Source organism: Clavelina lepadiformis, chromosome 8, assembly GCF_947623445.1.
Source record: "Clavelina lepadiformis chromosome 8, kaClaLepa1.1, whole genome shotgun sequence".
NCBI lineage: Eukaryota > Metazoa > Chordata > Ascidiacea > Aplousobranchia > Clavelinidae > Clavelina > Clavelina lepadiformis.
In genome coordinates, this window is record NC_135247.1 from 16,969,675 (window position 1) to 17,020,763 (window position 51,089).

At 36.4% G+C, this 51,089-nt stretch overlaps 7 protein-coding genes and 2 non-coding genes across 10 annotated transcripts in view; 5 read left to right on the top strand and 4 right to left on the bottom strand.

Moving 5' to 3' along the window:
* The first annotated feature begins 1,364 nt into the window (after positions 1–1,364).
* Positions 1,365–1,446, top strand: Trnas-cga (transfer RNA serine (anticodon CGA)). Its single transcript has one exon. It is a non-coding gene; the product is annotated as a tRNA-Ser (tRNA).
* Positions 1,447–6,715: 5,269 nt separating this feature from the next.
* Positions 6,716–6,797, bottom strand: Trnal-uaa (transfer RNA leucine (anticodon UAA)). The gene has a single exon. It is a non-coding gene; the product is annotated as a tRNA-Leu (tRNA).
* A 2,185-nt stretch (positions 6,798–8,982) lies between these two features.
* On the top strand, positions 8,983–12,476 carry LOC143468978 (protein CNPPD1-like). The gene is made up of 9 exons (XM_076966480.1): positions 8,983–9,172; positions 9,931–10,033; positions 10,120–10,201; positions 10,284–10,595; positions 10,731–10,848; positions 11,100–11,262; positions 11,335–11,662; positions 11,747–11,826; positions 11,974–12,476. The coding sequence occupies exons 1-9, from the start codon at positions 9,110–9,112 to the stop codon at positions 12,084–12,086; spliced, it is 1,362 nt and encodes a 453-aa protein (XP_076822595.1). The 5' UTR covers positions 8,983–9,109; the 3' UTR covers positions 12,087–12,476.
* LOC143468979 (transmembrane protein 143-like) lies at positions 12,468–17,067 on the bottom strand. The gene is made up of 7 exons (XM_076966481.1): positions 16,577–17,067; positions 15,331–15,656; positions 14,989–15,116; positions 14,708–14,824; positions 14,233–14,388; positions 13,690–13,871; positions 12,468–13,542 (listed from the first exon to the last, which is right to left on the bottom strand). The coding sequence occupies exons 1-7, from the start codon at positions 16,782–16,784 to the stop codon at positions 13,298–13,300; spliced, it is 1,362 nt and encodes a 453-aa protein (XP_076822596.1). The 5' UTR covers positions 16,785–17,067; the 3' UTR covers positions 12,468–13,297.
* Positions 17,068–23,553: 6,486 nt separating this feature from the next.
* On the top strand, positions 23,554–27,099 carry LOC143469345 (uncharacterized). Its single transcript, XM_076967011.1, has 6 exons — positions 23,554–24,316; positions 24,989–25,173; positions 25,596–25,789; positions 25,951–26,157; positions 26,355–26,474; positions 26,726–27,099. Exons 1-6 carry the CDS (start codon positions 23,650–23,652, stop codon positions 26,832–26,834), a joined length of 1,482 nt encoding a protein of 493 aa, XP_076823126.1. The 5' UTR covers positions 23,554–23,649; the 3' UTR covers positions 26,835–27,099.
* A 489-nt stretch (positions 27,100–27,588) lies between these two features.
* On the bottom strand, positions 27,589–31,070 carry LOC143469347 (MOB-like protein phocein). The gene is made up of 5 exons (XM_076967012.1): positions 30,917–31,070; positions 29,876–30,039; positions 29,510–29,719; positions 29,120–29,231; positions 27,589–28,907 (listed from the first exon to the last, which is right to left on the bottom strand). Exons 1-5 carry the CDS (start codon positions 30,986–30,988, stop codon positions 28,296–28,298), a joined length of 1,170 nt encoding a protein of 389 aa, XP_076823127.1. The 5' UTR covers positions 30,989–31,070; the 3' UTR covers positions 27,589–28,295.
* Positions 31,071–34,559: 3,489 nt separating this feature from the next.
* On the top strand, positions 34,560–36,619 carry LOC143469785 (uncharacterized protein C7orf57 homolog). The gene is made up of 4 exons (XM_076967602.1): positions 34,560–34,698; positions 35,425–35,512; positions 35,720–35,805; positions 35,987–36,619. Exons 1-4 carry the CDS (start codon positions 34,622–34,624, stop codon positions 36,222–36,224), a joined length of 489 nt encoding a protein of 162 aa, XP_076823717.1. The 5' UTR covers positions 34,560–34,621; the 3' UTR covers positions 36,225–36,619.
* Positions 36,620–38,596: 1,977 nt separating this feature from the next.
* On the top strand, positions 38,597–42,349 carry LOC143469780 (divergent protein kinase domain 2B-like). Its single transcript, XM_076967596.1, has 8 exons — positions 38,597–39,044; positions 39,175–39,267; positions 39,376–39,624; positions 39,818–40,005; positions 40,263–40,409; positions 40,813–40,972; positions 41,269–41,465; positions 41,690–42,349. Exons 1-8 carry the CDS (start codon positions 38,828–38,830, stop codon positions 41,939–41,941), a joined length of 1,503 nt encoding a protein of 500 aa, XP_076823711.1. The 5' UTR covers positions 38,597–38,827; the 3' UTR covers positions 41,942–42,349.
* Positions 42,350–44,791: 2,442 nt separating this feature from the next.
* LOC143468237 (uncharacterized) overlaps positions 44,792–51,089 on the bottom strand; it is a 13,879-nt gene continuing 7,581 nt past the window's right edge. For both annotated transcript variants that reach the window (XM_076965313.1, XM_076965314.1), the window contains exons 18-34: positions 51,001–51,089; positions 50,745–50,910; positions 50,525–50,671; positions 50,037–50,207; positions 49,337–49,525; positions 48,575–48,708; positions 48,200–48,344; positions 47,923–48,057; positions 47,740–47,810; positions 47,453–47,618; positions 47,163–47,308; positions 46,850–46,982; positions 46,653–46,771; positions 46,337–46,535; positions 46,060–46,219; positions 45,788–45,935; positions 44,792–45,650 (exon numbers count right to left, since the gene is read on the bottom strand). The exon at positions 51,001–51,089 is cut by the window's right edge and continues 59 nt beyond it. In XM_076965313.1, the coding sequence (XP_076821428.1) occupies positions 45,468–45,650; positions 45,788–45,935; positions 46,060–46,219; positions 46,337–46,535; positions 46,653–46,771; positions 46,850–46,982; positions 47,163–47,308; positions 47,453–47,618; positions 47,740–47,810; positions 47,923–48,057; positions 48,200–48,344; positions 48,575–48,708; positions 49,337–49,525; positions 50,037–50,207; positions 50,525–50,671; positions 50,745–50,910; positions 51,001–51,089 (2,501 nt within the window). In that variant the 3' untranslated portion in view covers positions 44,792–45,467. The remainder of the gene's footprint in view (positions 45,651–45,787; positions 45,936–46,059; positions 46,220–46,336; positions 46,536–46,652; positions 46,772–46,849; positions 46,983–47,162; positions 47,309–47,452; positions 47,619–47,739; positions 47,811–47,922; positions 48,058–48,199; positions 48,345–48,574; positions 48,709–49,336; positions 49,526–50,036; positions 50,208–50,524; positions 50,672–50,744; positions 50,911–51,000) is intronic.

Below are 51,089 nucleotides of genomic sequence, written 5' to 3' on the forward strand. Positions count from 1 at the left end.
TTAAATGCAGTTTGTCTCTCGATCCTACTCTGACTCCAATTGAACTTTGTAGAGAGATAGCTTTCATAAATCGAATTTATCAGAAGTGCAGTGTTCTTCTTCTCTTGCAGAAGAAAGACGGGGTTACCATTTATGGGGAATGATGGTGGTGTGGTTTGCTTTTAGGTTGGCCTAAATCCAAGACTAATAGTCTTACTGTTAGACTCCGAGATAATTGTCTTTGACTCCGTTGCGTTTACTGTCTCTATAATGTTTCTTCAAATCAATACCAGCTTCATAAAGTCTAATTGATATATTGTCCGAATAGGTTGTATCAAATTAGAAACATTTACACCATCTTTCCACATTTAAACATCGCTATAACTCGAATTCAGTAATGATTCCAATTCCGAATAATTCAGTAATAGCTTCAATTCAGCAGAACAAAAGAAATCCTAAGAGAAGAGAAGTTTAGAAGAGAGCGATTTAAAACGAAACATTAGCTTTTATACTCCCGTATTTTAACCAATGAGCGAATGCCAAGCTAGCTTTACCATCACACGTATACACTTGTCCATGTTACATCCTAAGCTTTTATCACAAAGAATTAAAATCGATTTACATCGGGTACAGAAAACCACTTGACACACTTAACTACGTCACATGTCGATTTGTAACTAAGATTGAATAAAGATTAAACTAGTAACAATACATTTCAAATTTGTTTAGAATTTGACTGGGAACACAAAAATTGCTTAACAAATGCCAATTATAGAACTTGTTTAATTTGATTATATCTAAACGCCACACCTGCACGTATACCAGTAGATTTTTAGGTTCCATTTTAATTGCTTAGCGGTCATGTGTATGCATCTATAAGCTATTGGGGGTTTTGTTTCTTTATATATATATAATTCAAAAAACCCAACTTTATATACAAATAATATATAAAGATATTTCTTCTAGACATGTTATTTGTAATGTATATCGGCTTATATAGCAAAATACACTTGTTATAAGAAGTAACACATAATTTCTAAAACTAGGCCAATCCTCAATCCACCCACTGCTTACACTTGTTTTAGTTTTACTAACAGTACTGTGTTGATATAAACGGAGAATTAAAACTTAGTGCTATTTTGTCTTCATTCTAAAACAGTTGTAAATCCTTTATTCAATAATGCGTGTTTGCAAATGCTCAAGGGGTCACTTCCCAATAAAACGACAATTTTGTGCCGGCAACACAGTGATTGTGACCGTGTCGCAATCAATGCGTCATATTAAAAAAAGTAAAAATTTTCCGGTCCAATGCGCATGTGACGTCGATGTGGAGTAGTTCGTCGTTGCTTTGACGACAGCTGGTTCCAGGTCTAGGCTAAAGCACAGTTGTCGTGGCCGAGTGGTTAAGGCGACAGTCTCGAAATCTGTTGGGCTATGCCCGCGTAGGTTCGAATCCTGCCGACAACGCCGATATTACTTTTGCAATTTCATATGGATATTCGGAAATGTGGTATTTAAACTATTTCATCTATGCATTAAGCACAGTTGTCGTGGCCGAGTGGTTAAGGCGACAGACTAGAAATCTGCTGGGCTCTGCCCGCTTAGGTTCGAATCCTGCCGACAACGCGGAATTGGAATCACGCTTCCATAAGTGATTTGCGAAAAGTGCGATTTTATCTATTTGCATTGAACATTAAGCACAGTTGTGGTGTATTTTTTTTTAAAAACCAATAAAAACATTTGGAATTCAAGTTTATACGCCGAAACGAACTTGCAAGGTCCTGGGTTTGAACCGGGAACCTTTGGATTGTTATTCGCTAAACTTTCCTCTCCACCTAATGTGCATCAGGATGCTGCGCCATGGGCCTGACTGAAGGCAAAGCGGGTAATTTGCAACATATTCTGGTTGACGAAAGCAATGTACAGTAAGTAAAGTTTAACAGCCGTAACAACTACTGATGTTGGAATAATTTAGGTATTGCATAATAACAAGATATCATCACCGGTTAATACTGCTCTGGTTGTAAGTTGCCGAACATCCTTCCAGAGTTTGCAGGTTCAAAACCTTGTCCACCCACCTCCTGCTTTTCTTGCGAGATTGTAAGTCCGACTGCGTTAAAGTGCACAATAATTTACAATAATAACAGGTAGCTAGTTAGCTAGTGAACTGAACAGAACAGACAGTTGTAAATAATCGTATTCTAATTGCACAGCTTTAAGAGACAAAAACTAAACTAGGCTGAAACACAACAAGTAAAATTAAACAAACCATAAAAGGAAACTGGTAATCTTAAAATGATGAATCGCAATCACGCAACTGAAAAGAACTGAAGAGAACTGAGGAACTGAACTGAGAACATCATGGACGTGATTACGAGATATGCGGCGGAGCTACACGGGGCGTTGATTAGTGATTGCGCGGGGCGTTGCATTAATCATTACATTCTCCCGGCCCAACAACGAAGCATAGCGTAAATAAACATAACCGCGAATTAAATAAATCAAACCGCGTCAACAATATCAACAATTGTGCATGAGTACAACACATCAACAATAGCGTATGACAAATCTATGGTTCGGCAACATATCTGATTGGAGGCACTCCCTTATTGCTGCGGGCCGACCGACGAATCTCCACTTCTGCCGGTTCGATTACCATTTGCTCAGCTGAAGTTAAGGGCACTTCAGCGGATTGTTCAGGTTTGTTAAAAATGTTCTGAGCATCTTGGATTTGCGGTGTAGCAGTGACAGGTTGTTCACTTTCAATCTCGTGCGGCCGACAAGGGGCTAGATCCTTCAACGAGACCGTTGATTCCCTTCCATCCTGATATCGGACACGTGCGTACGTTGGATTTGTGTTGACCAAATCAACTTCATCGACTAAAGGCTCATGTTTGCTTGAGCGGACGAATCGACGAAGGAATACTTTGCCTGGACCCACCAGCCACGATGGCAGAGCCGTGCCGTTTTCCGATCGTCGGTTAAAGGCGAAAAATCTTTCGTGCGGTGTAGCATTAGTTGAGGTGCATAGGAGCGAACGGATCGAGTGTAATGCACCGGGAAGCACTTGTTCCCATTCAGAAACATTCATCCCCCTTGACTTCAGGGCGAGTGTTACGGCTTTCCATATGATGCCGTTGTACCGTTCAACTTGAGCATTTCCAGTAGGATGGTATGGAGTACAGCTGCTCGTTGCTATACCGAGGCCATGCAGATAGGATTGTAGTTCCTTTGACAAGAATGATGAACCTCGATCTGAATGAATATAGTTAGGTAAACCTACAAGTACGAATAAAAGTTTCAAACTTTCGACGACAGTTGATGAGTGTATGTTCGGACATGGTATTGCAAATGGAAAACTCGAGTACTCGTCAATAATTGTGAGTATGTACTTGTTTTTACCTTTAGATGGTAGAGGTCCTTTGAAATCGATACTAACACGTTCCATAGGCTTTGTTGCTTTGATGAGGTTCATTTGAGGCATTTTATAAAACTGGGGTTTACATTCTTGACAGACACGGCAGTTCAAACACACTTTGCGAACTTCTTCAGTGGAAAAAGGCAGGTTCTTTGTTCGAACGAAGTGCAGTAATCTTGTTACACCTGGGTGACACAGCATGTCATGAATGTCATTGATTTGACAATTTTGATTCACGGATGCACTGTACGCTCTGGTGAAGGAATCAGCGCCGACGTTTAGCTTACCTGGTCGGTAGCGAATGGTATAACTTAAGGACGCAAGTTCCATTCTCCAGGTTTGAATTTTGTTGTTTTTAATTTTTGTTCGGCGGCGATTGTCCAGCATGAACGCCACTGATCGTTGATCTGTTATGAGCTCGAAATGTCGACGAAGGAGGAGATCTCTCCATTTTCTGGTGGCTTCGATAATTGCAGTCGCCTCTTTCTCTACTGCAGGATACGATAATTCCGCCCCATGGAGCATTTGAGAGAGGAAAGCAACGGGGCGACCACCTTGGTTCAAGGTGGCAGAGACGGCGACATCAGATGCATCACATTCTACTACAAACGGCAATGTTTCATCAATTGACTGAAGGCATGCATTCATTAACTCGCCTTTAAGATTGCTGAATGCTTGACAAGCCTCGTCGTTTAAGGGAAAGGAGTCAGTTGTTGCTAGTGGTTTCACCTTGTCGGAAAATTTTGGAATCCACTTTGCGTAATATGCCAGCATTCCCAAGACTCGTTGTAACCCTTTTTTGTTTTGAGGAAGGGGAAACTCTTGAAGGGGTTTTAACCGTTCTGGGTCTGGCTGAATAAGTTTATGCTGGACTCTGTACCCTAGAACGTTGATGTGAGGAGCAGACTTGACGGTTTTGGTTTCATTAAACGATAAGTTTCGACGCTTGAAGGCCTTTAGAAACTTTTTTACGTTGAAATCGTGTTCATCTTGATTTCGGCCACAAACTGTTACGTCATCTTGATAAGCATAAACGTCTTTTAAGTTCTCCTCTTCAATGATGCGGTTGATGGCACGTTGAAAATTAATGCCACCGTTCGTGACTCCGAATGGGATACGTTTGTACTGCCACAATTTACCGTTTGCTTCAAATGCAGTGTATTTACGGTCCGAAGAGAGAATAGGAATTTGATGGTAAGCAGATTTCAAGTCATATCGAGAGTAAGTGCTATACTCTGCAAGTTGATTTACCATCGCATCTATTCTGGGAAAAGGATATGCGTCTAATTCTGTATACAAATTGATCGTCTGCGAGTAATCAATGCACATACGTGTTTTCTCTTCAGTTCGTACAACAACAATTTGGGCACGCCAAGGTGAACGGCTGGTTTCGATAATGTCATCTTCGAGAAGTTTCTTGATTTCGCCGGCAATGAAGTTTCTGTCTGCTTCGTTGTATTGCCGAGATTTCACTGCGATTGGCTTACAATTCTGAGGTAAGTTTGGAAATAGCGTTTCGGTTGGCACTAATGCAGCAGGGAGTGCACAAGAAGAAGATTTAGATATAACAAAATCTTCAAGACAGCCGTCATACTCAATTACGAGCCGTTTATGTTGCTTTTGAAAAGTTTGGCCAAGTATAATATCCGCACAGAGATGATCCATGACACCAAAGGTTACAGCAGTGTACGTTTGATTGTTAATTGCAACATCAGCAACGCAGAAGCCGCTTATGGTACAGGATAACTTCGATTGCGCCATTGATACTTTTTGCTGCGTTGGCGAAACGTCAAGGCATAGCGACTGTATAGTTTTGTTACTTATGTAGTTGTCAGAGCTCCCAGAGTCCACCAGTGCACATAATTTTCTTCCGTTTATGCAAACTGATAACGTTGCAGCGGATAAGCTGTAAGGACACAATGCACATAACCGTAGATCTGGCGTTAAAGTTGCAGAAACTTGATGGCCTGTTTTAGATTTACAAACTTTCATAAAGTGTCCGAGCTTACCACACTTGTTGCATGATGAATTCCGGGCGGGACAATGTTTTCTCTCGTGGTAGTTGTAACCGCAAAAGTAGCACTTCTTCCGATTTGACGTTGCAACAAAATTCTGAGAGTGCAACATGTTAGTGGCTGAAGTTTCTGAATTTTCTTTGGGGATCGTCACCAGGGGTTCGCACGTTTCCGCAGCAGCAATCGTTGTAGGTAGATTATAAGCCAACGAGTTCCGATGAGCCGTATCCAGGGCATTTGCTTGGTCGAATGCTGTCTTGAGGTCAAGAGTACTGTTTTCCAGTAAACGTTGTCGTATAATGGGTGATAAAATTCCATTTATGAAGGCGTCTCTACATAGTTCTTTTCGATATTGTTCGCCAGAAATGTCCTTACACTGACAGTTTTTGCTTAAGATTTGTAGAGCTTGCATGAACTCTTGTAAAGATTCGCCGTTTTGTTGTTTGCGGGTCGCCAATAAGTGGCGGGCGAAAATCTCGTTTGGTTTTTTGACAAACAAGTCTTGAAGAATTTCGACAGCTGCTTCATACGTAGTACAGTCTTCTATGAACTCAAAAATTTCTGCAGAAACGAAATTGGTCAATAAACGTAGTTTGTTAAATGCCGTGCTGTTCACTTGCGCTTCGTGTTCTATGGTATAGTTCTCAAATGTCTTTTTCCAATGTTTCCAAGATTTTGCAGCAGTGTCCGAGTTCACATCGATTTCTAGTCGAGAAGGCTTGAAAGCATTTATTGTAGACGACATTGATTTTTGTCTCTTAAATTGAACTGAACAGAACAGACAGTTGTAAATAATCGTATTCTAATTGCACAGCTTTAAGAGACAAAAACTAAACTAGGCTGAAACACAACAAGTAAAATTAAACAAACCATAAAAGGAAACTGGTAATCTTAAAATGATGAATCGCAATCACGCAACTGAAAAGAACTGAAGAGAACTGAGGAACTGAACTGAGAACATCATGGACGTGATTACGAGATATGCGGCGGAGCTACACGGGGCGTTGATTAGTGATTGCGCGGGGCGTTGCATTAATCATGTTAGCCAGTTAGCCAGTTAGCCAGTTAGCCAGTTAGCCAGTTAGCCAGTTAGCCAGTTAGCCAGTTAGCCAGTTAGCCAGTTAGCCAGTTAGCCAGTTAGCCAGTTAGCCAGTTAGGATTCGAACCTACGCGGGCAGGGCCCAACAGATTTCAAGTCTGTCGTCTTAACCACTCGGCCACGACAACTGTGCTTAATGTTCAATGCAAATAAATAAAATCGCACTTTTCTCGAATCTCTTATGAAAACATAATTTCAATCCCGCGTTGTCGGCAGGATTCGAACCTACGCGGGCAGAGCCCTACATATTTTAAGTCTGTCGCCTTAACCACTCCGCCACGATAACTGTGCTTAATTTACAATCCAAATAGTTAAAATCGTACTTTTCTCGAATCTCTTATGAAAAAATAATTTTAATTCCGCGTTGTCGGCAGCATTCCAACCTACGCGGGCAGAGCCCAACAAATTGCAAATATGTTTTAAGGTTGACAAAATACTGAGTTTATGACAGAGAAATGGGAAGTTTTGTTTAAGTACTTCTTGGTGTAAACATCCTTTTCTCTAGATAAGTTAAAATTGTTTGAAAGTTGATCAATAAGTATTGCAATTACAGTTTTAAAAGTCAACTCAGCCCTTTAAAATATACACGAAGAGGATTTATCATTTTAATGTGGTTAAGCTCCTTCAAGAATCTGCAATAAAAAATTCACACATGTTCCGGGATCACTCAGCAGAATGACGCGAAACATTTGATAAATACGGCTTTTTGTAAGAGTTGGCGGTATTAACGCGTCACATACCCAAATTGTATTTTAATTGTGACGAAGGTGTACAACATTCATATATCTTGAAACTCATTCTGTGAGTATGTTTTGTTGTTTTTCCGTTGTGTTGTTGTTTTGTTACTTTCATTTTTTAAGTAAAAATATGCATTTAAATAATTATTTTTAATTGGTTGACTGACAGCGTTGAACTTTTGTTTCCTTTTTTATGTTATGTTCCTTTATGTTGTTTTTATTAAATGGGAATCGGAAACACTTTTGTTCGTTTGGAATTTATGATTCTGCTAGGATTCTGCCAGAATGACACTGGTCATTGTTACAAAGACCATAGAAATCCTTAACAGGTTGGCACTGCATTGGTCTCACTTTCAGCATTGTCCTAAAGTTAGGTAAAAAATAGGTCTCTTTGACATGGATGAGCCAACTCTAGGCTAGTCTACTTGCCGTATTTGGGTTAGTATAACTAAGCTATATTATGTTCATATTTCACACTGTAAAGTGTGGACTACCAGAGTGTTGGTAGCCTAACATTGGCAATTTATGTTTGGCAGCAGAGTGCAGGTTTTTGCATATGTGTCAGTTAAGCCTGTGTAGAATAAAATGCACTAAGGCCTGAAGGCTATAACCTGTAAGAAGTATTCTGGAAACTGGAATGGGTTTCAGTATTTTACAATTTATTCTAGGTTTTGAGACAGGTCTACAAACCTAGAAATTAACCAGAGTACATTTTTTAGTCTTTTTCGACAAGACCTTGAGTGCACAGAGCATCTAAGAGTGCACTTTAAGTGCGAACTCACAGGTTGTCAGAGGCAGGTTTTGGCGCTTTAACAAGTCTCAGTCAGCTTGTCTGCTAGACAAACCTTGGTCTATAACTCTTGTAGAAATGCTTAGTCTTCAATCAAAAGTGAATGGAAACCTTTCCTTTAATATTCCCTGTTTCTAGCTGTTCATTTGTTTCTTGAATAAGACGCTTGGCACTAATTTAAAACCGTTTTGACCCAGTTTTTTTAACAAAGTTCTTGCCCTTTTTTCACCTTTTCAGCGTTCCCAAGAACAAAATAAAAATTTTAAATACATAAGACGTAGAAGTACAACATTTTACCCATAAAGAGAACATTTGCGAATATCTTTTAATTGCCACAACCAATTTTTACTTGACGAAACCTGTGAAAGTTGTTTTTGTCGAGGAATCCATTGCCCCAAGTTTAGGGGAGAAAAAGAGAGAGAAACAGGAAGAATGATTTGTTGCAATTTCTTGAATTGTTTTAAGTAAACTTTTTTGCAAAAAGCTTCCTTTTTGGGAAGGTACTGCCTAAAAGGAAGCTTTTGCCGTTTTGATCCAGTGTTGTAGACTGCCAATGCTGTAATGACACTGTTGACTGCTTAACACAACATGTATAACTTTATAACAGCCAGATTGGAAAGCTTGCTAAGTACGTGGAGGATGAAAAATCTGCAGATTTGCACATAGGCTGTAAACTCCAAATTTGCATGAATTTCTCAGAAATATGTTCTCAGACGTGGGCCATTTATATATTACTCTATAATTTCAAAGTGAATTTAGCAGTGCGTGTAATGCAACTTACTGTAAAAAAATCCTTTCAATCAAATTCTTTCGCGAAATAAACACAGTGCTGACATGCTTTCTTTCTGAACTCTTTGCGCATACAATCAATGGCTTTCAAATGAAGTTGTTGCACAGGGATTTTCCCCTAAAACAGCAAACTTTCAAATCTGGTATAACATAACCTAAAATGATTTTTATTGTCAGGGGTTTAGGATTTAAATTGCCCACCAGTTTTAACCTGTTTCCTAAAGGCGTTGCTTTTGTTTAAAAGCAGCTGGTTGGAAGGGTTGTTTAATATTGGTTCAGAATATGGACTGGGAACAAATGGATAAACTCTTCTCTAGTTCTGAACTTGGTGATATTGGAGATTCAGTAAGTTTCAGTACAAATCATTAAAAATGCATGTATAGGCCTAAAGTGTATTGTGTGTATTAGCCTATTTGTATAACAGTAAGTATACTATTTGAAAGCATTGCAGCAGGCCTAATCTATATCCTGTACAATTTTTTCATTTGAAAGTTTACAAACTGAGCGGGGACTTTCAAATATCTGCATAGCTTTGTTCGATGATAGGGTGATGACTACACAAGGGATTCTTTTTCAGAGACTATAAACGACTTTTTCAAAAAATCTCATTTGTTTTACTTTTAAAATGTTAACATAACCTGAAAGTTATCGCAGACCATCTTCAAACTACTTAACCGCAAGCAGTGATAAATAACTTAAACCAGTGTTCTTTTTTAAAATTAAAAAGGCTAAAACTAAAACATCTGGAATGATTAAAAATTTTTTTCTTTCTTTAAAATATATAGTTGGTATATTTCTCGATTTTTTATAGTACTCTAACCCCAAACAGTCCCAATGGTGTGAACTTGAAATAGCCCAAATTTTTGCTTAACTGCTGTCCAAGAAATGTAACTGTTTATGTATATATATGTCTTTTCTTCATACCCAGATACCCATCTCAAACAATGCAATCTGCCAATAAAATAGCTACTTAGTAGTAACATCTATTTATAAGGTTTATCTGTTATATGAATAAATGTTATAATGTATATACTCTCCACTCTTTGATAGCCTAGTATTTTTGATTCCTGAATCCTGCCTAACCAGCTAATCATTTTTATCAGAATTTAATTTCTCACCATGATTTATCAAATCGACTTCGAAAAACTTTCTATTATTCACCTCACAAGAACCCAGGAAAAGACACATTGTCATTTCCTATAACAAGTAAGTTTTATGTCGTAATGCAATGAAGTCCTGTCCTCTTGTGATATGTTTTTTATCATAATTGTTGTATTTGTGGTAAACTGTAGAAGCAGCAGTGGAAACATTTCGAAAAGCTGCCCCGACTGCATTGGGTAAGCTTGGTCATCGATATGCGTCAAGAGTTGCTAGGTATGTTCTTTATTCTGAAACTTTGTATTCCGTACATACGCTTGTTTTATATAATGCGTGATATATGCACACTTCATTACAGGGACGCATGCATATCACCTTGCTCGTTACTACTTGGCATTATCTACATAAAACGACTTTCTCAACGCAACCCCGACTATCTCCAAGACATCTCCTCCTCTCACCTCTTTCTAGTCTCGTTGATGATTGCATCGAAATATTTGTATGACGAAGGCATAAGCGACGAAGTTTATAATGACGAATGGGCGGCCTCAGGACTCATTGAAACTGAAAGAATCAATGAGCTGGAAGCAGAATTTCTTTACAAAATGGATTGGCGAATTTTTACAAAACAAGCTGATTTTTTACAAATGCTTGATGCCTTTGAAGCTAGGTAAAACTTTTTGCTGTATCATGTACTTTGCATTCGCTTCAAAACCAAACTGTAAAATTACACAACAAATAGTGATTAGTGAATTATGCTGAAAGTAAAATCAAGATGATTTTGTTAGTGATGCTATATGTACAGGTTGGCTTATCAACAAGGCATTGAAAGGGGTTGGTTTTCCTATACGGATTGTATGTGTCTTTTGAAGTCAAAGGTTTCTGTTGCCAACATGAAGAAAAACTTAGAAACATTATCTCAGGTACAGTAAGCTACATGACTGGTTTCCCACATTTAAGCTATGAGTTCCACCAGTTTATCTGTTCATATCTCAGCTCAGGCAAATATTTAGGCTTTGCAATTGGTCTTGATCTCCTACATGTCCCGGCACTGTAAATATTTTGCAAAATCAGGTTTCTGTAAAATGTTTGAAAGCTTTATAATGACTGGAAATTGTGGCTCACGAATATCTTTTTTTAACTCTCATACTAATGTTAATCCCTCTATTTTCAGGCATTATGTATGTGTGTGGTTGTGTATGGAAGTGTAATGGTGGCTAGTGCTGGGGCAGTCTTTTTTCTTAGGGCGGTTTGCAACACCAGGTTGCAGCAACCTCTTCCCTCTTTCCCTGAAGACAAAGCTTCACTCGATAATTACACTGGAATATTGATCGAAGGTATGCTGAGTGATAACAAGGCTGATAATACTTAAGTGCTTGCCATAATATAACAAGTGATCTAATCCACAGATCAGAATGTCTCCGTTTCTTTGGTTCACGACCTGCCCAGCGTGAACAAACAGGATGAAATGGGACAGTTGTCTCCTTTCACAGTTGGAAAGCAACAGAAAGAGAAACCACTTCACAATATGGACAGCGCCATTTTGAGTTGCAGGCCAAGCCGTGCATCGATTTACAACAACAATACCAGCATGAATCAGGAAAGCTTTACCGGATATATTACCCTGTTAGAAGCTGTGATCTTTGCTATGCCACGAAATAATGAGACTGATCAAACTTTTCAAACCTTGGACAAGTGTGAAAGATGTGGAACACAAGATGTCACCAAAGCTGTGCGGTGAGTTGTTTTAAGAGGTTATGTAAATATCAGTAATTTATGAATTTGGTAAATCTTTCAAAATTGTGTTCTTATGTTTCACAGTAAACCAAAATACGAAACTGTGCAAGAAGGACTTCTTGGCTTCAATACTTTAAGACCAACAAACAACATTCCTGCTAATGGTACAAAAGATTGTTACTAACCACACACAGTATTATAAGTGTGACTTGTAATATAATTATTGAAACGCTAATGCATCGTCAAAAATATTACTCTATAGCAATGATTAATGTGACAGTTAACGTATAAACACTGTTATGTTTGTTTAGGTTTGGATCAGAAGCATAAACCTCCTGCCTTTATAACCATCGAAAAGCTTTTTCCAGATTTAAATCAGAGATTGCAAGATGTCAAACATTTTCATTGCACGCTTACACGTTAATTTTTTTAACACAAAAACATTCATTACTGAAAGTTACTACAATATGCTTGGATTAACTGTCTTAACATAGTCATTGCATTTTAGCACAGAATACCAGTTAAAATTTTCTATGGTAGAAATTCTTGAATTCCACAACCTACAGATCAAACACATGGTTGGGAGAAAATAAACAGTTTTATCTGGAAAATATAAATTCAAGTTAACTGCTACGGCTGTCACTCAATAAGTATTATTTGCCCGGATTGTTTTTAATTTCTCACGATACTTACACTTTTTCCAACATATTTTTTTGTATGAGATTTGTAACACAGATCATGCGGATATGAAAAGTAGTTAAAGGTTGGCCGTGCGTTTTACACACAGAAATAAAATACCAGTGGCTTTTGCAAACATAGCTGTGGTTATTTATTGATATATATATGTAGAATATTGTGAATAAAACACGAAAAAAAATTTCAAAAACAACACTTCAAGAATAATATAAGCAACCAGGTCAAACTAACCAAAGCAAACAAATGCATTATGAACAGCACTGTGTATGACAACAAAAAGTGCCATCTGCTCTGCTTATGGATTACAAAATGTTGGAATTTAGCAGCGGAACTTAAACCCATTTGCAACAGATTAATTTAAAGATATAGGAATCAGCTCATTTTGAAAAAGATATGAAACGAAATGATGCTGGTCAGCATATATATATAGAGCTAAAACAAACCATTATTACATGCAGAGGCTAACATACACACAGTACATCTATAATAGTTCCCAATACACAAATGGGTTTGAATAAAGGACAATTTTGGGTGAGTCATATATCAAAACGTTTGATTGTCAGTCTTTTTCTCTACACTATAAGACGCCAATAATACTGCATGAGAAGCAGTTTAATGCGCTACGTCAATCAGAAAAAGCACAAGATACTGCACATTTATTTAAGCTATGTACTATCTTAGCAGATCCACTTTTAGTGTAACACTGGCATTGAAGCAGCCTACTTATCTTTCGTATTATCATAGCAATATGAAGAAAAGAGGTTCAACAATTTTATGAAAATTTAAAATAGTTGCAATGTAAAACGAAGTTGCCTTAGCAACATGCAAATTTAACATGTGCTTGTGAAAATGCATAGATAAGTAGCCAGGTTAAATGCACCAACTAATGAAGGGCAGAATAAGTACCTGAATATTTTAAAAGAGGTAAAATAAAAGAAATTATGCAGCTGCAATCGCTTTCACTTTAAATAAAAGTTGATTACAAGCTTCTTCAGGTGTTTGAACTCTGAACCTTGTCTCTTCGCCCTCGTGATCTTGCGAGTTGACGTACAAGATACCGAGACTTTCCAATAATGAAAAGGAAGATAAGATGTCGATGGTGTCTTCAGTGACGTCATACTTACTTATATCTGACAACCAATGACATGCTGCTTTCGTCAATTCAGTTTCGGTTATGGTTGGGACTGTGAAAGTAGATCATAGTAGAGATAAGTAGATCAAAGTTGCGAAGAAAACAAGCACATAGCATTGGAAATATTAGTATCTCATTTCCACATGGTGATAACCATGATACCAATACAGTACAAAGGGTTAAAAGTTGTTCTATGCACCATTCTGTGTGAGCCTCAGTGCTGTGCCATAGACAAGTAAGGCCTTCTTAACAGAACGTTCATGAGCCTTGTTGATGACATCAAGAACCAAACCCGAGTTGTTGGCGGTGCTTTTAAAATAAAGCAACTTCTTCCATTCCAGAATATACTTCTGACGTTGCGATTTATAAAGTGCCATTGTCCTTAAAATTTTAAGTTATTGGTGAATTATTTTGGCTAAAAAAGTAACAATATGTAAATTATACTTTAAAATATTTTAGAAACTTAAAATGCTGCATCTAACGCAAATCACTTCTCTTTTTAATCTGCCTTATTTCTTTATGTTATGGTTATTGTTTTAATGAACGCAACTTCATCAATGCTTTGCCAATGAGTGTTAAAGTGTTGCTTAGCATTCAGTTAGATTTGCAAATACAGTGCACTAGCTCTACATTGCCGAGCCAAATCTGCACCTGAGATAAGGAATTAACAATATTTCCAATAATGGTTGTGTTTGCAAATGTAATTAGCATTTTGTCATTTGTCACAGCTTTGTTTTCTCACCTATATGCTATTAAACCACTAAACAGCACCAACATCCACACAACATCAAGTTTAAAATCTGTCAGTATGGACATTCCCACATTGAAGAAAGCAGTAATACCAGTAGCAGTGAGGAAGAAATTCAAAAACCATCTTCTACTCCGAGGGATGTGAACCCTGCACAAACAGTGTCATTTGTTTCAAACATTGATTTTATAAAATTCGTACATGGCTTGTATGCAAAAAACAAAAACATAGAAACATAAATAAAAACAAGAATATACTGAATAAAGTGGTAATGAAGATTTAGACAATTTTGTTACTGTTATTTATTTTAAGCGTTTAATGTGTACAAAACAAATAATGATAAAAATAACCATATATTAACTACTTCAGCATAACAAAACAAAAGCCAAATTCTTTTGAAACCAACTACTAGTTTACTAAAACAGTAAAAGTAAATAAGTAAAAGTGACGAATAAGGATTTGCTCTAACTTGGCTTCAGGTAAAAGTGCTTCAAAATGATCCACCGGGACATCTTTAAATCCTTTCAATATCATATTGCTTGAGTTTTTGCTTCTTGATGCCACCAATACACGCTCGTGTAAAACCCTACAATCCAACAGAGATTTATTAAAGTGAATCAAGTTTTGTAAATGTTTTGCACTAAAATATATGTAATTAAATACTTTTTACAAACGCTTAACCAGGCTCAAAACTTAAACTCAAATGAAGAATTGTATATGTGTGTGTATTTGAATTTTATTTGCCCCAACCGTTTAGCATCTTCATCACCAAGTATTGACTTTAAAGCTGTAGACGAATCTGTAGAGTTTTCTTCAACCTCTTTGCGACCTCTGACCCAAAACCGTGCAAACACATATTTCTTGTAATCAACTTCCAACTAACACAAAAACAATTTTCTTTGTAACGTGATGAGCACTACACAGGAAAAGCGCGTAACCATCTAGCCGGTAGTCATCTTGATGTGAAAATAATGTTTACATCATTTCCTTTACACAATGTGCGTTGCCTTCTAGAAATTAAGACATTGCGCTACAATCAAGAGAAATAGCACCGAGTCAAAAGTTTTCATAAAGTGGACACTATTAACATACCTCAATATTTTCATATATGTGCTTAGTTTTTAAACACTTTTCAACAATTTCTTGCGGCACTTCATCATATCCGGCTTCTTTTAAGACATAAGCAAAATGGGTCATAAAACAGAGCTCCTCCAAACTATGCAGGTCATCCTTAAAGTCATCAACTTTTTGATATTTTACTCCTACTGATGTTGTACAACGCTCTGGTCTATCAGGGTCAATGCTTCGAAATTTGTATAGAAGTTTCTTGGCTTCCTTATTATGCTCAAGAAGCAAGAAACTCTCAAGAATATGTGATGCTCCAATGAATTTGCTAGCCCATGATTGCAATCCAGGCCCTTAAAGTAAGAGATTTAGCAGGAATATTTTTAACACTTTCGAAGCTATGAAACTAATTTGTATTATAAAGATGAAAAGCAGATGTTTTACTGTTTTCTAGGTAATTAGAGTCAAAGCAGTACCAATATTTACAAGCAGTGACGCTTTTACATTTGGTTGTAAACTTAGGAAAGCATGTTATGTGTTCACTCAGACGTAGCACGTATTGATGTAGCGTATTTACTTATAATTACAAACTAAAATCTTATAACATATGTTGCAAAAATACGAGCAAGTTTTGGATTCAAGGTTGCTAGAATCTGTAAAAAAGTTGCAGTCAAATCTAGCAGTTACATTTAAATAATTGTAGCATTTGCATTAAAAATTTTAGTATTTTTCTTGAAATGGCATCAGAATGAATTAACTATCAAGAAATGAAATTGTATACACAAACTGACTTAAATTATGCTTTTTACACAGATCAATTGATGTAACTATAATACAAGACACCATCAACCAGAAGTGAGAAATCACCATGCAGTAACCTATATAGAGGCAAACTATTGGCTCCTGCTTCATACCTGGCACTGGTTTATCAATTATTTTCGCAACAAGCAGCAGCTGTTATATGCACTTTACTACTTTGAGTATATAATTAGAAAATACTCATAGCATAAGCGTAACTGCTAGGAATTTCTTATCTGAATACTTCGCTGGCCTACTTCTAATCATTTTATGCATATTACACTAAGATTTCGGCAATATATTGCCAAATTCATGGATATATGTAGCCTACTTATTTACCGGCACAAAAATGCCAGTTTAGGCTAAAGCCTTCAACAATTTATTTACCAACGTAATTTGACATTCTGTATTTTACTCTATAGAGTTAATCATAATAATTGCAAATATTATAAGGCCAAATTATAAGGTCTCTTACCCACTGCTACAGGATCTCCCGTTTTTATATGACTTTTGCAGAGTTCTTGAATGAGTTCAGATCTTCTCAATGGTATTGGGCTTGCTTTAGCATGTGAAAAAGTCTCTTCTTTAAAAAGTGAAGGTGACAAAACTAAATTTCTAACTTGCTGAGCAAAAAACGCCTTGCTACAAGCACGACAATTCAAATTGGTAGTACAGGCAAACATGGTATTTCAAAATTCATTTCACAGGTTACAGTTCATGCTTTTGTTGCACAAATATTCTTTTTCGGGGTTGTTAAACACCAAAATAAATTGTGTGACACGAATTCCGCTCTAACCTTCAACAAAAGCTTTTGCAGCTGCATCAGCTGTAAGAAGTGAAGCATGAAAAGTGTTGAACCGTGACAAACTCCCCCTTGCTTTCCTGTTTCCTTTTCCCTTTACTTTAGTTTAAACCAGTTTATAAACGGATGTGTTTGGGAAACCAACCCAATGTGTATTTTTTCTGAACCCAAACAGAAACTAAACCACTAAGAGCGAAAAACAAAACCCCGAACTTATGAAGTTGAAGGTTGATGGGTAGTGACCACATGTTAGAGCTTCACCCAAAAGCTATTGAAAACGCGATTGTGTATTATTAAAACAACTTTTATCTTAAAATATAAGAATCCTAAACAAAAAAATTTACTCCAAATAAACTTCCCTGGGTTAAAGTAGTGCTACTTGGGGAACGCAGTCATAAAAGAATAGTATTAGTAACGGTAATTTGCTGCGATGTCTATAAAATTTCCGTGCTATGAATGATTTATGGTCTATCCTCTATCAGAAATTGCACAAGGCCTAGCTCGGTATTCGGGGCTCGAGAGATGAGGAATCATCGACGATCTCAAGTCATGCAAAGACTTTTCTCAGTCTGAGGATAAAGATTTCGATACCATACCATTAAAGAAATATTTTCTTGTAAGTTGTGTTTTCTATTCTTAACTAAATAGGCTATACGCCGGTGGTTTCATTCCAACCGGTGAAAGTCGAATTTAATTATTTAACTTTGTCTCCGTTTTGATGTTATTTCCTTGATGAAGTTAGTATGGTCACTTATCTAAATTACGTCCTAAAATTTTTGTCATTACACACATTAAATTACGTAACTAAAAAATATTTCAGTTAAATTATATAACGATAAACTTTCTTATTTTGTAAGGTAAATGTAACCTGAAGACTGAGTTGTTTATAACGTATAAAGTTTTGATTGGCAGTATGATTTTCATTGTTGCGACATTTAGCGGATTATCAAAACATTACCTGCTTGACACGAGTGGTCCAACTACGCAAGTTTTACAACTAGCTAACAAAACTCAATTTACAAGTAAACACTTTTCAAAATTACGCTGTGAGTTAAGTATACTGGGGACAGAGGAAATCTTTTTAAATTAAAAAATGAAATAGTTACGAAAACATTACTACGCAAATAATTTTTTTGGCATAGTTTTCAAAAACGTGTTTTGAAATAAACAACTGTATAAATTATAAAAAAAAAAAAATTTTATCAAAACTTCACATAAAAATACACATAGTAAACACAGAAAACGATTATCTTCAATTAAAAAAGTTAATTAATTAGAAAAAACATTTTCAGCCAATGTTTACCTTTCCATAAAATTTCACATTTTAGCTTAAAGAAAACTTAAATAACCTATACAGAGTACGTACCAGGCATACCTGGTTTGTGTTAAACAACAAGTGATCGTTGCGACAGCCTGAAAATTTCCATTATCCTACTAACAGTAAAAATTCAGAAGTCGTAGAAAGGAAACTCTTGTTTATTATTGACAATATCTTTCCGAATCGATCTTGGAAATCAAACATCGAACTTAGTGGCACCGGCATTTATTCTTAAGGTTTAATTCTTTAAACATTTAGAATTTGATGTGATATCTCTCAAAGCGCAAATATTATTTGCCTATCTGATGGTAATCACCGTTACCGCGTGCGGTTCGCTTAATTGAAAGGCGAAGTTCTTCTTCTGACAGGTCAATAACACTTTGCTTTGTGCATAACCGTAAAAGTTTCATTAATATAATAGAACATATCTTATCCAACTTAAATTGTAATTTAGTAAGCGAAAATGGTAAATTATCTCACAGGCAATGTTAGTTTGTATATGTTTGTTAATTTAAACTTGTGAATCACTTTTCATAAAACGCTTTTTCGTGAATCGCTTTTCATCGCGGTGGTTAATTAATTTGCTTTGTTTGTTCAACGTTATTGTGAAGAAAGTTGTTTGCCACCTACGTTTCCTAATTTCTTAATTTTTTCAGATTTCTTAGCCAACATACGCAAAAGCAATCGAGAAAAAAAACATTTAATAAACGATTTCTAACATGTTACCACAAGTAGGACTGCCCGAAATCTGGCGAGCACAAAAGGTATGTAAACGCGGTTCAAGTGGTAGCGAGGATTTCAGTAACAATAGAAAAATATGTTTGAGCTTTTTGCCAGTTTATTTTCTTGCGGACGTGACTAATTAAGTTGCTTGCGATTACCCACAGCAAGCATGCGACAATGACGGATGAATACGATTGGCGATATTAACTTATCGCGTGGATCATCGCATTATACCGGATCTGTTGCCAAATATTTACGGACAAACGTTTAGCTTTTGTTCCCAACGGAACAATAGAGCGAAAACGGAACCTAATTATCGTCAAGCACGGCGTCCATAATCGGCCTTCCGGACGTCAACCCTTGCTGTCTGCGTAGATCTAGCTAATATCTTATTTTTAGGCCACGAAAACATAATAATATGAAATCGCTACGCTAAAGCTGTCAGTCTTAAAGATCAGAGCCTAGAAGTGGGCGGACACAGCGCCAGGCTACCGTCGCCCTAATATAGACCGGGCCTTTGGTCAACAAATCGTTTCTATTATACCGAGCACGTTTTTGGAAATCGCTACGATCGAAAAAGACACCGTTATGTCGTGACAATTTAAAAAATCTCTCTGGTGTTTCTCGTTCTGGTCACGATTTGTTTGCTGGACAAATGCACTCGGGATTATAAGCATTGTTCGTTGTTGCGTGCGTCAGTCTGCTCATCATACTGTTCCCGTTTTCTTTCAAAGAAGCTGGCCAGCGTTGCGGTTTTGCGACCGAGGAAATCTTATGCACGTTTTGCTTGCTTAACAATGTAAGTTATTTGAATTCCTCGGCTTGACGTTGACAGAAAAAAATAAATTATTTGATGAATGGTCTCTCGGGATTCCAAAGTCGAATCGGCAATGATAATACTTTGAAAAGTCAAAGCCAAGTTTTATAAGACATCATTGGTTGCTTGTTGAACAAATTCTTATCCCTAAAAACCATCAATTTATAAATTTTCAGCATAAAAAATAATGGTCATGGTTCCCAGTTCCCAGGGTGCGGCATCGAATGCCGGAAGTAGCGGACCACGGCGCAAGCATACGCCGTCAAGTAGCTGACTGTGTTTGTCACCTTATCGCTTCCTCTGCTTGAACTACCGCTAATTCGACACTCGACGCACGCGTGCCTTGCTGTACAAACTCCTGCCTTCCGCTTCATAATTCGGATAGCTTCTACCATCAAGCAGGCCGATCAATAAGGGTTAAAACCTTGGTTCGATTTGTCAGGCTTTCAAAATGTCATGCCTGACGCAGTCGGAACATCAGAGAATATATTTCATGTCAAATGTCAACACCAATCTACCATATAATCGTTATTTTTCCTGGCAAATATCTCTGTTGGTTATTGTCGTCATTGGGGTTATAGCTGTCCATCAACGACTTGCAATAATACTGCTAAATTTTTTTGCGCAGGACAGAAATCCAAAAAACGAGAAAGCTTGACACAAAATGTTTAACGATTGATTTAACCTTTTTGTTGTTTTTTGATATTAACTCGGTTCACATTGTTTACAAAGTAAACTTAATTGCATGTGACAAAATGCAAGAAACACAATTGATAGAACTTGTCATAAAATAATTTGACATCAGTTCAATTGGACTTGATACAATATCTACCTAAGTTGATCTTAAAAAGCTACAACATAGCTCAAAATGAAACGCATACGTAGTAGTCGAATACCATACCAATTAGGTGGCAGTGACTATTCGATTGTTTTGTTTGGATGAGCATTATCGGACGAAAACTTCAGTTATAAGTAACATGTTGGCCATTGACCTTATAGTAGTATTTTCGAAACATTGCCCCTTGCTGTTCACATCTTGATAGAAGCATGAAGAAAAAAAGTTAAACCCCAGATATATGGGACAGTATTTGAAACTTCAGTGACGTTTTCGGTTTGATAAGACTCATTCCTACTTTCGCGGCATAGACGAGCTCTAATGTATATATTTGTTTGGCTGTGCGTAAAAGGGCGGGCGGAGGTTGTTTGCTCAACTTTTCGACTCGGTATCAAGCAGCACTTCATTAAATCATATTATTGTCAGTTAGTGATGGCAAAATGACAGAAAGGTTGCCGCCAGCACATTAAACAACGCTTACAGGTGTGTTGTAGGCTGTCAGTCAAAATCCACTTGAAGCAAGTCGATAGGTGCGTAAGCAGACCTCAGTGTTTAATATCAATCCTTGCCTATTTTCATCGCATTACATATAGCAGCTGCCGAAACCGTTCAAATCATTTTGCGACCAATTCCGTAGCGTGAGGTTCAACCTGTAGGAAGAGGTTTGGAATAATCCCCGTGTTGTCTTTTTTACGCCACCGTGCGTGAGTATAAATAGCAAGTTAGGGGAAATGCCAACGGCACTGAAGTTATACGGTACCTTATAAGAAAAAAACTTTACTTGCAACAGTTAAAGATGGTCGATAAAAGAAGTTCTTCCCATGATTTCTATGCGATTTAAACGCGATAAGAAGACAAACTTTCACATAGCCATAGATATAAAAGGACCATCTTTTATAAGGACAGTAGCAATTTTTATATTTTTTCTAATTTATAAACGTAGTTCCAATAAGGCTTCTTTGACAAAATGGCGACAAAGCAAAGCTGCAAAGTGACCTGTTAACAGTAGTTTTTGAGAGAAAACATTATTTTGTGAAAAAGACTGCACACAGGCAACATCGTTTGTTTACAAGAGAAGTGAATCCGCGTAAGTTTATTGGTATCAATTTTTGCTGCTGATTTTTTTCGCGGTTTAATTTGATTTTATTTGGCCAACCTTTGATAGTTTTCTAAATGTGATTCAAAATTTTGATTATAAAATAACACGAGTATTGTTTGATTCGGTTTAGTCCTTAAACTTGTCATCATCATCATCATCATCATGAAACGTTAAGAATAGCAAAATAGATTTAGATAACACCAAAGCAACGAAACATTTTAGTTAACTTTTTCGCCCTTAGTCTATTACAAGAAAACGGTTTTTTTGTTTCACGCAGACAAAACCTCAAACAAATCTACACCGGAAGCAGAAACGAGTTTTCGAACCTGTTTTAAAGGATATTTTCGGAAAATTAAACCAGAAACAAAGATGTTTAATACTGCTGAACCGAATTTATCCTGACCCAATAAATAAAAAGGAAACAACCAAAAACGCAATTTTTCATCAAACTTTTTATGGCAGTGATCAGTTATTAAGTGCTTAACTTCGCCAAAAAATTATTGAAAACCTGTTATTCATTTTATTACCAACTTGGCCTATATACATATTTTTAAACGTAAAACGTCTTACAATAAGACAGAATTAAATAAATTTCCCATAAGTTATAGTGTTATGTCGTCATTGGGCAAAGTAGCTCAACAAAATAGTGAGTAATTTGTGGTAATGCCATTCGAAGCGACAATTTAATACAATTCACACCCGAATAGAATCGGTAAAATGTAATTTTGTAGAGCTGTAACTGGTCATACATTTATTTCAAATGCCATTCGACACCCGGATATAAATTCTAAAGTATGAAACTTTTTTTATTTAGAAAACAATTTTAAGAAAATGAAGCCTTAATGCTTCTGACAAATTTTGGAGAAAAAATTTTTAAATTGAAGCAAAAACGAAGCAATAGTTATCCCCAAATTATAAAAAGAAATAAAATAAAGTAAAATTGGTTAAAATTTTGTAATAAATATATTTACAGGTTTTACGTTGTTTGTTTCGTGTACGTGGCGGCGACGAGTGAGGTACTTGTCACGTAGTACAAACGATACACAGGGGCAGTGCCCTCAGGATTGCTTAATACCTTATGTCATGAATTTAATGATATGTTTAATGACGTTTGAGCTACCTATAATGTAAATCGAAATTTACGAGTTGAGATGTCCTGTTTGTATCGCTACCATACGAAACGAGCTCGTCTAACCAAACCCCGCGTAAATTTTCTGACGTTCCATCTCGTTTATTCGTTCAACATGTCCGAGTTAGGTCTGCATTTTACGACCGTGTAAACATAACATGGGTAATTTAAGAGTCGTCCGCCGTCGAATTTAGAAGCGCGCCGGCTTTATGAACTTTTTACGGTTGCTCGCGTATTTTTATTTACGATTGCAAACAGAAGCCGCGTTTATCAAAACGCGAAATACAGCCATAAACTTAAGTTTTGGCTCCTTTGATGGGAGAGACGTTACGCTGTCAAATAAAAACGAGACTAAAGTGTGTTTGTGTGAGTATTTTAAGCCTCGTAAACATTGTCTTGTGTCTCCAAGAGCTGACATATATTCTAGCCACGTAATTATTCCAAGACAGTTTATATAGAACCCAGATAAATTTTCTTCACAATTTGAGCCTATTTAACAGTTTTAGGAACACAGACGATTTCTTTCGAAAGGTAAATTTTTTTGACATATCTGAATTATTTAAAATTGGCTTGACTTTACAAAAACTTCCCCAGAAATGTGGAACCGATAAATTTAGTTTAACCTTTTAAAAGTTCGCCATCTGCAAACTTACACACATAAAACGAACTAAATTTTAATAGCAAAAGGTGAATGACCTCGAATTTGTGACGTGTTTCTTGACCAACCAGTTGAAAAACTTTTAATGTTACGTTTAACGCAGAGTCAGTAGAAGTTTGTAGCGCGATTTGAATTTAAAGAGAAACTGAGTTGTAATACGTTCTGTCATGTTACGTAATAATCTAACTGGACAAGTTGACTTCCCTCAACCAACAAAGATGATGTGGCCGGGGCAGCAGCAGCTAGACATGCAGGGACAAGAGTATATTTCACCATTTCGTGGAGTGCCCTTGACGATGAATAGCGCATTTTTGGAGAAGTTTTCATTGGAGGGAGACCATCAGTTGAAAGCAGCTGCTTTTAAGAACCAGTCCTCGTTGGCCATGATCGATAAATTGCCTTTTCCCTTTCTGTTGAATTCACAAAATGGAAGCAGTGAGCGTTTGCGCCACCCGTTGTATTTCCCGTCTCAGATACAAGGTCTTGCTGTGACTCCAGATAACGCGGTTTCCATGCACAAGGAATCCAGCAGAATACCAGAACGTATTTCAGGAGCCACAAGCCCAAAACGAAGGCGAATTTCCCCGATGTCCAAAGAAAGTTCGTTCAAAACAGACCCGACAGCGACGCTGGGCTCGACGTTAGCCTCCACGTTTTGGCCGCAACGAGAAGGGTTTTATTCTGGCGAAACGAAAAGAAATGCCTCGATGTTTACTCAAAGCATTTACGACAGTGAACAACAAAATGGCGAACTACTGCAAGGAGGCTTGCACAAGCAAGTTGTTTTGACTTCGCCGTCAATACCTGTAGCAGAGGAACAACAAAAAGAAGCAAGTAAGTCAAGAGAAAGCGTGTAGTATTCAAACTTTTCTTTTTATCATTGCCTATGTGTGTATAGCTGGCCGGGATTGAGGACCGATAAGGGTTTTTTGTGCTACTGCCGTGGCAGTATTTCCTGGCTAACATTACTCACTAAACAAACCTCGGCCACCGTTTTTTAACACGTTTGGTTTCAGTATGTCCTCCCTTATCAACCATTTCTCACTTTGGGTTAATAATTATGGGTTTGTTTTCTTAATAATTACTTTTCAATCGACCCCATTCATACAAACAACACTGATAAACACAAAACGATCCATAACCTCAATTCATCATAAATCGATTTTAAAGATGACTTTTTCGCACAGGGAGTTTGGGAAAACATTGCGGGTAGTATGACATGATATACTTTACTTTATGGTCTTAACTTAATACGTTATCCAGCAGGAAGCTTAGCGATTGCTAAGGTTTTCCAAACAGGCAAGAGAATAAATAAATCGCTGGCAGACAGACAAGCCAAAATACCTATAATTTGTTAATAATTTTCATCAATTTTAAAGGTAATTTTGAACATATTAATAACATTCGAAAATGAAATGGAAAGTAGGTTACAGCCAAAGTTTGTTTATCGGCCTACGCTTGATAGTTGTTGAAGTTTCTAACAGTAACGAAACATTACTTTTGCAGCCATTGAAAAGAAATCAATAGAAAACAATGATAGCACCAAGAATGGCGCAAACTCGACTAAACTCGCCGACTTAATTCGTGAATGTGAAAGATCTTCCACATCCAGAGAAGTTGAAGGTCCATCCAGGACTTTACCGCCTGAATCTCGGCCAATTTTTTTTCAAAATCCCCTCCTTTACGCAAGAGTAAGTGCTTTAGTTTATAGAATATTTTTGTATATACGGCATGTAGTATGGACGCAAATTAAAGCTTGGACCAAACAGAGAAAACGTTGTCTGGCAACTAGGCGTTGTAAATTTCTTTTATTCAATTCAATCGTTTTCCAAACTTAAAGTTATAGTCTTACATACTAAACACGTAATTGCTTATACGTAATGTAATTGTCGTAGAGTATACAGCACACATGAATATAAAGCCCGATTTAGATACACTCTTACATCATAAATGTTCATAGAAAGCCGGAAACTTATTAGCCTATATGGTAACCTCACCGACTGCAGGAGTGTTCTTCAGGTTTCTTTATAAGCTTTAGACTTTAGACAGATGCTCACTTTTTACAAAGTTTTAGTGTTATAGTTTATAGTTTAAAATTTTTGAATAATTACAGATGGAAACAGAAAAATGTCTAAACGATGTTTTTCTTCACAAGCCAAACCCGAGTTATAGGAACCCGCTACTCTTTCCACAAAATGAGGTCGCTTCGATGCAGAGCGCCTACATCGCCCTCTTGCGACAGATAAATCTTGGAATTGCGTCGTCAAATCCGTTTTGGCCATCGCTGGCAGCGACCGCACCCAAAAGGTAAAAACTTTTATTTCGCCTCGCAATCACTTAATGTTTAGCAAAAATGGCGTTTGAAGCTGGTGCGTTTAATAATGTTTGGTTTCACAGCAGTGTGCTTTGAAGCATTCGCAAAAATAGCCTAGTTTTTGCAATAATTATTCTTAATTCTTTATAAACAGTTCAGTGTTCGATTCGTTGAATAAGCCCTTCTACTTGAACAACAGCAACGGCCTCTCAATTCCCCAGCTGTTGGAAGTGGGAGACACAAACTCGTTATTTGCTCGCAAGACGTGCGACGACCTCACGAAAGCAAAACGAGGCAGAGGAAGAAAAACAGGAAAAACTTCAAAACCGAAACGCGAGTTTATCTGCAAGTACTGTCAAAGGTAATGTCGGAGAATTTTTTTCGGCGACACTGTACTGTAAATTATCTGTAGCTTACTGCATATACAGAGTAACTTAGGTTACAAGACACACATCGATCATTTTAAGTCAAATAAGCTAGTTTGATCAGCAACGGTTTCCATTAAAACTAATATGACGCTTATGGAGTAATTTTTCTAAAAATAGGTTTTATTTTCAGGCACTTCACCAAAAGCTACAACCTCTTGATTCACGAGCGCACTCACACCGACGAACGACCTTACGTGTGCGACATCTGCAATAAAGCTTTCAGGAGACAAGATCACCTTAGAGACCACAGGTAGGTTTGTACACACTGAACTAGGGCTATCTCAAATGTAACAACACAGTAGTAGGCCTAAATTTGCGTTTAATCCCATTATCCAACAACTAACTTATACTTGGCCACTACAATCTTTAATAAGTCAACAAATTTTCTACTAGGACGTAGTTTGATAAAAAACTAGATTCTGGAAGAATTATTGTTGCCTAAATAAAAGCTCCAAATCGTAAAATTTCTGTAATCGCCATGAAATCTTCTGTCATCTGCAGGTACATTCATTCCAAGGAGAAGCCATTTAAGTGTGAGGAATGCGGGAAAGGTTTTTGTCAATCAAGAACGCTAGCCGTACACAAACAGCTGCACAACCAAATCCGCTGAAAGCATCCAACAGAAACAGCCACATCCTGTTTCGAGCGAGGCTAAAATTGAGAATAAACGCTCGGTCCCACTTTCGAAGAGAACGTTGCCAGGAGCAGCCTTTTTGACTAAAAATTTCTTCGTTTGTACTTCTTGGAAAATGTTACGTTTCCCGCGTATTTGTAACGCATTGCACTAAATCTCGTTTTTTATTTGCACGTTTCGATGTTCTGGCTTCCTGTGAATACTAATACGTTTAGTAATAATAGATTGGCAATGACGTTGAGCCCAGACTAACACAGCAAGCTTGCTTTCTTAATAACAAGCAATGGATGTGAAGGTAATCAATTTACGATGGCAGACAAAGACGTAATATCCATTACGTCATATGGCGGAAACGAAAACATAAATGGACCTAAACTTCTTTGTGTCCATTTAGCTCGAGTCAAGAAAAAACACGCGCTATTCAGTATTGGTTTCAGTTCTGCAGTTATCAGTTGCTAGATGGGCGCAACTTTATTAGAAAGAATCATTGAACATTCTCTTTTAAGTGAAGTGCTACGAGAAGAGCTAGAATGACCAACAGCACTTCAACATCACTTAGTGCTAAACGTTCAGTGCCACTTAAAGGTAACTTTTCCTGTGTGTAAGGTAATGAGTAAACCAACGAAAGAAGTGATTTACGATAGGAGACAACCTACAAACTTTGAAGCCAAATTAAATCTCTGGCAGATTAGTTTGTGTATAACTACACTGTATTTCTTCAACTATAAAGTTGACACGAAATGTTATTATTTCCATAAAAGCACTGATATTCTAATCTAGAGGAAATTGTGTACAAAAACAACTTACACGATAAGTTTAAATAGAACCATAAATCACACCAAATATCGCTCCAACCACTGTAGTTAAAGCACAAAATCAATTCTCAAAAGCAAACCTTGTCTCACGCATTTACTACTTAGAACACATAAATGGTTACTTGATAATATCTGGCATGGTTGTCAATAGCCACATATTAATCTTGGCCATAGAGTTTCCAATAAAAATTCCACGATACTGTACAAAAAATTTTGAGAAAAGCTTATTAACTGGCAACACGAACAATATATACCATTTAAACTTATGGGTTTCCAAAGTGTCCCCTGGAGATGCCATGCAGAAAAAAAGTATGTTTACTACTGTTGCCCGATTACTTTAATACTTGAAATCTGTGAATACAAAACAACACATTTCAAAACACGTTAATATTGAACACAATAGGAATGAGTAAAGACTATGTACCTGTCACAAATACACTGGAAATCAAGACAATAAGCCTGCCATGATATTGCTGCAGTGTGCGCAAAAAGCAGCATGATAAATATATGGCATTGCAAGCATACCTTTAATTACTCAGTCGAACGTTAATTAGTAATTTACGTAAAATAATTCATGCATTATCTAAACATTTATAAGGTTTGTGAAAGCATACAAAGGTAATTAGATCTCTTCTTCTTTGTAAACGGTTTGCTCATCAATCATTTCAGATGAGGAATTAGTTTCATTCTCATCAACACTTTTGCTTTGCATTAGCTCAACAAATATCACAGTTTCATCCAATGTCTTTGGGTCTTCAACCTCTGTACTCTTTTCATCTTCGTGAGATGTTGCACCACTAGTATCAGCCTCCATGGACTGCAAAGATTCATTCTGTAAATTTTCCTTCGACGGTTTAAGGGTGGCAAAATTTGGATTGGTTGAGTATGAAAAATCATCGACTAAATCAGCACCATCATCGTCGATATCATCATCTTCTGCTGCATCCAGACCAGGAGGAATTTCAAATCCGACAATTTCTTCATCATTGTCCTCATCATCTGGACCTACTCCCTCTGGAAGATCAAGAAAACTTGCTATTCCGGTTGAAACTGGTTTTGACGTCGGCTTTTTAGCAATCGAGTAATTCACAGATGGTACAATTTCCACTGAATTGTTGTTGGATGTGTTTCCAGAGGAAGAATCATCAAGAATGGGGACGATCAGGTTATCCTGAGACATCAGATTGTACTTGATGACAAACAAAGTGAACCGTTTGCAAAGGCAAGTTTCATTCTAAACGTACAAAAAGCAGCAAAATTTAGTAGCAGAATGGTGGAATTATTTTGCGCTTGTGTGGGTCATGTGTGTAGAACTGCACAGTACAGTGCCAAGAGTGAATTAAATAAAATCTACAAAAAGATCATATTGCCTTTCAGTGGGACATATTTCTAATTATGGAATTTATTACCATAGCCGCTGAAAAACTTTAAATAAATTAAACACACCTCGGCTTCGTCAAAGATCTGCCTGTGATGATAGTAAGCATGAGAAAAGATTCTGTAAACTCTTCGACAAACTGATCCAAGTTTGGCCACAGAGGATTCTTTGATGCTTACTCTATCAATATAAATTATAAGTTTTTGTATAAAAATATATTGCATGGATTACATAATGCTAAAATAGGGAGTTGATGTGTGCCTGAACTAAAGTTATCAATAATAATCCTAACACGTATTTCATTTTCAATGGTCAAGTTGTTTTTCATTTAAAGATAAATTATTCAGTCAAGATATCTAACTAATGCAGGTAAACATAATAAGTTCACTGACAAAAACTTGAGGTACCCAACCAAATTAAACGAATAAATTATCATCTTTAACGGTATAATCCAGCACCTGCTTGGGAAGTACTTGTTATTGTTGAGCAAGCATGCAGCACCATCTAGTGTGTGTCTGGTGTAATCTATGGCGGGGCATTCTTTGGGAGTCTTGTGAGCAGCACAAAGAAATATCCACTGTTCGGTGGCAGTCATTTGTGAGCATGTGTCAGGTGTACACTCAGCCTGCAGTCTGACAGCAAGCCCATTTAGCTCCAAACAAAATTGCCTGCAAAATTTTAAGCCCTTTTACTTGATGAACATGCAGTTTTTGTTAAGTATTTTATATTAGCACTAACTTGTTTAAATAACCTTGTTAAATATCTTTTTTTAATACAAAGGTCTCACAAAACATTGTCAATTGTAGCATGAGAAGTGTGCATACCTTAGATGTTCATATTTCCAAACGCCTTCATCCTGACCAGGTGGTATAGATAATATTTTTTCAGTGTTAGTATAGTCTTGTCTGATGGTTTGCTGAATATACTGTTGAACCGCTAGCGTACTGTCCATATCATCAAATTTATGCTCAGCCCATTTATAAAAATCCTAAAGCCAAAATATTTTAAGACCTCATTAATACATCGAAAATCATAGAAGTATATGTGATGTCTGTATATAAAATGTGCTGCTTTACATGTGCTTAATAATTTTTATGCAACTCGTATGGTATATACAGGATGTTCACAGAATCTTCAGACAATTTATAATACTATATATCGTTTTTTTAAGTGTTTAGGGATACGCAAACACCCTGTATAAAATATATATGTTAAAATATGAAAATTGACACAATAAAACATTTTACTAGAATACAACAGAGGCGTCATGATATAAATGGATCATATCCTACACAAATGGATATATTAAACCTAATACTGTGTACAGTAATGGGAGGAAACCAGAAATTTAATTTAAGCTATTGTACAGGGTTACACATATTAAGGATGCAATGCAACGATAAGAAAATTTGGTCTAATACTCAACCATTTAAATTGCCCATTAATCATATATATGTATTTAAAGCTTGGTTAAATGATCATAACTTTTTTATCACAAATATATATATATACTTATTAAAAATTCAAACGAGACTGTATACGTATAATATTGTACAATACATAACGTCAATTGATGCCTTGCAAAATTGCAGAATAATGTCTAGTTTGATGAAAACTACATAATTTAACATGTTCAGTTTGCTATGACAATTTGTATGTCATGGAAATCTTATACACAGCCAATCATTTTTAATGCCGATGAAGGATTAATTGACTAAAAAGGTTATACTCATCAATTCATAAAATGACTGGTCACTAATTATTTACCGTTTAAGTTGCGTTAATTATAATACATGCAGATATAGATGTATAAACCATAGCTACAGCAATAAAACTAAATATATAGCAAACCTGGATGGACCTACCTCAATTTTTGTTCCAGGAGGATTCCTGCATACACCATATTGAGGATTCATTACTGTTGAGCTAGAAACCATCGCCAACCAAGTAAATGATTTAATGAGACTGTTACAGTCACAGTCAGTTATAGTTGCATATTTAAAAAATAAAATTCCATTAAGATCTAAATAGATTTATAACAAAAAGTCAGTGGATTGCATGAGATAAGTATGAAAGTACATAAACTATATATATCTATATATTGTAACCACAACGTATATGTCCAACAGTTAGTAGGTTTATCCAACAGTGACTACTAACAATTTCCAGAAATGAAAGCTTTACACTGGTCCATTATATAAAAAGAAATGCTCTGTTGACTAATAATTGTAACCCAGATATATTGGGCAGTATTTTTCACCAGTACTGTACATGTGTGTTATATTGTACATAATGTAATAGGTATTGAATTCAAATGCAACAGATCTCATTACTACACTTTTGAATTAAAAATGTCCATAAATAAACGTATATGAGAACCCTGGTACACAAATTGTGACGCCATTTCGTTGTGCACTTCTGCACTAGAGCAACATATCAAAACCAAACAGAAATAATTAAACTATGAAACGACCAAATAACATTAAACTTTTTGTCATTTCTTGTATTTTTGGGTGCAAAATAAGACAGGATTAAAAAGACCATACATAGGCGCTTGGGTTTAGTGGTTGTGCTAAGAATTATTACATCATTATTTCTTTTCTATGAATCCATAACTCCTTTTTTAAGCCTTCAAGTCAAAGTGAATAAGTACAAGAGGTCTCAAATTTAATATCATCAGTATTTTCGTGCAAGTTATAAGCCTTTGAGGCTTTATCACTTTTTCCTTGCACATTAGCACATGCTTTTACCTATTAACAAGTAGTAGTCGTTTTCACTACACTAGGCCTTAATGGCAAAAAATAAAACGATTGATTGAATAAACGATTTCATGCTATAGTGTAAATGGAAACCCTATTGAAAAGTTTGCTTGCAGTTCGCCGGATAAATAGGCCAGCAAAAGAATACAAAAATTTGCACCACACCAATGAAATATACTGTAGCGGAAAGTGTGGCACCTGAACACATGATGTTCATCAACGTGCATGCTCCTCAATGACAAAAAGAGCGTTACACCCGCTCCTCACTGAGAAAAAGAGCACGCTCTTTTTAACAATTCAAAGGTGAAAAAATATTCCTGTGGAAGAACCGAAAAGTCATCACATCAGGTGGTTACTTGTTAATTGCCTTCAGTTAGTCTTAAAGCAGTCTTCCTTTATTTCCAGTACAAAAATGGTCTCAAAGCAGTCCAATTTACATCTTCAATTTAACTTAATTTCTTTATGAAACGTCTTTCTATTTTGTGCTTTCGTAGTGTTATTTGTGCAAAAAAATAGCAACAAACGGATAGCCAAAAAATAGGAGCATGATCAGTTGATCACCCTCCAAATTTGAAAGAAAGAGCATCGCTCTTGCTGATTAACAGGAGTGCGTCCATCTCCGGTTAAGCCAATAACTTTGTCTTTGCATTCTCGGTTTCTCGTCGAAAACTGCTATGAAGGTCTACTTGCCAGCAATATAGTAGACAAGTGTGGTAGACTACCTGAACGTGATTTATCAACTTACATGCCAAAATTTTATCTTCACATCGATTTATATTAAACCAACACAGACAAACTGGTTGTTGGAACCTCGATTTATATAAAATAAACAAAGAAATCAGGCTTCAGTGCACACCATCAAGCCCAAAATTTGCGTCTTTGCACATACAATTTCTTGTTAATCACTGCCTTACTTTCCATTCCAGCTTTGTAGTCAGGATTATTAGGCTAGATGAAGGTGTGGCAACTATAGGAAGTAGATGCACATAAACACCGACAGATTCAGCTTATTCACTGCAGAGAAAATGATAAACTATAGGTACAGGCCTACAAGCGCCATCGCAATTAACTAAATAGGCAAGAATGTCACGTCAAATTTTAATTAGGCTATAGGCCTAAGCTAGCATATGCGCGGCGGAGTGGCGGGGAAAGCAATTTCCTGCGCTGAATAATTGACTGAAATAAGTTCTGCAATTGAGACTTTTTTAATTAGCCTATAATAGTTAATACTTCGTTTTCTATATGTAAAATGTACAGGTACTTTCAGACTGTACATATGCATCAAAGCGTATTTCAAGCCAACTAGGCTATAAACCAGAAAACTTATTGATTTTGAGCGGATGGATTCGGTTGCCGGTCTTCTTACAGCAGAGAACGCTTCCCCGAGAAAGCCTGACTATGCAGTTCGGTACAAGCGTTTAATGCTCTTGGTATCAGCTAAAAATACAAATCAATAGAGACTTGTAGGCCTAGTAGATTTTTAGCCAACACTATTAGACTATTACCCCATTGCCGGCAGGACAGGACGGACTCTGGAATTCTGACTTAATCTTTGTAAAGAAAATAAAAATATTTAAGCTGAAACTTTTTACCTTACACCAAAGCTCTTCATCTGAAGTGATTCAAGTTATATAAAAAAATCTTGTTGAAAATATACTTAGCTAGGTTTATTCTTTCTTTTTAATATTTGATATAATTTTTAATATTTCTTGTTTTGATTTAGGTCACTGCAAATAAAAATATTTTTCCAGAACTTTACAGGTTGATAAAATTTTATTTATTTATATCCAGAAGATTTGTACATAAATATTTTTAATTTACTTAGTTAATTAGTAAAATTGGTAAACTAAAACGTTTAAGAATGAGTTATTTCCAATGTATTATTTTCGATTTTTTTACATAAAAATCTTAATTTCGAACGCAACCAAGCACTTGCCAACGGATTTATTTGAACAGCAGCTAAGTCCTAGGAAACGAGAGAGCTCATTTATAGCTTGCTGGTGTTGTTTCGGTAAAGGCATACATGTATTACGCCATGGACCATTGCTGTACACCAGACGGAGAAATATGCTAGGCTGTGGCCACGGTTAAGTTTTTACCGAGTCGAAAATGGTAATTGGTCTCCGATTAGGCATGCTGTGGTTGTGAACTTGTATACTACACCCTAAGAATGGTTAGTGTCAGAATTCTAAAAAAATTACTATGCCAATTTTGCTTTTGCCTCAATGTAGCTATGGTTTAGGTATGGCAGTTTTAGAATCCTTAATATTTGTTTATTTCTAACCGTATAGACTAATCGCATCTATTATTTTTTTGTTAAACAACGTACCTTGTCTTGTTAGCCTAGTTTATTTATTGTAAATCGGCATGAACGCACAACTAAGTTTGTTGTGCATATTGTGAAGTCTAGTGTGTGCTTACACTTTCCACTATTGCTTGTATATAGTTGGCTTACGTTAGTTGGTTTGTTGTGACATTAATGTCATGTAATACTTGTAGGGTAAAACAGCAATTCTGCGCCAGCAAATTCCACAGAAACAAGACCAGAGAAAACCAGCAGCTGGCATATCATACAAACTTTACAGTATAGGCTAGGGCACTAGAGTCCGAGTTGCTTCATGAAAATCGGGAACTGAGTACTATCTACTAGTACATAGTTATAGGCTATATATACATATATTGCAAAAGGCTGACAAGGTTCTATATTTTGCATCAAGACTAATTTTGAAACTAACCCATCTTTGCAACTGTTTAAAATTGTTCAGATTATTGTGATACGAGTCATAACCTATTGATATAAAACAAGCAAAAATGGCAAGCGGTGATTCTATTCCAGCATCGTCGCAGATACCTGGGTTATCTCATGTTGAACCTGAAGAAGATTTGAAGTAAGTTTTGCTGGCTAATGTTTGCATTTCCTATATTTTTGACTGTGTCAAGATAACTTGGCATCACACTGGAAAGTTTGCAATGTGCAGCTGATTCGTCCTCCTCCTTTTTGCTCCTTGTGTAGCTATGCACCATACTGGAAAGTAAGGCTGTTTTTACCAAGTAATCCTGCATGCACTCTTGAAAGTCTTTGTTTACTTATTATAATTTGGTGTTCATTTGTAACCACTGTAGAAGTGTAAAACAATTGACATGATGATGTTGATGATCTCAGGCACGCCTAGGTCGCACTTTCTACCAGAGGCAATACTGATACATTCTTTACAGAAGTTGTGCTATTTACACCTGCTTGCTCATATTTAGACACACGCAAGACTCATTTATGATTCTTGCATAGGGAAGGTGGACAAGTGGTCACCCCTACTCATTTTTAGAAAACACACCTACATTGCTCACTTTGCAAACTTTCCAGTCTGAACTAGATATTGACGCTGGGTTTTAAAGGTTACCTCATCCCCGCAAAATTGTTGATTTTGACTCACTTTTTTAATTTAATTTTAACAACATTGTTGTCGTAGCTTCTTTTTCAAACTAACCACATGGGTAAATATAAAAATTTCTCAGCCTCGGTATAATATTGCATTATATGTCTTTCATCCAAATGAATTAATTCATGTGTGAATGTACCATTAGTTGTTACTTAGGTCTATACTTTATTTATTTAGGAGGCAAAACTATATTCGAGAATCCGACTCCGAATACGTTAAACTTGCCAAGCAAGGTGGCGCAAAAGATCTTTTATCAATTCCAAACGTACGTTTTGTTTTGGCTTGCAAGCAAATTTCTTACAAGTCAATCTGTTTGTAGAAACGTTTTTTGATAATTTAAACTAAAATGCGCTTTAACAAATTTTTAAATTGCTAAGTTATGCTTATGAATCTGAATGCTAGTTACATTTTAATCTCATATAGTAGGCCTTTTGTAGTATGTACCTGAATATAATATACGTAAAACTTCCAGGTGGAGAGAAGCAACAAGCCAGTGGATTATCCCAAGTCAGATTGGTTCGGCCACCACCAAATGGAGAAGTCTGACCAAGAGAAAATGTAAATATGTATTTTCCAGGTATCTGATGCAAAGCGTTTTGGTTTTGCTTGCTGCCTGCTTTGAAATCAGTTGCACAGGAAAAGCATACCGCGCAATCTAGTCAACTAGTTAGAATCCCACTGCTAAAGAGCACATTATCAAAAACCCTTGGCACCTCCAACGTTAATATTTGCTTCTTAGATTGTTAGAGAAAAAGTGGAAAGCTCCCGACTACATGACATACGAAAAGAAACCTGGTAATGGAGCGGCTAAGATTCCTGCATCGGAGGGAGGCAAACCCCCTCCTCTTACAGCCCGCGAAGAGAGGCTGCTTATTCAGGCAAAGTACCAGAAGCGTGAGGTGCCGTATCAGTCGGACAACCTGAGCTTCTGGGAACGAAAAGATGAGCCACGAAGACCAAACAACTTTCGCAAGTGAAGTTCTGAACATACAACATTGTAATGGTTCGTTTGCAAGGCATACATCTCACATAATCATATGTAACTGTTAAATTGTTTCATCCACTTCTACCAGATTGGTGCTTTTACTATTTGCCTCTTAAAACGCATTCAACAGTTATTGCAATGCACATTATTTTTGGAAGCCATTTTTTTGTTTTTTTTTGATAGTAATTTTGTTTTCTAAAGATGTGTATTGCACAATAAAGTTTAAACTCATATTTTTTTAGCAACAGCGCTACACCCACTGTGTTTATTATACACTTTCTGGTATTGTCGCCTTGGTACTGTGAATAACTTTTTAACAGTTTTGATGTTTTTGCTTGCTTTGTTGTAGTTTCGCTTGATTGTGATAAAAACATTCCTCTACTGGAATTTTATTTTGGCATCCAACTGCTGCAATTGTTAGAAAGAGACCGATCTTTTTGTTCCAGATCTTTACACGTAAACGCGAACACAAACATGCCTTGTAACTGTACTGAAATGGAAAACTAAGGCAAAGTGAAAGAAGAACTTTATTAACTCGAAGTAGTAGGCCGATTAAGTTACTTCGACTTATCCGTAAAATTAAAGCAAATATAGTTATCAAAATGCTACTGCTGATAATGCATGCATTTTTTTGCAAACAATGAATCGCATATTTTCATGGGCAGTTTTTCGCAAAAATATGTTTGATATAAAAACACATACAATGTTGTAATAGTAAGTTATTGATAAAACTTAATTAATAGTGCTAATTTAGCACTGGTAATATCCGACTGTTACTGCCATTTATACCTATAGTGCAGTGTTCACCATACTAACCGCTAGACAGCAACAAGACACCGTCATTCATTTGCCTAAAAAAGTCCACTGTGTTCTTCATTTTTTTACAGTTGGTGTTTTTTAAAGTCGTCGTTCAGACAAATTGGCATACAGACGCTGCTCAAAGATGTCCCTTCATACAAACACATACCTGTGCTTCGGCGCATATTATTTTCAATGAAATTCAAGTTAGCGTCACGTTCAGCAAATAAGTCATAGCGGAATGCCTTTTAATGTGCAATATGGGCTAGCCTACTGCAGCATCCTCACCTAGATCAGCCTTAATTTGAATCACTAAAAATTTTCGAAGTCACCTTACAAAATTGCATGCTATAGATTAGAACCTTTTTGTACAATGCTAATAGCTATTACAGTCGTACGGGTATAGTCAGGGTTGCCATACCGTCCTTATTTATAAGATTTGTCCTTATTTTAAAGATCCGTGTCTTAGAAAATATGTTTGTCCTTATTTCTAAGAAATGTCCTTATTTTCACTTTCGTCCTTATTTTTAGGGCGGAGGTGGGCACTTTTGTCCTTATTTTGGGCATTTTGTCACCTTACGATACCATTTTGTACCAAAGAGATACCAAAATTATGAACATGCAGATAGTGTCTTGTTTTTTTTTTTTTTTTTTTTAGGAACATTGGTTGCTTACTCTTGTTGTACACTGTTTAAGGTGGTATTCCTCGTTCGTTTTCTAGTCGTCCTTATTTTTGAGTTGAGACTGATGGCAACCCTGGGTATAGTATTAGTAGGTAGCTATTACTGGTATAATACTACAGGTAAATTTGTATTTTTTCAGCAGTTTTAGATTGGATAATACCATAAACAATTACATGCAACTTTAAACTTTAAAGCCAGTTATTTGAAATATGGTATGTCAAAGCATTTGGCTTAGGGCTAGGCTTTTATGCGTTTACAATTTGGGCTGCCCACAAAAATATTAAGAACAACTGAAAATCGAAAACCAATTTAAGAGTTTCACTTTATTAGACCTACAGCATGTGTGATTTGAATTCATTGATCCAACTTTTAACATCAAAAATTTAACTGAAGTTTTTTACACAGTTGTATTTTTCGCACATCTCATGTAAAGAACATTGACCGTTTTTATCAAACGGTAGAAATGGTAGAGGTTTTCTAGCCCAAGAAGGCAGAAGTTGTTATAGGCTACTGTGTGTGCGCCGTCCAATTTTTTTTTCTATTTCTGCCTACCGGAGTCGCAAATGCTATGAAACTGTGAGATCGTCTTTAGTATTTTTTCCAGATATCAACACTACTACACATGTCATTGTTCATCTGACCTAATTGTTTTTCTGAACTTTTCTTAATAACAAACAATAAACGTTTTAAGCGAAAAACTGTAAGATATAATCAGTGGTTGAACCAATGGAAAAGCTTCACTTCAAAGATTTTCTTCAGCCTGTTTTAAAGTGCATGGAACGTTTGAAACTGTCATTGGTATATTTCATAAATGAGATTTGAAACCTACATGATGGCGATTGTTTTTGTAATTATGACCCAAAAACGTTTTGGTTTGGTTGTACTGACGCAAGCACGAACATAATAGCTTCCGGAATTGCGTTGCCGTGATGTGATTTTCCTGCAGTGGAAAGCGAAGAAAAACATTCACCGCCTGTTGTTGAAAGTTTTCTCTTCCTGCTGCAAGTGTGACCGTTCGAAAGCGTTTATAGCTTGTGAAGAATTACAAATTGTTTAATGTCAAGCAACTGGTTTCTGCTCAAAGCCTTGAATTAGGGAAACATCTGATTGGAAAATGTTTGTAAAGAAAATCGTTTTGCTGTTCAAGAACTCTATTAAATGGCGCATAAATACGTCACAGCCAACGTTCAAGTCATTAGTTTGGACAGCAATCAAGGCAGTATTCTGTTTCTTGTGCGGCGTCATTTTCATAACCGTCGTTTTAGTACGAGACAACAATGAAAAGATTATCCGAGACATTGAGAAAATGGTTTTGTTAAAAGAGTTTTCAGGTGAGCGTAGTCAAATTTCAAATAACTGAGTGTATGACATTAACTAAAAATCACTGTTAACTGACATATGACGTCTAACGTTCATAGAACAAAAGCTTTTTTTAATTTGTAGTCCAATTTTGTGACTTAGGTGCGGACGAATGTAAAACTTTTCAATGCTTTGGAAAGTCGTTTTGCAACCTTGAGGCAACCATTCAACTTAACTCGTCGAAAGTTGTTGCTGGTATGAGTGTTTCATATATAAGCTTTAAACGAACAAATGTTGGGCGTACCTTAAGCAATAGTCGACGTTTATTATGCCTAACAAAAACGAAGATGTGTTTTTGTGAAGGAAAAGATGTGTTCACCATCTGGGGAAACCTGACTAGCCGATATCGGGTAGTTAAAAAGGTGAAAGTTAACCTTCCTCTGCTGCACTCTTGCGGAGACCAGGAATGTACCGTGAAACTTTCGCAAAATACGTTTTCTTCTGCCAATTACCGATCGTGGATCTGCCGAAAGTTTATGAAAAAGGATGATTGCAATCACTTAAAAATGCTTCGCGAGTGGCCGGCAATGAAATCACTTTTATCAAAAACTGGTAAAAACAAACGACGGTATCTCAAAATATTGCATCAGCAATTTTGTGTAATTTGAGAGAGATGTTTAACGTGGAAGAAATTTGGCGATAATTTGTTAAAGTACGGAAGTTGGAAGAACTTTTTTCTCAGGGATAAGATAAGTGACTTAATCCTTACATTATACGATTTAATCTTTATATAAATGCATTTTAGCTGGCCGTTTACCTGTTGATATTCTTCGTGGCATCTCGCCTCCTCTTCAATGCGCAACTCAGAGGATGGCGGATCGTGTCCTCAGGAGGTTGGGAACAAAAGGCAGCATCAACTTAAAGGATTACACTTACGGAGAAAAAGCTGAACTTCTTTTCACTAGCAAATTGTCACCGAGCACAGTAATACAGGTAGGCCTATTGGTCTTGGCTAAAGATCTATTCGTTAGGTGGCGTTGTTTTACGTTTGTTACCGACACAAAAGTCAGAACTCACTGTATTCCAAATACTGACTTCATACATGTTGAAAATCTTTTGCAAGAATCGACTTTTATTTATACTACACTCAGCCAACGTAGTTTGTAATAAAGCGACATTGTCAAAAAGTAGGCTATTAGAAGAAAACTTGCAAATGATAAAGAACGTCACAATTACAAGTATTATTTTAGACAATGTTTCCGCCCAGGGAAGGCTGGCCTTTGGAAGCTGTTTATGGTTCATGCGGTTTAGTAACCTTTCACGGCGGTGGCTACGTCACATCATTATATGATGTCTATCATGCACCATGGAAAGTTCGACTGGATGTCGCAGTTCAGGTGAAGCTAAGCTGATATCGTATAACTGAAAGTGGGCAATCGCCAATCGTGCATTTGACAATCACTATACAGCCAGGGTCATTGGAAAAACCAAGAAATGTTTTGTAACGTTCTGGTATAAAAATTAATAAATGAAAACTAAATAAAGATAAAATTGAACACTTAGACGAAACGAATTGTTACAGGACAAAGGCCGTTATTAGAATCTTTGCCAGTGTTCATCTACTTTTTTACTAATATTATATAGGCTGCTAATTTAGTAATGAGTTATCACAAAATTTGTTTTACTAATATTAGTAGTGCAAAATAGCCTACTAAGTTTGTCCAATGTAGGGGATATATTTAACTGCACAAAAAGAAGCAGCGACAAAAATTTTAACAAATCTTTTCTTTTGGATTTCAGTTTCTAAATATAGCGCACTATTTTACGGAAAACGAGTTAAATTATATGATTTTGCTGCACCGAATGAGACCGGAGGATATTGGACTATCAGAAAGTGGACGGCTTCGTATTCAGAACACTGACAACCTTGTTGTAGTTGATCAAGCGGATGAGAGCACAGGTCACAAAATATCAAAATTCCAAAATATTGAAGTGTTTTTATGTAAATTTGAATTTTTTGAGTAATGTTTTTAATTTAAACGTTCATGTTTGATATTACAATAATAGTAATCTTTAGTGTTTATGTTATATTTATTTATTTATTTGGTATCCACAGCATTAAGACATTTTAAGTGCACATTGCACTCATTGACTTAGTCATGCATTTAGTAGCACTGCTCGTGCTTGTTAGATTTGTTTTCTTACTCAAATTATACAAATTTAAGTAAGTTTTTTTCCGTGAACGGCGTTTTTCAGGCTTTTTTAGCGAACCGTACGAAGTGCCCTTTCACAAACACAAACTAAAGCTGAATGAAGACAACATTTGTCGATACAACGTCACAGATATTAATTATTACTCGGTTTGTCGTCATTTTCTCGGAGGGTCATGGAAATACTCAAGCGGTGAAATTTTGAAGGGTGGTCTACTTCACCATCCCGTCGAAGAACAAAGCGTGAGTGCCGCACAAAGGGGCTTGCTTCAAGTCGGTTTGATCAATTTAACGCTATTTACGCAAACAAAAATAACACCGACATTGTTGACATGAGAGAATTTTGCTGAAGACCGATTTTTAGCAAAGCGTTCTTCGAAAATGATTTCATTTGGAAAGTATAACGGTGTTATGTGATTTCGATTTAATTTCAGCTTTTTGGCTAAGGCTACTTTTTGATTTTTCAGCATTTTGCCAATGAAATGTATGTTCTACTGGATATTTGCATACGTGGCAGGCTTGCTTTACCAAAAGATACTCCGCCATCTACAAAAGGTATACGATCGATCGCGGCCGCGAAACTCCGAAAACTGCTCATGAAGAAACGAACGTGTCAGCCGCAGTTCAGGTACAGATATCCGGAATGCCAATATGAACAAAAATTGCATTACGGAATTTACAATTTGCCCGATTTTGAGCTCAAGTGGTTGGGAGGTTGATAAACACTAAGCGTGATTGATAAACTGGATTTGCCACCTAGCTCCCTCTGAAAACCGCGACAAACAAGATGTTTACAGACTTTTGCCAGTATAATTAAAAGTGACTTTTGTCGGTATTGGAAGTGTCACTGGTTCCTTTTCCTGATCTTTTCATTCATGAATGTGAGGAACCATAGAAAGTAATTGCACAACTCGGTGATGCACTACAGTTTTTATTTCAGCCAGTTTTACACCACGTTGCAAACGATGGTTTTATACTGTTTTACAACACTTAAGGCGCCATATATGCTTGCAAAAAGGCCTAATTTTTTTCTTTATTTTAATTTAAAGTGAAATTACTAAAAATGTAATTAATCGAAAAATCCCACATGGGGTTCCCTGAAAATGTTTTGTGTCACTTAAATGTTCATTAGAATATTATTTCTTGAAATCGTAATAAAATTACATATCTTCAACTTTTACAGTAGGCCTAGATTGTTTAAAGCAGGTCTGCAATATTTGGCCAAAAAAAGGCAAATTTCATCAATTTTCACCTACTATTTAGGCAAATCTGAACAAAGGACCTGGAACCTTTTAAACCCCGGCCCCTTTTGCTAGGGTAATCCCCGCACTGAAAAAACAACACCGGAATTGCTGGCCTATGATTGGTCTAAAACACTTTATTTAACCATTACGTAAAAGGCCCATAAAGCCGTAGAAATCGCCAAATTTCAGCATATATACGGCTGCTTAAGGAGGCGTCCAACACAAAAAAATGCCATAAAATCTTTATTTGTTTTATTATACAGTAAATTTACTAATAGACTGATTACTTGAAAAATCTTTCATGGAGCTCTCTGAAAGTTTGCATGTCAATTTAGTATGCTTTGAACTACCATTCCATGGAATTCCATCAAAAATTTTTAGCATAATTCTGCACGCGACCTGGGACATTGAAGCACGCCAACTGCTAAGGTAATCCCCAGGCTAGAAAACAACGCCAACCATACTGCATTCTGATTGGTCTAAACATGTTTTTAAAGCCCTACGTAGGAGTTCAACCAACTCATAGAGATCTTAGTTTTAGGTGTTCGACGCCTCCTTAACGGCTCGCAAAACCAAAAATAATACGATAAGATCCACATCTTCTATGTAATAAGTGATTTCTTATTTTAGTAATATCAGTAAGTGTTATTTCGCGTCGTTTACGTAGCATCTCAGCTTACGTTTCATTGCATTGTATTAACGTGACTTCGCAAAACTGCATGACCTGCTTAAACATTTGACTTTTCCTTTTGCAACTACAAGTCTGAACGATCGAAGCCCTTACAAAATTCACAATGTTTTTCTTGTATTTATTTCAAGGCACGCCTGAAGCATTCCCTTATTTTCTTTTAACCCACGGCATGTATAGGCTCACACTTTTACCAGCGCGCAGAGTTAACCTTGCGAATCACCAAAGCCAACAGATGAGTTGACTAAGCAAAGATTACTTAGAATATCCTTATCTTTTCTTAATAATCTTTGCTCTAACCTAGGCATGATGATTGCAACTCAATAGACATCTTATAAGCAGTTGTATTGCTTATGTTCTTGGTTATTCAAATTAATGAGAAAGTGTACAGCACCTATAATAAAAACCTTTTCTTGTGAGCTATTTCTGTTGTAAAATTAAAACCTTTCAGCCTACAAAACATTAGAGTATGCTAATCGCACGTATTAATAGAGTCAGGTAATTTAACAGGCAAATTAAATATAGGTATCCTCACCAGTCAAAAAGGGTCGCTTTAGAGTTAGACTCATTAAGAAAGTATCCATAGATTTTTTCTTCGATTGCTCTCTTAAACTTCGTTTTTGTCACCATATCATGCACGTGACTTGCATGATTATAAATGAAATATAGGCGCAAACATTTATGACTGGACGTAAGTGACCATCTTCTACTACCTCTCACAACCCACCTGTGTAAAAGATTTCTACTGTGTACTCTCCACAGAACACTTGAATGGGACTCCAGTCCAATGGATGAAGTTTATTTTTGTGGTTTTTTTTTTCATGCAAACATACAGGTAGGTTTCGTCTTGACGGTTACACAACGATAAAGTCCTGCCAAAATATCAGCTTTACTTTTATTTTATATTAATGTGTTTAAATTATGGTTTTTGTAATTTGGGTTTGGTGGCCGTGCTGGCGCTAATAACTTTTTTACATTCTCATATTAGTCCGTAATGCACGTTCTTGCTATCTAGGCCTTGTCACATTTGGCCGTCTAATTTGTGGACACATTTTCGCTCTTAACAGCTCGAATCTATAGGCTATAAGGCAATGGGGTCAAACATCCACAAAGAAAATGTTTGGCAGTTGTGTAGTTATGGTTTCATGCAGAAATAGTGAGAGGTAAGTAAGCTAATCATCTGTAAGCTGCCGGTATTTCACTGGACAACATTTACCTGAAAAGCGATTGGAAAAATATGCAACCGGAAAAGAAACACTTTTAAAAGACTTTTTGTTGTAACGCAAGAACACTACTGAAACATTTCGTGATATTAAGGCTTTTTCCCGACTTCTTGTTAACCTTAATTGTAAGTTATATCTTAGAAACTTGAAATATCTATGTTCTAATCTGTTTATACACAATAGATAAAAAACACCGCATTTTAATGTTTGCACACTGTTTCGCTTAACTTCACAACATATCTTTACCGTGGAAAACGTTTACGTGAAGCATTACTTTACTTAGTCACATCTCAGGTTACATTCAATGACAAATCGTCTCGTATCAAACGCCGCATTGTGAACTACCATCTAAGCATATGTTTATATTTACTCTTTTTGAAAAAATATTGTCAATTGTCAATAAGTTATTCACCGTTAAAATTTGAATGATGTTTTTATTTTTGATGAAATGCCCGATAATTTATTGCGATGCATCGCCAAATAACGCACCTTGGTTTTCTGATAATACAATTAGAGATTGTCACGCAACAGGGCTAATCACTGCTCCACAAAAAAGTGATAACGCAATCGCCTGTATAAAGGGAGCTTGCCACACTTTTTTCAGCGATTATACTGAAACGTATAACCGACTAAAGCACTGTAACAGACGTTTACGTTTCGTTTTAGCAAATTCAACTGAGAACAAAAACGAAAATAAACGATATTGTTCGCAAAATTTGAGTGGTTTTAACAACACACAAGTCATAAAGATATTAATGAAAAAACACCAAATAGTCTATTACTCTCTAGATTTAAGGCTGAACCAAACATTACGTTCTGGTGGTTATACATTAATTATATTAATTAAAATATGAATGCTTTGTGTGCAAGATTAACATCTATTAAGTGGCATGATGGTTACATTCCCAGCATAGGCAACCCATGAATAAAGTTTCCTGTGTTAATAAACAAATTAAGGTGTTTATACGGAATGTAATAATTAATTATATTTTTCATCTAATCGTTGTAATATAAATTCGTTTTCGGCCTATAAAGTAGATGTAAGAAACTTTTTCGACGAGAAAATTGACATCAAAGACAAAAAAACGACTTATTCTGCTGAGTTCTCCGCAATGTTCGCTTTTACCCACGGCATCATCCTCATCAGATTTGTAAAATATGATGGGATTTGCTTCTCAATCCCTAGATCTCTGTAAGTTTGTCCACATCCCCAGCCCCAGCTGCTAATGCCTACCTGCACCCAACACGAATTCCCCGTATCAGGGTCATGGACCTTTACAACAGTAAGATGTGATGTTTTATGATGGCAGAAATGTTGATTAGATTTTGTTATAATGATTGGTTCATACTGTAGATTTAATTTACGTAAAACCACTCTATCAATAGCATTTGTTTCGTTATAATTCTCACCTCTCGAACAAGAGGACCACCGCTATCACCCCAACAACCATCAACAACTTTATGCTGGTATCCAGAAACAGCACAAAGCATGTTGTTGGTGTAATCAATGGAAAGGGAAAAACCCCAGTCGATGTGATTTGAGGCAATGTTATTACATCTACGTAAACACATTGCATTTTATATAAAAAATAGATATACACTATACCCTTTTATTTGTACTTACAATAGCAAGAACAACATCACAAAAAAACTAGCGTGATAAAAATGCAGCAAACACTTACAAGTCAGAACTTTGAATTTTCAGCAGACCCTGCCGTAGAACCGTGGAAGGTCTTGCGTTTAGATGCACTTGCTCTTGTATTTCTGCCAATGTGTGCCCGAAACCTGTGACGACCGCCAAAAGAGTTTTGTCTGCTTTGTTAGCTTCCATAAGGAAGTCACCTAAAGACAAATTCATCATCATAATTAGAAGAAAGAAAAAGCTACTAAAAATAGTTACAGCTATCAACTTCTTTGAGACCCAATCAGAAAGGAAGTTTTATGTTGAAAAAATTCTACTTTGTTTCATGCAACTTTGTTCTTTGCTTTCGGTTCCGTCAAGTTCATTGTATTTTCTGAGATAACCGTCAATACAGTTGTTCTCCATACAAGGCAAGCAAACAGGGCGAATATATTCAGTGTAATTCACCCAGCCAACGTTGAAGATCGGTTCTTCCCATCTTTCGTTGCCAGGAATTAGTTGGTGGCCGATCTTGACCTGGAACAAAATCTTTATCATTTTAAAAAAGGCTTCAATGATATGTTTACGTGTTTCTAAAAAGGTGACAAAATTGCTTTCAGTGTAAATTACACTGCATTAATAAAATACCCTTACAAGAGCGATGTCAAAGTCGAAATTTGCATAACTTTCGTGTATAATAATTTGATCGGGGACAAAGATTTTGACAATTGGGAGCAGTTTTTTAGCAGCTGCTGTAGGGCGTTTATGAAGACCTGTTTAAAGAAGAATACAATTAGTTTCACTGTAGCTCACACCGACGTCATATTGTCAAATCAAAGTATGGAACGCACCGAAAGTGACAACAAAATCGTTTGCCCAATCTGAAATTCCAATGTCTTCATATGCGAACAAGTGAGCGGCAGTCAAAACCCAGCGGTTATTGATGACGCTTCCGCCGCCGTAAAAGTTTGATTTTTCGTAAGTCTACAATAAATTGATAATTCCATGAGCATTTAAACCGTGTCAGCGAATATAAGGATAATAATAAAATATTGATCAACGTGTAGCTCGTTGTCAATCGTCATTTCTCAAGTCTTTAAGTCTTTCTTGCTGTACAGTAGTACATATATGTAGTTTTATATATTTGTATACTGATATGCTTACGTCCATCACTTTGATGTGAAACTTAGTTATGACAACTTGCCAGGGCCATGATCTATCAGCCGCTTCATCACCATTCACGATCCTGTCTAATCGTGCTTGTTGTCTGATGCTTCCTACGTCACCAGCTTTCCCACATACACTGTAGTCTAAACAGAATTATAAGCACTGAAAATTGGTCCAAGTGGTGTTGGTTTCATGCTTTTCATCACTTTTTTTGTTTTGGCAAATAATTCATTTCCCATACTTAATTAAATTTATCAACCTAAAAAGAACATAAGTTTCAATTTAACCTATTCTGGCATCTGTTATTAAATCCAGCAAATCATTGATGTGATAAAAGCTTTCCACAAAATACACATTTTTGACATTTTTCTGAGAAAGATGGAGGAACTCGTTATATCTTGTTTCATCAACACGAGCATCAAGGCATTCAGCACAAGTCGTGATCACGTAGAACTGTTTCAAACACAAACAAAAAGAGAAACCGTATTAATCCACATGTAATTTATTTAATCAATCGTACCTATTCAATGCAGCAGGTACTGACGTCTTTTATAGCTGTTAAGTAAAACCTTACCATGGGCGAATTCGCTATTGCACTCAATCTTGTCACCAATGACTGTGGAGAAGGTCCCATATCGTGATCTCCTTTGAAAGTAAAATTGATTTTAATTCTTGATGCACATTTTAATCAATCAAACTTGATTTAAGCTCCTAGGTATGAGTAACTGTTGTTACAGAACAAGTGTAAAATAATTACTTGATACAAACAACAAAATATGACGTTTCCAACTATTCTTTCTATGTTGTTTCCTGGACAATGTCAAAGTGCTTTTCACAGAATTTAAAACTTCATAGATATTCCTCCCCTGGCGAATTTCTCTTTGGAGGAACTCTGAAGACCAAAGAAAAAATGATAAATCATTGTATTTTAATCATTGATACAGCACATGGAATTTTAATTATAGAAGCAATAAAATTGCTAAAATGAAGTATTGTGTAGCATTATTCTATTTCTAATTTGGACATTAAATTACCTCTGTCTCTGAAAATACTATGTAGTATTTCTATCACATTCTTCGAAGAAGAAGTTAAAATATCCGTAAAATTCAACATCACTTTAGCTTGTGAAGCAAATACAAAGATGCTATATTCAACGGGGGAAGTCGAATTTTCTTTGAGCTAGAATAAATTATCAAGTAATTTTTGTTCATTGCGAATCAACTTGCTCTTAATTATGTTAGTTCTTTCAACCCAGTGTATAATATCGTATCAGGTGCTCCGTTGCCATCGTAAACAAAGAAGTAGAAAATAATCTGTTATGTAAACACGATAACGTCTCACCAAACCCAATTGAAAAGTATGTGTAAAACATATATAGTTCTAAACCAGTTTTCAGTTAACGTCCTTACCCTTTGCACAAGCTTCACAGCAAATGTGAGTGAAATGTTCAAAGCTGGATCCGACACATCACGAGAAAGGTCAAACAGAAAATAAATCTCATGTCCAGGTTCAAAGGAAGCCGAGATGAAATTTGGTTTTGTGTCTAAACAATCATTAATTTAATTGGTAGATTAAATTTTTAAATATTCCTGTATACAAAAATATTATTTTAATTTAATTTAAAAAATGCAAAGAACAAAACTTACTCACACAAACACAAGTTGTCACGGGATTATTTTTATTTACTCTTTTTAGAGCCATCACATTGTACACTGTTTGTTCGCACTACCCTTATAGGTTAATTTATTCAAATATGTGGGTCAACTTTTGTTTTTATTCTCGTTGTGTCATTTGTATGCATGCTCGTCAGGTTTTCTTATGTTTGCTCACGTACTGCCGTATTTTAACTATTAATATGTACACTTGTTTTTTGTTTATCCCTTACATCGTCTTACCTCGTTACCCCTAGGCCCTAATTGGTATTTAGCGTCCCACGTTTATTTTCTGATGGTGTGAAAACGGTGTAATCTGTGTTGGGGTGGAGTTGCACTCGACTGGGAAGTGTTGGGCGAGGCGTTAGGTGAGTCTACGTTTGACCTTTGTAGTGGAAAGATGTTTGTTTCTAACTAAGAAATGCTGTTAAAAGTTAGTAAAACAAAAAGAGCTAATTGACCAGCTGTAAAACGGAAGGTTTCCTGGCTGGGAAAAAGTTTGGTTACAGTTAAACTCACCAACACAGGCAGGTGGTTGGTGGCTCCAATCTCTTCCCAAGCATGTGGCGGTGACAATTCCATATGAATTATCCAACATCTGGTATCCATCGTTACAGGTGTATGTTATTCTCTCACCAGTTTCGAGTCTCTGAAATGGACGTGGCTGCACTATGGTCTTGGAGTTTGGTTCAGGAACAATGCAAACCTCTGCGACAGATGTGCAGCAAAAATGTTTTGAAAATGAAACCAGGAATACATATACACATACAATGCAGCCAAAAAAGGTTGAAAATCACCACCACCTAAATACTCTGAACTCAGAACCACCACCTAAATACTATGGGTATTCATATTAATGCTGAAGGTCTAAAGCTTATAAGTAAAATTTGTTTTTAAAATTTTTCTCATGAAGATCTTCAAAATATTGTAATTACACAGAGTTGACATGAACCCAATATGCATGCACTGAACTATTTTAATTATGTCAGCCTTTGCTGTTGCAATCTTTCCTGAGTTTCTCCTTTGAATTGAGAGAGTGAAAACTGCACGCTAATTTATTATAACAATTTACTAGCAACCCTGTCAACAGATAGTTTAAAAGGCCAAACCTAAGTTTTTTAACAAGAATTTGCAAAACAAAGATTCATAAAACGTAAAATACGAGTTATAACAAAGAATGGTTAGCATTGTAGTAAATGGGCAACAAGTTCTTCTTCACCTATGCACAGAGGTGCAGAATCTGACCATCGTCTATCTGATCTACATCGTCTTTTACTAGGACCTTGCAGATCAAAACCGGAGAGGCAAGCGTACTTAATCGATCTACCATATTGTCTTCCTCCATTAAATAATCCATTTTCTATCGGTTCCGGGTCAAGACAAAGTGCATCTAAATACAAAATAAATTTTTAAAAAGTTTAGCTTGGCTTTCACTCTTTGTTTAACACCAAACTAGATTTGTTAAGGATTGAATAACAATAATTTAAAGTGTGATACCGAAGAAGTCAGAACAAATTCTTCCACTTTTTTCTATTTAAACTGTTACATATTACTCATGTATGATACGAAAAGCTTTCAGCTCTGACAAATAGGCAAAAGGATGAGTGTTGTAATTTATTTCTTTGATAAAACAATTAATGAATAGTTTAGTATTGATCCATACATTGTCTCCTTAGAAATCAACGACTTGAAAAATGTGTAAGGCACCTGGATTAAAACAAGACATTCCACAAGCATCATCGCATCTGCATCTTTTTGATGCTCCCCGGCAATCTGCATCAGTCTGACAAGATTTCCTACATTGCCTTCCTTCTTCAACAAGTGTCAAATTTCTCGTGCAAATCTTTTCTTGGGCTTTACAAGAGATAAATCATTGGAAAGGTTAACTTTGGTTAATCTAGTAAGGTAGTAAGATGGGTTATCTTACCTTCCACTATGCTGGTCTTCACCCATGGCATTAAAGGTAAAAGTTTTGTATAATATCCGGGATAAACTTTTTTTATGCCGTCTCTGATAAATTCACTGGCACATCCCAATCCCCAACTAACTATACCCAACTGAAGCCAACAGGTCTTCTTTCTTTGGGTTAAAACCTTACAAAAATGTGTAAAATGTTATTCAAAGTCAAAATTTTCAATAAATGTGTTTAATACATTGAAAAACGTATGCGACCTTTTTTATACCTGTCTTACTAATGCGCCACCACTATCACCATAACAGGCATCAACTACTCGCTGAAAAATATCACCAACACCGCACATCATTCTGTCTG

What these genes read in the sequence shown, in the direction of transcription:
- LOC143469780 (XM_076967596.1), top strand. Translation starts at nt 38,828, where the DNA reads ATGTTTGTAAAGAAAATCGTTTTGCTGTTCAAGAACTCTATTAAATGG. An exon ending in TTTGTTAAAAGAGTTTTCAG is followed by an intron (nt 39,045 to 39,174) that starts GTGAGCGTAGTC and finishes TTTGTGACTTAG; the next exon opens with GTGCGGACGAATGTAAAACT. An exon ending in CTCGTCGAAAGTTGTTGCTG is followed by an intron (nt 39,268 to 39,375) that starts GTATGAGTGTTT and finishes GTTTTTGTGAAG; the next exon opens with GAAAAGATGTGTTCACCATC.
- LOC143469785 (XM_076967602.1), top strand. Translation starts at nt 34,622, where the DNA reads ATGGCAAGCGGTGATTCTATTCCAGCATCGTCGCAGATACCTGGGTTA. An exon ending in ATCTTTTATCAATTCCAAAC is followed by an intron (nt 35,513 to 35,719) that starts GTACGTTTTGTT and finishes TAAAACTTCCAG; the next exon opens with GTGGAGAGAAGCAACAAGCC. An exon ending in AAGTCTGACCAAGAGAAAAT is followed by an intron (nt 35,806 to 35,986) that starts GTAAATATGTAT and finishes TTTGCTTCTTAG; the next exon opens with ATTGTTAGAGAAAAAGTGGA.
- LOC143468979 (XM_076966481.1), bottom strand. Translation starts at nt 16,784, where the DNA reads ATGTTTGCCTGTACTACCAATTTGAATTGTCGTGCTTGTAGCAAGGCG. An exon ending in GCACTTTTACCTGAAGCCAA is followed by an intron (nt 14,389 to 14,707) that starts GTTAGAGCAAAT and finishes CTGTTTGTGCAG; the next exon opens with GGTTCACATCCCTCGGAGTA. An exon ending in AGTGGTTTAATAGCATATAG is followed by an intron (nt 13,872 to 14,232) that starts GTGAGAAAACAA and finishes TAAAATTTTAAG; the next exon opens with GACAATGGCACTTTATAAAT.
- LOC143469347 (XM_076967012.1), bottom strand. Translation starts at nt 30,988, where the DNA reads ATGGTTTCTAGCTCAACAGTAATGAATCCTCAATATGGTGTATGCAGG. An exon ending in TGGAAATATGAACATCTAAG is followed by an intron (nt 29,720 to 29,875) that starts GTATGCACACTT and finishes AAAATTTTGCAG; the next exon opens with GCAATTTTGTTTGGAGCTAA. An exon ending in AACAAGTACTTCCCAAGCAG is followed by an intron (nt 29,232 to 29,509) that starts GTGCTGGATTAT and finishes TTATATTGATAG; the next exon opens with AGTAAGCATCAAAGAATCCT.
- LOC143468978 (XM_076966480.1), top strand. Translation starts at nt 9,110, where the DNA reads ATGGACTGGGAACAAATGGATAAACTCTTCTCTAGTTCTGAACTTGGT. An exon ending in TATGCGTCAAGAGTTGCTAG is followed by an intron (nt 10,202 to 10,283) that starts GTATGTTCTTTA and finishes ACTTCATTACAG; the next exon opens with GGACGCATGCATATCACCTT. An exon ending in ACTTAGAAACATTATCTCAG is followed by an intron (nt 10,849 to 11,099) that starts GTACAGTAAGCT and finishes CTCTATTTTCAG; the next exon opens with GCATTATGTATGTGTGTGGT.
- LOC143469345 (XM_076967011.1), top strand. Translation starts at nt 23,650, where the DNA reads ATGTTACGTAATAATCTAACTGGACAAGTTGACTTCCCTCAACCAACA. An exon ending in GGAACAACAAAAAGAAGCAA is followed by an intron (nt 24,317 to 24,988) that starts GTAAGTCAAGAG and finishes TTACTTTTGCAG; the next exon opens with CCATTGAAAAGAAATCAATA. An exon ending in GATCACCTTAGAGACCACAG is followed by an intron (nt 26,475 to 26,725) that starts GTAGGTTTGTAC and finishes TGTCATCTGCAG; the next exon opens with GTACATTCATTCCAAGGAGA.